At 41.2% G+C, this 60,948-nt stretch overlaps 3 protein-coding genes and 1 pseudogene across 5 annotated transcripts in view; 2 read left to right on the forward strand and 2 right to left on the reverse strand.

Annotated features, from left to right (window-relative positions):
* The window catches only part of LOC110988382 (uncharacterized), a 33,012-nt gene extending 32,082 nt beyond the window's left edge, over positions 1–930 (reverse strand). For 2 of the 3 annotated variants that reach the window (XM_022251825.2, XM_022251824.2), the window contains exon 1: positions 291–929. In XM_022251825.2, coding sequence (XP_022107517.2) covers positions 291–788 — 498 coding nt within the window. In that variant the 5' untranslated portion in view covers positions 789–929. Of the gene's footprint in view, positions 1–290 lie in introns of all 3 variants that reach the window. The other variant, XM_022251826.2, reaches the window with a different exon arrangement.
* Positions 931–3,085: 2,155 nt separating this feature from the next.
* Positions 3,086–6,658, forward strand: LOC147798845 (uncharacterized; annotated as a pseudogene).
* Positions 6,659–21,738: 15,080 nt separating this feature from the next.
* On the forward strand, positions 21,739–42,394 carry LOC110988402 (proton-coupled folate transporter-like). Its single transcript, XM_022251852.2, has 5 exons — positions 21,739–22,917; positions 25,395–25,532; positions 37,724–37,807; positions 41,080–41,239; positions 42,132–42,394. Exons 1-5 carry the CDS (start codon positions 21,951–21,953, stop codon positions 42,205–42,207), a joined length of 1,425 nt encoding a protein of 474 aa, XP_022107544.2. The 5' UTR covers positions 21,739–21,950; the 3' UTR covers positions 42,208–42,394.
* Positions 42,395–44,308: 1,914 nt separating this feature from the next.
* Positions 44,309–60,173, reverse strand: cenpn (centromere protein N). The gene is made up of 8 exons (XM_022251842.2): positions 59,872–60,173; positions 55,553–55,598; positions 54,487–54,546; positions 53,162–53,244; positions 51,175–51,348; positions 49,750–49,927; positions 47,732–47,859; positions 44,309–46,985 (listed from the first exon to the last, which is right to left on the reverse strand). Exons 1-8 carry the CDS (start codon positions 60,058–60,060, stop codon positions 46,752–46,754), a joined length of 1,092 nt encoding a protein of 363 aa, XP_022107534.2. The 5' UTR covers positions 60,061–60,173; the 3' UTR covers positions 44,309–46,751.
* Positions 60,174–60,948: the final 775 nt, after the last annotated feature.

Raw genomic sequence — 60,948 nt, forward strand, 5'->3', positions numbered from 1 at the left:
CAAGAATTAGAACTAGTATAAATGAAAGTCATGAAAGTGAAAAATGAAAGTTTGAATTCGAGACAGTCTGTGCGGACTCGATTTAACTTTTCTCTACAAAAATGACAAACCACGCTCTGCCATTGTCCATGCAGCTGTGCCAAATTTGCACAAAACACCGCCATTGACAATGTCTATTTTAAGACACTACCGCAAAGCAGGACACCCACCATCATGTTGGCTTAACTGTGATTCAAAACATTTTCAGTGTTACGTGTACACATGGTACAGACCAAGGGCCAAGCACTCACTTCAGAGGGTGCCGCAGCAATGCTTTCAACTGCTTGCAATAATGCGTAAAGCTGTGATCGTAGGGCCTGTTTCTCACTGAATGAGAATGCTGGATGGTTCAAAGCCATGACTGCAAGCAGGACGACTTTCTCATGGGTCTCTGAACATGGTTCCCCGGCTCCGTTCAAAATGGTGTCCGTATGCTCTTTCAGCGTTTTAAAGAGTACCCTTGCACCATCTTTGCAAGTTGAATACATAAGTGCCAGGCTCGTTAGTACTTTATCAAGTATCCGTATATCTGATATATTGGTTAACTTTGACAAATAGTTTACATCGTTGGCATGCAGTTCCATCTCGCGGAGACGGTCATAGTCTCGGCGGCCTAAATCCTCGATGTACGTTCCCAGAAACCGTAATTCCAGCGGACCACAGCAGTCCATCAGCGCACACAGAAACTCTATCCTTCTGCAGGCACTAAGATCGCGGAACCAGTTGATAACTTCCTTCTTACACACCATGATGATGAGCTCACTACTACTGTGGTTCTGGGCAGGAGAACGGCTAAAAAATCCACCGTCAGTCTGTGAGTTTTTCGTCGACTTTCTTCACCTGCCCGTCCGCCATTACTGTCTCGCCGGGAATCACCATCCGGGAACTACAATATAAATGGTAACGCCCAAATTTAGGGGTGTCCTCTTAGCGAGAGGAATGTTAGTGATAAATCCCGCCAAATAACCCATAAGAAACAACTGTGATGGTAATTCAAAAATAGTGGCATACATACAGAACACTTGATTAATTAAAACTATTAATCATCTTAACTAATCAGTAATTAAATATAGCACACGTAATTACCAGCACCCCCTTCTTGTGAAATTTGCTGTCGTCCGGTGACTGACCTTTACTGTGTGTAAAATAATTGCTGACACGAAGATTTTACTACGTCCCAGTAACAGAGAATTTAGAAAATACAAATCAACGAAAACGACTTTATATGTTCAGAACAGAGAAGACAAAATTTGGTAAATGACTTATAAGTGTCTAGGCCTAGGACTGTACCACTGCGAGGGACTTTTGTTCCAGTAAGTTTGTCTTGCGGCCGGAGATAGATTACAAGAGAGGGCGCTTTAAACACAATGTACTGCTTGCAATAGAGACTTGTGTCTGGGTCATAGCCTATAGGTCCTGTCTCCGTTTCAAATTTCCTTTTAAATAGCTGTTTTGGCATGATTATTTATGCCATAACAGCTGGGCCAACGTTCTTTTGCCCTCTACTTTCTCAAAGTACACAAATGGGCGAAATTGTTAGGTCGTCAATCATTTTTTTTCCCAATCAAATAGGCCTACGCAAACATTTCTGTGATTATACAACTTCATTTTTTCCACGGCCACCATAGCACTTTACATCTTGGTAAGTGTGATTGCCTTCAAACCTGGATTACGGTACCTAGACAACGTACCTTGACCAAAGATGGTGCGTGATTTCAATTCACCACGTCACACGACACGATCACAACTTGAAGTTGGATATTATGCAGGAATACACGACAGCAGAGTTGAAACTTTGCTAAAACACCGTGCTTTGTTATAAATTATGAACAAAAGCACTTGCTCCGGACCGAATTAGTAACAGACAGCGCTCGTAATGAAAATAATACTAAAGTAATGGAATATATGCTTATCGTGGACCGATTTTTCCGACTGATACCTTTGGAGAGTCAATTATTATTACTGAGTAGTATATTTCTAAAGGTTATGTCAGGTTATAGTGCCAGAAATCTCCGTGTGGTCACGTACTATAGTCAGTACACAATAGGATTTTTAAATGGACGCCACTTTTAATTATATAGTTAACATCTCCTACCATTTTGTATGTATGTCTTGTTTGTTGTCCTTATTTCCCTAATTGTTTCATCTAATCAACATATTTTCAATTCATGTCAGGTACATTACCTTGAATGCTGTTGAAAGTGTCGTTTATACATGTAGGCCTACTAGTGTGACCTTGGATACAAGGTTGTGGATACTAAACTAAACTAAATACTGTATGCTACATGTATGTAATATGTAAGAAAACAGGCTACCTCTCCAAAAAGAAGTTTCTTCACAAAGACGACATCAGAAATTTTTGAATAGCTATGACGTAGGCCTACAGTATCTGCACAAAAAAGGAGAAAATTCTGAAATGAACAAGAACTGCTCTTTTGACGTCACAATGGGCGTGTCTTCCTACAGCTGCTAAAATATGGTTTTTCGTCAGTGCAAAAGTAAAAGAATAATTCACAAAGTGTTGTAATTCCCACGCAGCCATCAGAACACCCGACACTAAATCATATACATGTAAATGTACAGCCTTATTTAAAATCAATGGGACAATTGTCCATTTTGAACCAATTGGAAACCGAAGACCAACAAAGGTGACATTTCTGCAAACTATAGCCACCCATGCCGGTTGTAGGCAAATGCACCGCAACACCAAGAGACCCAGAGTTACATACGTTACCGGTGTCAGAAAATTAATTGACGACTTGGTGAAAGAAAGTTAGTTTTCTTTTCAGTATTAGAGAATAGCTAGGTTTACGCAACTGCGCTATTCAGCGCAGGCTTACGTAACACGTTTGTGTTAATGCTTATTTTTTTTGGCAATTCGTTTCTTTCAATTCATTCTCGGTCGAGCAGCCAATACCTCGTCTTGCCCACCCTCCCCTCCCTATAACACGTGGTTATTGTCACTCGGAGCAATGGAGCGTGACATTCGTTCAACATCCCGGTCGCACTCACGTTTCCTCCCCAATATTGCGGGTTTTTCGTGACCATGCACCAAGTACTAGTTCTCGCAATAGTCTAGTGTTAGTCGCCGAGTTGACGTTGCAATTTTTACATGGAGGGGAATTTAGTGATTGGCGTTGGTTGATTATTTACTTCAACCCACCCTCTTTGGGTGCTCACATTTCATGTATTTTTTTTTGTGTTTTTGTCGGGTGCAAGTTTGTGCCGACTTGATAATCGCCTCGATTTTGAAACGTTATAAGTCACGATTTTGACAGTTTGGGTTTTAGTGCCAAATGCACTACTGTTCGCCAGTTTTCTGGTTGTTTTATCATTCGGTTTCAGACGCACGGATAAAAACGTTTCATGTGAAGAAGAATCTGGATGTAGCAATTATCATTACGGTTGTTGCTTTTTGTAGCAAATTTGCTGGAGTTTGCTAGTTTTTCTGTTTTTCTGGGTTTTTTTTCAGATTCTTGGAAGGAAACGATTAAAACCGTCATCAATCCCACTCTTCAAAGTTTGGCCCAAGACCGCCCCCTACTCATTTCAGCCAGAGCTCAGTCCACAATTAAAACTTTAAAATCAGCCTAGCAGCATTGGGAATTGTAGGCAAGGACCAAGGCGACAGTTCCCGTGTTTCCCGTTCGCCCAATCGATCGATTTCTGCCTGTACCTGGCAACGATTCTACCGTCTGGTAACAAGTCCACCGCAGACACAGCTTCAGCAGTGAAGTGGGCACATGACATGGCAGGATTGCCATGGTCAGTGATGACCCACTTGTCAAGCATTTTGGGATATAAGATACTTATGGCGTCCCCGCCGAACCGCTAAAAGCCCTTGTTTCCGCATTTGATGGCTAAACTTTTCGACGCCTATGGACACAAAAGTACACTAGCAGATCTGCGTTTGTTATTCATTTGCTTCATCAGTTACGCTGGGTTTGTTCGCTTCAGTGACCTCAGTATAACGTTTCACGCAAAGACTGTACCTTGAGGCCCGACAGTCTCCTCATCCATCTAACTAAATAAAAAACCGATCAGTTTCGTCAAGGCGCAGACATTGTAATTGCCAGAACCCAGCTTCCAACATGTTCAGTCGCTATAGCTGAACAACATTTCAATTCTTTAGGTGACCCGCCTAATTAGTCACAACCATTAATTTGCAGACTCACTCGTTCAAAGTCTGGCTTAATCCCCACAAACCACCCCTTAAGTTACACCAGAACCAGGGAGATCATGCTCGAAGCTTTGGAAACCATTTGTACCTGACGTAACCAAAATTAATTTGGTTTGCACAGTTTGAGGTCAGGCGGCGCTTCTGCTGCATATCTGATGCCTTAGTTCCTTCTCATATAATTTCCAGACATAGTAGATGGAGTTTTGATAAGGCCAGAACGCCTCCTCAGCTTTGGGCATTTAATGTTCATACTACTGTTTATCCGTCATAATGTTTAAATAATAGACGTGGTGTAGTTTACCTGATATATCTATTAAATACTGCGAGGTGAGCATGCTCCACCTTCAAGAATAGGGCTTGACTGCAAAAATACCATTCATGTTGACCCTTTGAAGAATGACACGAAAAAAAGAAATCGTTCAATATATAATATATATATACAGACACGGGTACATGTACATTTGCTGCAGTGCTCGTGATTTGTTTATTTCATTGCCAATTTTCCTCATTCTGCTTTTTATTGTTCAAATTGCTCTATTCATTGCTGTTTCTCTGTTTATTGTACAAGTGAATTTTTTTCATTGTACAAATTGTTCTTTGCATTGTTCAAATTGTTCACATTTCACTTTCTATTGTTCATATTGCTGTTTTATTGCTCTTTTACTCCATTTATAGTTCAAATTGCTTTTTCGTTTTGACACTGCTCTTATTAGTGTTCAAATTACTCTTTGTATTGTTTTGTGCTCTTTTCATTGTTCATATTGCTCTTTTTATTTTTGATGTTGCATTTATTTTGTTAAAGTTGCTCTTTTTTAATTCTCCTTTGCTCTTTTTATTGTTCGTGTTGCTCTTTTTGTTGCTCTTTCACTTTTTTATTGTTCAAATTGCTCTTTTCACTGTTCTAAATTCTCTTTTAATCGTGCAAATCGCTCTTTTTATATTTTGTATTGAAATTGTTATCGTTCAAATTGCTCTTTTATTGTTCAGAGTGCTCTCTTTTTGTTCAAGTTGTTTTTTTCTATTTATTTTTTCATCTTTTTATTGTTGAAATTGCTTTTTCGATTGCCCTTTTAATCTTATAGTTGAAAGTGCTCGTTTCATTGATCAAGTCGCCCTTTTGTATTGCTCTTTGTTCTTTGTATGGTTCTTATTGCTTTTCTACGCTTTTTATTATTTAAAGTGCTCTTTTCATTGTTCAAATTACTCTTTTTATTGCGCAAATTGCTCTTTTCATTGCTTGCGTTACTCTTTTCATTGTTCAAATTGTTTTTGCAAGAGCAATTTGAACAATGAGGGGGGAATTTAATTTGATAAATAAAAAGAGCAATTTGAAAAATAAAAACGAGTAACGTCAACAATAAAAAGAGCAATTTGAACAAAAATTGCAATATGAACAATAAAAATAGCAATTTGAACAATGGAAAAAGCAACTTGAACTATGAAAAGAGCAATTCGAACAATAAAATGAGTAAAAGAGCAATAAAAAGAACAATTTGAACAATAAAAGAGCAAAATGAGTACTTTTTCAATGGGATAAACAAATCACAAGCAGTGAAACATATGACGAGTACCTGTGTATATTTACTGAACGATTTCTTTTGTTTTGTGTCATTTAAAAGTCATCCTTGCAAGGGTCAACATGAATGGTATTTCTGCAGCTAAGCCCTATTCTTGTCACCAGTGTGACAAATGCTTTAGACGAAGTCTAATCTAGAGAGGCACATGCATAACATCCACGTCGAGGAGGAATCAGGTATGGATGAAGTTGAAGATGATTCGGAACCTGTTGAGGAGGTTGATGACGAAACCTCGGATGAAGACAATTCAGAATTGGAAGACAGTGCCACCTACCAGCAGCTGCTGGCTGAAGCCAGAGAAACAAATAGAGATATGGTGAATGAAAAAATAAGACAAGTACGTCAACGAAGGCATGGATGAAGATCAAACCAGGCAGAAGGCAAACAGAAAGACACTCTGGACAGTCAAGCAAGACTTTCTCGACAACTATAAAGAGTTCCTGTCAAGTTACCTACATTTGAGGGATAATGAAACTTACAAGGACATTGTGGATTATCACGATAGAAAACTTGATAAAGGCATGAAAGTCAACCAAGCCTCGAATAGTTTTGCCTAAACATGCTGATAAATCTGCCGGACGTTAAATGACGAAGAGGGGAATGCCAAAAAAGATAATAGTCAGAACAGACAAATGGTTTTAAAAAGAAATGAGTACATGTAATGCCTCTGATTTCAAATTTAACAAACTTCCGTTGATCACCCTTGTAGTAATTATTAAATTACTAAGATAATTTTTTTTTAAATCAGTAACGAACAACGGGAAAAAAACAGTACCAGTACCAGCCTATCAGATACCAGTATGTGAGGTCCACTGAATTTGTTTTGTGTTCTCACTTTTGTGTTTCTTACCTACAGGTTTGACTATCGAATTATAATTCTCGGATCAGATACTGGCCAGGAACTTCTGCATAGATTCTACAGCGCGACGAATAAATTTACCCCTTTGCTATGTGTTAAAAATTCCCAACTCACGTCATGACGCCCCCGGGAATTCATAATTTTTATATAATGATGAATGGATCATTTAGGCTCCACAATAAAGAACAACAGTAACGCTCCGTTCTGTTTGAATTTATTAAACCGTATACATGTACAAGGTAACCGGCGTCAAGCACCAGTTGAAAAGATTAAACAAAATTCAGCCAGAGCCAAAACCACATACACGTTCAGGGTACCGGGACGTAGAACACTCTAGTTCAAAGGATTAAGAAATTTAGCCAGGGACAGCAGGGTCTTCTTCCTGTATCGATCAGATCTCGGCAGCCATAGTAAGCCGAACGCAAGACCGTTAGCATGTTGGCGCTCTCTCCCCTTTAGTGTTCAAGGATTAAGTCAGACCAACGCTCACTTCCAATTTACACAATATGATCATTAACACGATAGTCGGGCCAGTCAGTATTTTTCCATGACATCACACCGCCTATGATCTATCGTCTCATAGCCATCATTTCATGAGGGAGGTCACATTGTACCCATAATTTTTACCCCGTGATATGCCTTATTCATATTTTATCCCATACCAAGGCAATTTCTACCACACTTTCCGGCCCTATGCTATTCCTATTCATCCCTAGGTCATCTTGTGCCATACATTTTACCCCACACCTCATTCCTATTCATATCCATATGATCGTATTTATTATGTTTGTGCATATTGATGTGAACTGTTGCTATTTTGTCGCAAGGGTCAAACTGTACCAAACAGCCCCCCCCCTCCAAAAAAAAACTACTGAGATCATTCGTTTGTTTGTCCATATGAAGCAAACTATGGGACAGAGAGAACCCCCCTCCCGCGTTTGTGTTGGTCATTGTTATACTGGTATTTTAGGAATTCTTTTCAGACATTTAAGGGGGTGTGTTAAGTGACGATATGCTGGAGTGTATACAGGGATTGGACTTGTTGGGGTACCCCACTCTTTCCCACGTGCCTGGTATAAATATTTGGAGGGTAATGACTCCTGATGGAAATCAGCCACCTACTTGTACATGCACAGTATTTATTCATGACACAAAAATACGTAGGCTAGACCATCCAAATTCACTTTGAGTAGAAGCACCTCCACTTAGGATCTGAAACAAAAAACGTTTGTCAGAAATGTTCATTTTGTTGTCGTTCTTGAGCCAGCGAAGTGCAGTTTTGACCAAAGGAGCCTCCACTGCCCGAAAAGTTATGTCCTCTCTTTATTGGTCCAGTTTGAAGCTCATAGCCTTAGTCTTACATTACTCATGAACATGTTGGCCTAGCTCTATTGAGTGGAGCGTTAGTACTCCTCTTTTGCGGATACTAATGCAGGCCTATGCATGTCAACTTCATCCCGGAAAAAAAATGTATATTTCCAATTCTATTAGGGGCTCTACTAATTTTTCCCCAGAGTGAATACATGTAGTACCTATCTGAAAGCAACGGGCCTAACATGTCCCCAAAAGTCTCATTTAGCGTGAAAATATTGAAGTATTCACTTCGAAAACACTTGGAATTCACAGCGTCTGCTTACAGACTGTCAAAGGGTGTCTGTATACGGAATTCTTTTATTTAGTCCAAAATATAAAAAAAGGAATGCAAGGGTACCTTTTTGTTTTGGGTTTTTGGGGTTTTTTTTTGTTTTTTTTTGTTTTGGAAAAGCTGCAGCTGCTCCACAATGTAAGTGCTACATTAAAGTAGCCTGTACTAGTAGTAAGCCATTATTTTTATAGTAGGCTTAGTGGCACAGAATTTCAGAGTAGGCTATTTCATCTGGGAATTGATATACTACTGGCTACTTTGTTCCAATTAATTACTACTACTTGCCAAACGTACATGTACTACTTCCTAAGAGGGAAAGAGTTAAGTTTGAAGTAACGGCGGACTTGATGATGCCCCTTGGCACAACCCTTTGTGCACACTGCACAGGTGAATGCTTCGGAGCTTTCCGTGCTAAATCTCACTTTTTGTGGCATGTTATCAATTTCTGACGGCTGTTGATAAACATGTTAAGGGAAAATTTGTGTTGTTTGTATACGGATCTCTCCCCCTTCCTTTACATGTACATGAGTCTGATGAGCAGTAAGCGCACATGCACTACCTTGGCGATAGTTCAGGCACGCCATGCACGTTGTTCCAAATTAATCATCTATTGTACAAAGACCGAATCAATTTCTGAAAAATAAACAAATATGTAGCTGAGTGGAGCACATAGTAAATACTGGGCAGGCTTTTCAGTGGCCCTCGGGGCATTTTCATCCAAAACCTCTGATCTGTATCACTCATCCCGAGATTTTTCCATAGACTTGTGCACGGTGCTGAATTACTTCCGCCCATGGTTTCATGTTTAGTCGGTGCCGTCTTCATTACAGTATCAAGACGTTGATTCCTATAGCCACTGTTGGTCTATAGGTTATATGTATCTGTGGATGGTATGGTGTACTATTTACGACAAACATTTCTCTCTCTCTCTCTCTCTTTAGCCTCCCTCCAGGCGACGCGACCAGACGACGCGACGGCACGACGGCTCCCTTCCGTCGTGCCGTCGGGTCGTTGCGTCGCCTTCTTGCCATTACTTTTGTACACACACGACGCGTCGCGTCGTGCGTCATGTCGTGCTGTAGCCCGTCGCGTCGTACTGCCTTAGGTATTTTCCATGTTGCATTTTTTGCCGCCTAAACGTCGCCCCTTCCGTTGCCCGTCGCGTCGAGCTGTCGTGCGTCGCGTCGTGCATCGTGTCGTGTATTGCGTCGACTGAAGCAGGACACGACGCACGACACGACGCACGACGCGACGCGTCGTGTGCTGTCGAGCTTTGCTTCATGGTGTTTATAGAGGACGCCTTTACTGTTTTCTTTCATTTCCTTCCCCCGACCCTTGCTTGCACAGTACATGCCATAGGTACCAGGCCATGATTCTGTCGTTCTTTTTCGTGGATTCTTTCTAATTTTGTGTTTTCATTAAGAGTGATTTGTTGAAGAAAACTCTTTTCCTTTTCCTTTTTAAATCAAATGTAATCAGAAAGAGTTTTGCGACTAATCGGCATTGTCTCCAGGAAATATATAACATTAACGTCAGCCACAACAATGTTTTAGCTTTTCCTAATCTAATTGTTATTTTTCTAATAAATATTGTAAATCCATTCTAAGATACAATACGTCAATCAGTATTGCGTGCATGTAGAAATGTAACATGCAGATCTGATGAGAAATTAAGCGCGAGGCCAAACAGAGAGGAAGAAAAGACACCGTCACAACGGTAGCAGGATCTGCAGTGTTTTAATAAGAAACACGCCGGCGGGCTAATATCATTGAAAGTGTGGTGCTGATGAAGTTAACGAGGCAGACTAAATTGGAGGAAGACTGAAGACTGAATATTCTGAGGGTAATAATATAGTGCAGACTGGATGGTAATTACCTAAACCCGTGCTCAAACTTGCGGTCGTACAATTGTAGACAAGTTGTCTGGAGGAGTGAGAGAACTACGTGGAAACTGCTGGCACGGATCACAGAGAAATGTTTATAAGGTTAGAAATTTACCACAAATGGGAACTTCATCAACGGTCTTAAAAAGAAATTGGACAGACATTCGAACAAGGATCAGCCGGGTAAAAAAGTGACGAATTCTGGGCTTACACTTATTATGTGAGAGCACCTACATACCTAGATTTTCTTTTTGCTCGTTTTCATTTTTTTTTTGATAAAATATGACACAACTAATTCAATTTGATGAACGGATGAAAAGCCCCACCCCCCAAAAAAATCAACGCCTGCGGCTCAGGTCATGTATTTTGCAAGCGCGTTGGACGGAAATTAGAGAAAACAAAAGAAATCATTGACTGGGAAATTAAGGAGTGACGAATTCTGAGCTTGCAGTTTCCACTTATTTTGAGAAAGCAGTTCCTATTTATTCGGATTTTCTTGTCCATTTTTATCATTTCTTTCAATAAAACATGACTGAAATTAATCCCAATTAATGAATCGATGAGATAAAAACAATGAAAAATCAACACCAAAGAGCGAATAGCATGTACTTTGCAAGAAAGGTGAAAGAAAACAGTAAAGGCACCCTCTATAAACACCATGAAGTAAAGGGCAGCAGCACACGACGCGTCGCGTCGTGTCGTGCGTCGCGTCGTGCTTCAGGCGACGCGATGCACGACACAATGTACGACGCGACGCACGACAGCACGACGCGACGGGCGACGGAAGGGGCGACGTTTAGGCGGCAAAAAATGCAACATGGAAAATACCTAAAGTAGCACGACGCGACGGGCGACGGCACGACGCGACGGCACGACGGAAGGGAGCCGTCGTGCCGTCGCGTCGTGTAGTTGCGTCGCCTGGAGGGAGGCTAAAGAGAGAGAAAAATGTTTGTCGTAAATAGTACACCATAGGATGGTGCGCACCGCGCTGTGCTGCGCTGCGATGGATGACGAACGCCTTGACCATGGCTAAACCAATGAGAATGCTCCATCTTAACGGGTCACGGAGTTGTATTCGAGTCCATCACAAATCTCTTCATAGGTCCCTTCACTGGTCCAGTCACAAGTCCCTTCACAAGGCCAGTCACAACTAACAAGGTAAACAGTGATAAAGGAATGCTTTTGTCACAGCTCATTTAAATAGCTTGTGAACCGACTTAAGACTGAATGACTTTTGATCGACTTGTGACAGACTGACAGGGACTTGTGATGGACTCGAATTCAACAATGCAAAGGGTCACATGAGTTCCTGCTAGAGTCGTGTGCAGGAATCTGAGTGTCGTGTGTAAAAAGATACGTGAAGAACAAATAGGCTACGAAGTCACATGAACAAAAGAGTAGCTTCGGGTGCAAAAGGGGGGGGGGTAGTTACAAATGACTGTAGCAGAATATTAGCATTCCAGGGAACCTTACCACGCCCAACCAAGCAGTTACAAAGAGGGGGAAAGTCCAACAGATCAAACTGAGCATATGAAACACAAAGGTGCATGGACAACGTGACGTATATTCCTTCGGGTGCTGCATGCAATATCTAAGTTGCTAAGATTAGTCCACAAATAGGAGTACCAATGTGAAGACGTTAGGCGTCTCTGTTAATCTACTCATATAATTCATTTATGCCACTGTCATCGCAAATTTAAAACCACGGACCATATAGAACTGTCATAATTATTACTGTCCCAGAAACCGTGAATTACTGCGAGCGACCTCTATATAATGGTTCTTGAACGACTATAACTTATCCATTTATGCAGAAATGGTGACACGTAGCCATATTCATACATTCTTTGATTGGTACATTATTGTATCAAAACATAAGGACCTTTGTGATTCCTGTTTACGAGCGGATTACCGTAGTTCCGTACATGTATTTCCGATGCATATATAGTACTACTTAATTTTGTTTTGCAGTAATACGACTCAAAAATTACTCTAAGTTTATGACTTGCGAATGTGCCAGCACAGGTTGGCTACATATTCCTGAATGGGGAATTCTCCAAAAGCGCATTAGATATGTCAACAATGTTCTGTCTGTCTGTCCAATGTTCTGTCTATCCAATGTAATACAAAAAAGTTTTTTTGATCTAATCTGAAACGCTAACTTCAGAGAGCCAGTTGCCATTATTCGACGTAAGTTTATTACCCTTTTATGTGTTTCACACGGCCATCTCGTGCCCAACCACTGATGTAAAAGAGGTATTTATCAAGAAGCTTTCTATGTATATTCCCCGGATGGGTACGTGCTTAACAATGTGATAAATACGAAGCTTTCTTCGAAGCTTTCCATGAATAAGTCGCAGATAATTAACAGAATGTGGGCCGAGCTTTAAAGTCAATGAAAACTGGCAGTTTGGGGGCTAGGGTATAATATTAGCATGCATGTGATAAATGTTGATTGAATGTCTCACAACAACAGTTTTCCTTTGGTACTAACCACAGACATACAAACACATAGACCACACGAAAAGTGCGGGCAAGCAATGGGCGAAACGGTGAATGGCATCGCGTTCAGAGCGAATTGCGCGTACGTGACGAACTTCGAATGCATGTATTTACATAGCTGTTAAAATACGTTCACTTATTTACTCTTCGGTACTGCTATCTCTTCTTTTCAGTCGTTGCAACCGCATTATTTCGATTTCTGCATGGACCAGAGTAAGTAATTAGAGGACTTTTTTTGCAATCGCAAAATGGCTTCAAAAATTTTGTGGCTGGAAGTCTTCAACTGTGCGTAAACTTCCTACACCGAGCAGTCTTGGTTTCAAGACCTTCCAGTCGTTCCAGAACACGAACCATCACACGTACTGTACTGTACACATATGTATGCACATGTACATGTACAGGGCACTATCACATCACAAATTGTTTTCACAGGAAGGTCTTGGATATTTGTAAGGTTTTAGGTAACAACAGATACGGTGATAAAGGTAGGATATGCATTATTCATATCACATGACTTACGATAGGCGGAAGTTACGCAAATAACCTTCAACAGGCTTGGTGTTCACGAACTACATTTTCTTATTGTAGGCCAACATCATGGTGAACAGGTTTTCACAGATGCTCATAACTAAGCACTCACCAATTACATATCCTTCTATAGCCCAGGGCGGCAGCCAAAAAGTCGCCATGAGCGTATATAAACGACGAAATGTTCAATTTTTGCAACGGTATGGTCACAATCGATGTATGATGTCTCTACTCGCTTTAGCACTACGAATTTCGTCTATAATTCCCAAACCTGGAAATTTACAAGGTAAATGATCAACGAAAAGTTGAGTATGGGAATTTGCTATAAATAATCCATCGGAGTATTTTAAGGTTTTTTCGTACTTCAGCAAATTCTGTGCCCAAGCAGCTATATGAAACTGGCCCCAGGTCTGCTGGCAGGACTATATACCGTGGAATGAATTGCTAACGCTTGTAGATTAAGTTGGGTGCCGTCTTCGGCTACAGTGTGTGAGTGGTACCATCCTTGACTCCATGGGCTGCGTGTGTCTTCCTTCATTAGCCCCTAGTCGTGCAGAAGTCCAAAATGTGCTGAACAGGATGAACATAAAGTGAATCGCACGCGTATTTGAAAACCCACACGCTCGCGCCCATGTATTCTCCTGCATGTCTCTCACTCGTAAGTCTGCGTACCGCCTTAAATATCCCAAATAGTGAGTTGTTTCAGTTAAACAATACCAGAGGTATGGCATGGTGGGAATTACCAACATGGCACGGCAAGATATCGTATCAATGGGAACGAGGTTGTTTTTGCACTAACCTACCGCATACGCGTGCGTTTATGCGCGTTTGGCGAGGGGTAATCGACTGCACACAAGGTCTATATGCTGGAATGTACGGATTCCGGGTGCATGCCAAACGTGTGCACGAACATGGTTGGAAAAAGTTAATACCATGCTGTCCTTCTTTCGCTGGTGAAGGTGCACTTCAACCCAGGGCGGATAGTGTTCGATAAGAGTCTTTCAGTACTGTCTAAGCCAATTGTGGGCAAAACCTTTGTTTATCTTGTTAAAATAATTACACCCTTTTTATTTTTAATATCTTGGAGCATTGTACATGTGGATATTGTGTATGCACTCTGGTTATAAAGGGTCTCTTGTAATTCACATAATGTTTATTCTTTATTGCGCCCTCAACCATTGTACTTGGAAGCATTGCACACCTTAGTGCGCCATCAAGAGGTTGCACCAAAGAGGCCTTTTTCAATTTGCATTAGTAGTGGGTAGCAGTCTGGCACAGTTTGACCTTTGACCTAAAAAGGAAAAGGTCATGAATATGCATAAGCAGAAAAATATTATGATATTGATATTCATGGATAGGAATGAAAATGAGTTAAAACTATGGCACTAGATGACGTATAAATAAGAATAGCATAGGGTCAGAAAGTCTTGTGTGACCTTTTGGGCGGGATGAACGTGTCAATGGAAGAAGGGTAGGGTGAAAATTCGGTACACATTGACTTCTTTTATGAAATTATTGCACGACAAGTTGAAACATAATTATAAAAATAGACGATAGTTCATGTGGCCTGATGTCATGGAAAAATACTGACTGGACCACAATATGGTTCGCATGTGAGCATCGATCCGAGAGAATCCCTAGACAATGGACTGTACGTGGCACCGGGTAATGGGGATAATCCTTCTGGCAAAGAGCTGTACGCGGCTCAGCGTGGTGGATACACTGGATAGGCAGCTCAACAGTAACTCTCTATATGTGAATTGAAGTGACCGCGCGGCCATCTTAAAATAGGCCTACTCAATACAATGGCCTCGAACTGCAGTCCACGGAGCTAAAGCCGGTAACTTGGAAAATGCCATTGTATCGAATAGCCTAAGATGGCCGACCAGTCGCAGAGCAGAGCTGCCTATCCAGTGTATAGAGTTCAGTGGGTGGATATAGGACGTTCGTCTGATGACTTAATCCTTGGGCACTGAACGAGAGGGCGCGCACATGCTAACGGTCTTGCATTCGGCTTACTACGGTTACGGAGATAATCTGATCGACACGAAAAGGTTCTGCTGGCCCTAGCTGGATTTCCTTATCCTAAACTAGTGTTTTGCGTCCCGCTACCCTGTTAATGTATATGGTTTTGGCTGTGGCTGAATTGTTTTTCAGTTTTTGAACAAGCGTTTTACGTAACGTTACCCTGCATGCCTACATGGATATAGTTTTTACAAATTCAAACAGAGCAGAGCATTGCTCTTGATATTTACTGTGGAGCCTAAATGTAAAATACATCATTGGACAAAAATTATAAATTCTCAAGGGCGGCATGACGTCGGTTGGGGATTTTTATTTAACACGTACCATAAGGATGAATAAATTATCCGGCGTGCTATGTAATATCATGCTGAAGTTCCCCGGCCATTATCCGGCTCGAGAATTATTATTCAACAGTCATACGGGTCAGTAAGAACACGAAACAAATTCAGTGGACTTCACGTACTGGTTTCAGTACCCCTTTGTCTCTTTCCTCATCATTGATTTTTAAAAAAAAATACCTTGACCTTTATGCCTTTATCAAGTTCTCCTTCGAGATCATTCACAATGACCTGGTGAGTTTAATTATACTTCAAATGCAGGTAACTTGACAGAAACTCCTTATAGTTGTCAAAAAGGTCTTGCTTGACTACCCAGAGGGTCTTTCTCAGTGCTTGCCTTAGCTTGATCTTCATCCACGCCTCCGTTGACGTACTTGTCATGTTTTTCATCCCACATCTCCCATTTGTTTCTATGCTTCAGTCAGCCAATCACGGTAGGCGGCATTGTCTTCATGTTCTGAACTGTCTTCATCCGAGGTGTCGTCATCAACTGTTCTCAACAGGTTCCGAATCATCGTCAGCATCATCATGTTGGATTCCTCCTCCCTAGATTAGACTTTTTGTCCGAAAGTATTTGTTACACTAATGACAAGCATGAGGCTTGACTGCAGAAATAACATTGTTGACCCTTGGAAGGATGATCTTCAAATGACACGAAACAATTAAAAGAAATCGTTCAATATATAACGTACATACATAGCCATGTAGTCGTATATGAATTTCACTGCTCGTGATTTACTCATTTTATTGCTCTTGTACTCATTTGCATTGCTCTTTTACTCAGTTCATTATTCTTTTATTCATTTCATTGCTCATTTTGGTCTATTTTTAGTAACTTGACCTTTCAATAACCTCGGCCCATCCTCGACAGAAGCACGCAACTAAGTAAAACTGCACCGAGCACTGCGGGTTATCATGAACCTGTAACAATCATACATCAGGATTTGATCAAGCGGGACAATGACAAAAGGACAGGAATCTCCATGACCGCAGCATGTTTTGTAGAAAAATACTTGCTGACCTTTGACTTCCACATCAATTCTTTTGGCCTAAATCACCCCACACTAAAGTTGAACAATAAATCTTCACAACATGAAGCATATTCTTAGAGCTTGAGGTCAGGCGATTGTGTGTGTAACCTCTTAAATTACACAAGAAACGCAAGTGTGAACACACTGATGAAAAATTTGGCCCGTGGAAACAGCTCTCTCCAGAACTTAACTGTTTATTCGCTACCCTTAATGATGGCAGCCCATTCCAAGTCCAAATTCAGCGGCTCGCTACAATGGATAGAGAAAATAGAAGCACACCTTATCTAGCAATACATGTACATAAACCTTAGTCCAAATCCATTATGATGAAATAAAGAAACGGTTGACTACACATCCCTATGAATAAATTTACCCTTACTATGTGCCCCCATAAACTGTCTTACAATGCCAAGTGACCACGTGACTTATGATATAAGTACATGTAAATCCGAGCAGTAGGGTAATACATGAACCCAGTAATAACGGCCCTTTATAATTTATTAGCGTTACAACGTCCCGTTATTCCTCCCAAATTAACCCTTATTCCCCAGATGACCCTTAAGCTTATTCTAATATCCCTTTATGACACATGATATGGGAGAATTCCTTTGTTTTACCAACTGTTGCATTCCTGGGGGGTTACTTAATGTGACGGACCGACTTGAATCAAGTCTAATCTTGGACTAATGTGTTATGAGTTTGGTAGCCATCCGAATAGTCATAATAGTTCCCACCCCGTCATTCTTGTAACCAGTATTTAAAGAGCTCGATGGGATATGAAATGGTCAGTTGTCTGTAACCAGTCATATTGCTTGATTTATGTATGAGGCTGGATTAGCTCAATGGTTATATTTCTTCAAAACTTTGACGCATTTTTCTTGCGCAACGTACTTTGCCGTGGCGTACGTGCGATTCTCCCTCTCTCCGATCGAGTTGTGTTGGCACATAACGTGAGTTGTCGTTCTTCATCAAGCTTTCAAATTTTGTTCACTTTAATTTTGCTTTTGGGTCGTGTTGACATTGCAGCCTTGTTTTCATCAACCTTGTGACTACGCTAGCTTTTCGTCGTTGGTTGATGAGATCCAAAATAGGACATTTGGCTTCCTTTCAGTTTCGCACATTGTAGAGAAAGTTTTGTGCATGTGTCGTGTGACCGACGACTGTTGCACGTCAGCGACCTGACGACTGTTGTGTGTATTTTGTGCAATAGATTTACTCAGAGGAGAGAGGCGGGTCCGCACAATGCCCTTGGGAATTTATTAAAAGTTAACGTATAATGCCCTTGGGAATTTAGTAAATTTTAATTTACAATCACCTAGAAACCTAACTTTGTATTCTCAACTCTTGAGGAGTCTCATCTTAATAAACAAATACACTTCTGGTTACGTCATACTCATACTTTAGATCTTCCTCCATGTTTATATTATAGTGTAGCCTATGCTGTCTCATAATTGTTGGATTGAATAATTAAATCTAATCTGAAATGCAATCACGGAACATCATGTTGTACTGAATACATATATTATTCTTTGATTAATCTGTGATCACTTAGCAGTTTCCTGTCCTCAATTTAAAGGTTGAGCGGACCCACTACGTCAAGGTGGCAACACCCCCCACATAACCGTGACATTAATGAAAGGAAAGATGTCGCTCGTGTACGCAGTGCACCGAGTGCAAGAAGCGAACGGTGCATTTCACTAATCACCCGAAAGAGGGCGCTATAACAATTTTATGCCGCTACAGTGAGTGTATGTGCGTACGTGGTGGTACCGTTCCACTTTACACATGTAAATAGGGACGTACGATACAAACTCACTAAAAGTGAGTTCATAACACACAAGCGTACACATACAATTAAGGCCCTGGGTCTTCTTCTCTTCTTTGTTTTTTTTTTTGTTGTTGTTGTTTTTTTAATTTTATTTTTTGTTATTTATATTTTTTTTCTTCTCTTTTCTTTTTGGGGGGTTTACAATCCTGTACAACAATTTTAACAATATCCCGACCAAGTACTTGCACGTATTACCTACACTGAAAATGGTAGGGTCTTGCAGGTCTGGGTCGCCTTGCAACGTGTTTTGGTCATACATGTACTACCAAGGTTAGCAATTCCACATTTTACACAACGATTACAGCTCTTTCTTGTGGTATTTTGTCATAAAATATACATGACAAGAATTACCAATACCTAAAATTTCTAACCATATATAATAATAATTTTCTAACGACTTCTGACAGGGCTAATTTGTCCGACAGTTCCCACGAGAAAATTCCAGTTCACTCCAATTGAATCCTATTGGATATTTTAATGGGACCCAATAGGACTCCCCGAATGGGATCCCATTGGTTTCAATGGGAAATATTCATCCAGACTTTACATTCCAATTGAATCCCATTGAGTCAATGGGATATGTCAATGGGACCCGGGGATATGTCCCAAATTCCACGTTCATCCCATTGGGTCCCATTCAAAGGGACGCAATGGGACGTTTCTCCTAGGAAATACCGCGGAGAAAACCCAAGTTGTGCAGCATGGGAAAGGCATCCACCGTGGATTTTAAAGGAGAATCTAACTGCAACCTGATTCAACCTTTTCCTTTATGGTCTTTTAACGGTGGTGAATTTTGTCCACCTGGCATAAGGTTTATATCAGAAGATTCCTTAGGGTTTACATCTTATTTCAGCATGAAAACGAAAGGGTTCCCTGAGTTTGCTGTGGACCTGTGGATGTTCAAAGCCCCCCACAGTGGTCACAATCGTAAAAATGACTGACTCGTACAATGAACTTCGCTGTGGTGTCCTCGTTCGAGTCAATTCGATGCACTCAATTTGGATATCAGTTTTGAATTGTGTTAAAGCATTTTAAGTAGTCTTTTATACCCTGAGAGAACGAAATTAATACCACGAGCGGTTGAGAAGATGTGAGTTAAAGTTATTCTAAGAGCTTATTCATTCATATTCAGACTGTATTACACAGTGATTGTGGTTGTTCCCAGAGTTGTTCCTTATGTTGTAGCTACAAATTCATCTAAAATGCAAAGCACCAGTGGCTCTCAGGAAAATTTCAACATACCGACGTCAAGCTTTATTTACATTGGCATTTTTCTAAGGCGACTTGATGGATCGCATCCAACCTCACTGCATGATAGGAAAGCGGACATGCAAATGACGCGTGACGTCATCATGTTGCAGAACTACATGTATATTGACTGCATGTAGATTCATTGTAAAGACTAGGAAACAAAACACAGTACTTAGCATGAATTATACTTACCACTGGGTGACCAATGCCTGAAAGCTGCAAAAACAATCCACTCATTACAAACTGACAAGAGGCCCGCACTGATAACATGACTTCTAGGTTACCTAGGTTACCCCAGTCAGAGTGCAGCATATATCTAGCTTGGGTCATATGGCTGAAATCGGTCACAGTATTTAGTGGTTGACAGTACTAAGATTTTTAGAATGATGGTGATGAAAAGGAGGAGGAAGGACCACAATATACGAGCTAGTGCTATTAAGAGTCATTGTCGAAAGCCGTCAATGATCTTTTATTTATCCTCATCTAACAGAGCATTTAGCGTCAATTACAGGATGAAGTGTCAGTTAGGAGAACAATGAAGAAATAGTTGGGGTTAGAGGTTGGAGGAAAACCATAAATATATATTTCAGGCAAAACCCCAAATCAGACAGGGACTGAAAACCAAATCCACATGCTGACCTATACAGGTGGGATTCATACCCTCGGGGTCGCAGAGGTGGAAGGCGTGGAAAAGGCCACTACAACAGCATGACTCCCCGATCCCCCAGGTATTATTCAATAATTCAGATTATTCAATTTATTTATTTATTCGCATTGGTCGCATGCATTATGGGCATTAAAATAAATGAGCAATTAAGGAAGCAAAAAGCAAACGTACCACACACTGAAATTGGATGAACTTTTATAGATCGTTACACGGAACAGTCAACACAGGGCTTAGGAGAAGCCAAGGGCATTCGTCCCTCATTTCATGCCCTATATCCAGCCGTGGCATAAGGGTTCTTTAAATCAATACCACCGTTTCTAAGCTCTAAGCATAGAATTCTAGTAACAAAGAATTATATTCCTCGATTCAGTCCAGTTGACTAATGAAAAGTTTTAAAAAGGCGTACGTAACCAATACCTCTATCCAGAGTGCTTAGCATGCCTATTTATTAGGTACTGTACACTAAAATAAGTTGGGGGAGACAGGTAGACTGAACAGAAAATAAAGTTTTACTGAAACCTGAGTGAAATCTTTGTTATAGACTGTCCGTGCTTACCTTGCTTGCTTGCTAGCTTCTATACCCTCGATTGTACGCCGGCTTTATGTACCGGGTCCACAGAGTACCGGGTTCATAGAATTATGTAATATTACATAATTGTAATATTAAATAATGTATCATTACAAGGCTTTAACTTGAGGTCCAAATACGTGGATTTCCAAGTTCGACAAGTTTCGTATAGTCCCAAGATATGTCGAGTTCATTAAGAACGTCGCCATTCCGTGAATAGTCATTTTAGAATGTTGACTTCTGTCCAAAACTTCTATCCATGACTTTTGTCATGAAGAGAAAAATTATCCTGGCATGTCAACTTGCTTTTTCGGGATACAGTCATCCTGTGGTAGATTATCGAAGGATATCGACGTCCAGCTTTCAGGATACTGCCATCTCGTAATATGACACTTCGGGTGTCAAGATGACGACATCTTACAAGCAATATGTCGTTATCGTGGGATAAATACAGGTAGGTGCCTTCCCCAGAGTTCCGTACCATCATGTTCCAGAGACCCACTGAACCAAATTATTTTTCAGATTTAAATTCAGTACAAGTCATGAAAAGTTCGATTTTTTTGTACAAACTGTCCAAAGCCCAGACTTGCCAGTGGTCATGAAACAGCAAGTTTTCATTCCATTCTGACTGTTGGAAATACACAAATAAGCCTATTGAATTACATGTTTTATTTAACTGTCTGTGAACACTGAAGGAGAATTGCTGACTGCAGCCTGCTCCGTGACCAATCAGTGGAGAAAACAGCATACATCTATTCATAGACCGATATCACGTACATAGCTCTTGTTACTGAAGAACGGAGCCAGTGAAGCGTTCAGGTGCACTTTCCTACAAGTAAAGCATTATATATTTGTTTGCAGCTGGTGACAGAAATGTTGATAAATTTTCCTAGCTGTTCACATGACACAAACAAAAATGATACAGCATAGCGACACTGGCTGATAATCGCTGCCGTTTCAACTGTTAAGGCCAACCAAGCAGAGCTGTTGCTGTTGGTAACACACTGAGCCGCTAGACACGCTATAGAATATGGCAATACAATCCGAAGACAAACCTCTTCTTGAACCAGAAGCCTTATATAACAGATCTCCCTGGATTTCCTTCGCCATCTTCATCATTCTGCAGTTTCTGATCTTCATACCTGAAGGCGTTATGCAAACAGTTTCACCACAGTTCACTCGCTCCGCTTTTGCCGGCGAAAGGAACTTCACCCTTCCAGTCGGCGTTAACTCATGCACGACCAGTAACGTCACCCAGGAGCTCAACGACATCCAGGCAGCGACCGCGCTGTTCGCTACATACCAGAGCGTACTCAAAGATTTCGTCCCAGTCCTCACGACCCTGCCGTTGACTGCTGCGTCTGACTTCACTGGCCGCCGTCCCATAATCCTTCTGAGATGCTTCGGTGGGCTAGCCATGACGACCGGCTTCTTAATCGTGTCATTCTGGGATCTCTCCGTATATTACTCTCTTTTTGGCTGTGCAGTTTTTGGTTTTTCTGGAGGATATGTACTTTTAAATTCGATTTGCATGCTCTATGTTACAGACATTTTTGCAGCAGAGACGAGAGGCACTGCCTTAGCCATCGTCTACGGCATAGAAATCTCTGTCATGTATATAGGCACTTTGGTGGTTAATATCTTACTTCAGGCTTTATCTTCGTACACTGTACCTTTCTTGATAGCGACTGTATCAGCGTTGTTGGCTTGTCTCTGGGTACTTCCTTCATGTCTTGTTCAAGAGTCCATTAAGAAGCGTCCTTTGGATCTAGGAGTGATTACGAATATCACCCAGGGAATCCGGTGTCTTTTCACAAAAGCAACCAACAGCCGACGACGGAGACTTCTCGCTCTTTTGGTATGTGACATGCTGGTGAATTTTCAAGTAGAGGGCTTTGAGAGTACAATGGATCTCTACGGTTTAGGGGAGCCATTCTGCTGGTCTCCAACACTCGTCGGTGTGTTTTGGCTTATGCATGGGATCCCACAAGCATTTGGTGAGAAACAGCCTATCGCTATGAAGTACACTTTTTCTAAATCCATGTTGCATATTTCCAATGAATTTGTCCAGTGATGATTAAAACTAAACCCTCTTTGTCCTCCCGCTCCCTATTATAAAAGCTCAGCATTTTGATTTTATTTGTGGAATAATTTTCTCAATGGATACCTGGAGTTCATGAACAGACAATCGCATAAAATGTAATATTTTGAAATGACATGCTATTTAGACCAAGGGAGAAAATTTAAAACCAAAAAGTTTGATTTTACAGAGCCAAGGAATTCCGCAAGGAAATCGACAATGACATCTTAAAATAATGGCCAATCCTACCTGATTCAAAAGCGAATTATATTAGCGCTCTAGACGAGTTTTCATTCTGACACAACAGACAATTCTACGCACACGTGTACTCTGTGTTGTATGTCTACGATATCCCAGATTTTGTGCATGAATATTTGCAGTGGCGTATCAAGTCTAGAGACTAGACATGATGACATTTTTTTACAGCAACTGAAAGTGCCAAACTGTTAACGCGGGTTTCTTTTATGCGTGAAAAAATATAGAACTTTGCCATTCAGGACTGAAAACCTGCACACATCAGTCTTGTAATTAACAGTTCACGAATCTGACAGTTTTTAATATGGATTTCCCTGGCCAATTTCTGAAAATGTGTAAATGAAATAGAACTAGCAGCATTCGTTTTCGAGCGAAAAAGTCCAGCATTCAAGTCCCCGTTTCTATTTAATCAAAACGGTCTATTTCAATCAAGGTGCATTCAGGCGTATAAAGTCAGGGTTCAATTTCCCGATTATGCAGTGTTTTAGTAAATTGATTTCCTTTTTGGTGCGAATCGAATGTACCACTTCGCAACACATGCAGCCGATTTTGCGCCAAGCGTTATTTTAATTAAGGTATGCCTGCAACCCAACTATATTACTAAAACACTGATGGCGCTGATTACTTCAAAGACAAAAGGTTTGACCCACTCTACCAGTGCAGAAAGTTGGGGGAATTACTGCTATAGCGACTGGCCCCCTTTACTGTGTTTTTATGTCAAATTAATGGTGCAGTGTGATTTCAGAGCAAGATGTGGAATTTTCTTTTGTTCTTGTTAGGCACGTTTTAATCGTATAGCCTTTACATAAATGTCACAATTGTCGTAATCTGTAATTTCATCTCATCTATTATTCCTAGTGACGTATGGGGAAATGGGGCTGGTTGCCTCTTGGGATATGTTGCAATTTGGGATAGAAAGCGCCAGCATTTAAGATACGGTACATTATATCTTCTTTGGGGGATTCTTTTCTAAAAATTGGATAATCGTTTCGGAGAAAAATCAATAATTTCGCTAATGATGAGACCCAAGACCTCAATATGCCAGTGTTTGGCCCTTCACGTTTTCCTCTCGTATGTACTGTTTGCGCCATTACTTTAGTTTCTGGTATGGTTTCTCTTAATTTTGCCTTAAATCGTCTCCATTTGAATGTGCCTAGTCTTGTCTCCTCTGGGCTCTCCCTGCCTGCTATTGCCCCGCTAGTATATGTGATTCTTTCTTTATGATGATTTATATTTCCTCTTTTATTCATTTTAAATGCTGTTATATCCGCAGGATTCGGAGGGTCAACATTTTCTTTTCCACAGAATGGGGTAGTTTGAATGAGACTCTCCCAGCCACAAACTAGGGCGGACCTAGAAACAAATTTTCGAGGGGCAGGGACAATATGCTTTTTAGGGTGCACAAATTCAGAAAGTTTTTCTTGTGCCTTTTTTGCCTTTCTAAGGGGTGAAGCTAGCGTTTTGAAAAAAGGGAAGTCAAACGATAACAAATTCTCCTTTCATTATTAAACACACATAATTTGCTCTTTTTTGGCTTTGTTCGTTCCCACCCATCTCCCTTGGTCACACTTTTCCTCAAATGAGTTCAAACAAACGGATGTATATTCATGTCACTTTGGGGTCTTTACTACAGGAATTAAATAAAAATAGAACCCTTCCTTATATTGTTATAAATGTCGGTAGTTTATAAGCAATCCGTTATGCTCACAAGCGAGAAATGGGAACATGCCTACCCTACGTACTAATTGACGAAATGCCTAATTTGCATGTGTTATTTTTTTGTGAATCTAGAAACGAAATAGAATGCCAGGTAAATGACAAAGTACCGCAGTGACAGTAGATTTAAAGGGTAGCTGCAAACAATTCTTAATACAAACCCCGAAAAATGCACCTTAGTGTTTCAGTTAACCTTAACTTTAACTTTTGTTTAAGTATTTCAAAGAGTATTTTACCACCTTTTGGATTTTATGTGAACGACTGTGAGCAAAGCTGTGATGACATCTCACGAACAAGCCATAAATGGAAGAATTCGTAGTTGAACAAAAGTTGTGCCCAAGAAACATTTATTGCAGTTAAATTTTAACAAGAATTTTCAGAGATGAATTTGAGTGCTGTATTGATGAATTTGAATTTTTGCAGGGACACCTTTGACTGTATGGCTAATCGGGCTTGTTGGGCTTTCTAGTTATTGGGTGATATATATCAGCCTTGTGTCAGGAATTGGACTATTTCTGCTGACAGCAGTGGCCAAAAGTAATGCCGTCTTGATTTACGGTGGTAAGTAATTTAATAACTTAAGATTAAATGTTCAGAGCGACAAATATGTAAACCATAATAGTAATATCCTACATCTGTATTTATAATATCAGCTAGATTACTTTGCAACGACTCTTGGTTTAGCAATGTATATGGCAGTTTCATTTTCTTCACGATTAAATACGTGGCATCAGATAGTATAGTATTATATGTTCTTCCTCTCACAAAGTGTATTTTTAAGTTGTATTTCTCAACTACTCCATACGTGACTTAGCACCTACCCGTGTGATGTTCAAAGCATCGTTACATCAGTAGCACATTATCTGCCATGCATGACTGCCAAATAATGTTGAAGACTCGTGCATAAACATATCTGACACTAGGTCAAATCGAGGATTGCACCAGTGAATTACCGAATCATAGTAAACATCCAAACCTTGCGAAAATGTCGATTTTGTTAATTAAAGTGTAATGATTAGATTTCTTGGGCTATATCTTGCAATGATATATGACATTCTTTGTGGATTCTCTACATTATGAAATGTATTTCACAACTTTGACAAAATCCCGATTGTGACTCCTTTTTATTAAGTTATTGCACTTAGTATTTTTTCATAGAAATCTGCTGTACAGCATGAGAAAGCAGTCATTTTGTTCCCAACAGCTTTTTTTGCTGGGGGTTGTCATGTAGCCTTTTGACGCTTCCAAAATTTGTGGGTTTATAAAATCACTTATGCAAATTACTGCCTTTGGATTATTTTGTGCAATTAAATTAAGCATTTAGGGCTACAAATACCAAAATTAAATAAGGTGCCCATGTTTAATCTTGAACTCCACAATGCAGTTACTGCTAAATGTCACGTGACCGTACAGTTTGACTTTAATTGATTGGGTAATTTCTGTCATATTGTCATGAAAAATCTTTTCAAAGGTCAAAACCTAACACTAACTCAAAGGATGACATCATGATACCTTTTTAACAATTCTGAGGACTTTTAGTATCTACGCAGTACTGATGAGGATGCTCAAATGTTATCTTTCTGGTTATTAAAATTACAAGTCTGATGACGCCTTCATAAATTTCCCTTCAAAATATGTATCCTCATGATTTCTCAAACTCTTACAGGATGAATTTCGAAAATGCCATGTTTTATTCAAAAGATTAAACAGGACGAGCATAATAAGAAATCAAACACATGGAAAAATTCATGTGATGACGTGATCCTGACGTGACACGTGTACGCATACTTGGAACCAGGACCGAATGTCCTTGCCAAGTGTTAAAGTTAATAAGTTGTACCGTCTGAAGACAAGCTGGTAAGAGTTATCGCAGAGAAAGAAAAAGCGAACGACTTTGCCGAGCTGAAAGGCGGAGCCCGACACCAAACAACGACAATAAGGTGAAAAACTCGTTCAAAAGGAATTGGTGACTGAGGTTGAGCCCAACAACCTATGTAAAAACATTTTATTCTTGGAACGTATGCGCTGACAAAAGTATAATATCAAATTAATACCATTTTAAGTCTCCTCGTGACTATAGACAGTATTTTTCGTCATACCTCGGATTAGTTATTGGTCGAGAATTGAAGGTGCCAACGTGCATGTACCAAGTTGCGGGAACAAGAGAGATGTTTGCCGTGGTACATGAGTAATGGACCTCAAGAGGTACATTACCTGGTTCTTTCTCTGGCTTGAAAGTTTTGTTTCCACCGCATTGTATTGTCGGGTGCTTGGGTACGAGGTTCTGCAGCAGCGTTCAGGGCTTTGTTAGTTTATGTATATGATTATGTTCTGGGGGGCAGTGAAGCACTGTTTCTGCAATGACCACCATTTATGTTTGCATCGTTCGTACCTTTTACTACGCCAATTTCTCAATAACATTATCGTAATAATGTCAGCAGATCACAGACGAATCATATTTTAAAAAACAGTTTTAAAAATGACATCAGAAGTTTGATTTTTGTGCAAGACAGCATCAGCACGACGAAAAATACGGAACATTCTGTAGCTCTGAATTCTATCTACATTTACAAAGCACGACAGGGCGACCTTGCAATTTCAGTTGTTGCCCACGAAAAAATAGCTTTCTTGAAATTTACATCTGAAATGTCGAGACAAAGATGTACTCCCTAGTTATTATTCAATTAAATTAGCTAAATTTGATCAACTAAACGCTTTGTTGGTGAATACATTTTCAAATGACATGACCTGTCATGAAATTGTATTTCACTTTATTCCCTGCGTTAAAAAAATCTATTAGTATTGTAGCGGTAAAGCCTCTGAGGACTTCCCAGATCAGTCTCGACCAATAGCGTTGAGCGGCCTGACCTCTACGGCCCGAGACGCAGATCCGTTTTGGCGGAAGTCTACCGCCAGGCCCGTAAGTCGCCACAGACAGATCACTCTCACACACCCTCAAACCACACGGGGCTGACAGACGGGGGACCAACGGGGAAAGAATGGGGGAACTGGATGCGAGTTTGTGCCTATTATTTGGCGACTTAACTCTTCCTCGATTGTCTTAGCGTACACAATGACGTCATTCAGGTAGACAAGTAGTGTCTCCCAATGCAGGCCGGCCAAAACCCTCTCCATAAGTCGATCAAGGAGGGCGAGGAGGCGTTGCAGAGCCCGAATGGCATCACCCGCAAGCGGTACAAACCTCCACGAATTACAAAAGCAGATCCAAGGTGGAGAACCACCTGGATCCTGCTAAGGCGTTAAGTGACTCATCGATCCGAGGGATCGTGTAGGCGTCTTTAACGATGACTGCATTTAGGTGCCGGTAGTCCACACAAAACCACTTGCTCCCGTCCTTTTTTTTCTTACTAAGACTACGTTGGACGGCTTGCTCCCGTCCTTTTTTTTCTTACTAAGACTACGTTGGACGCCCATGGGCTGTCCGAAAGCTCAACAGTGCCATTGCATACCATCTCTTTCACCTGTCGTTGGATTTCTGCCTGTTCCTCCGGAGGATGTCTCTGTGGCCTCTCCTTTATAGGCCGGGCACTACCTGTGTTGATTCGATGACGGACCAAGTCCGTGCGCCCTATGTCGCCTTCCCCTTTAGAGAAAACGTCTTCATAACGGCACAACAGTTGAGCAATTCGTCTGTGATATCTCGGACCTACACCTTCCTTACCTCTCTTGAACAAGTCCTCAAGGTAAGTGGGAACATCTGAAGAGCCGCTGGATGAAGTTGCTCCTAGTTGTACTTCCTGCACGCCGCCTTCACCTACAGGCGTATAAGTGCCCGCCGCGGTTACCTTCCTGGCAACACATTCCCTCTTGCCGGGGTTGAATACTCTGATGGGAGTGCACTCTCAGCTGCTTTGACCAGCACCCTGGCTACAACCATGCCCTTATCCGCTATTTCGCTTCTCTCCATAGGCTCAATGACCCCTACTTCGCCTTCCAACCTGTCACCTGACACATAACCTGGCACTATCGCCTCGTGCCCAGTTGACACTTTGGTAGTCTCACCTACCATCACTCTGGCGCAGAGCCCACTCCCACGGTCATTTGTACACTTTATCGTCTCCCCGCTCAACCGTAGCTCCAGAGTTCTGAATTCCAAAGTCTCTTGAGTTGGTATCAGAAAGTCCATTCTTAATACCCCTGGTATCGCACCCGTGTTGCCGAAGACTACGTTGATTGACTTGGTCGTTCTGCCAATATTGATCTCAACACAGGCGCTGCCAAGTGTGTCCATCCCACTCCCATCAGCGTTTCCTACTGCTGCGCCTGTTGTTACTAGTCGTGGTCGGCGGTCTCTTGAAATGCTAAAATACAGTGTTGACAACAACACAGTGTGTGTTGCCCCCGTGTCAACCAGTAGTCTTGCTTTAACTCCTCTCACAATGGCCTGCACGTACAATCCATTGCACGCTGTGCTACTGGCTTAAGGTGAAGCTCCACCCCCGCCTTCACCTACTTCTTCTCTGGCGCGGTTTTCTACAATGCCTTCCGGCCCTCTTCTTTGTCCAGCTTTCCCACGGGCCTCTTGGTCAGCTGCTCCTCGTTTTCCGACTTCAGTCGCTTTTCCTCGCTTTGCTTACAACTCTTGGCAAAGTGCCCCTTACGTTTGCACCTAAAACAAACATCTTCTGGGTTTGCCTTGCGTCTTTGATAGGCGCTGCGCGAGGAGCCCGCTGGACGTTCGAAGGTGTCAATTCGCTTTGTCATCTTCTCCAGCCACTCCTTCACCTTGCGCTGATTTTCTTCCACATCATCTTCCACATCTTCCGCATCAGAGAAGTGCCTCTGGCCAGGTGGTCGGGCCCCTCCTCTGAAAGTTCCGGGTAGGCGAGTGAGGCCAGCTCCCTTATCGCCTGCCCCAGCTCCTGCAGCGTTTCCTTGGGCTTCTGTCGCCTGTGCCGCAGAACCGCTAGGTGATTCTCCGCAAGCTCGCCTGGGCCAAACCTCTTTTCCAAGAGTCCCACCAACTCGGAGTACGTCAATTGACTCCCACTCGCAGCAAGGTTTTCCAGTACCGTGACTGCTTGGCCTTGTAGGCTCCCCGCCAGGAACACTTTTGCCTGACGATCACTCCAACTGTTTGCTACTTTACAAGCCTCAAAATGCTGCCTGTAATTGCGCCACCGGGTCTTCCCGCCAAATCTATCCGGGATGATGTTCGGACGCCTGGTGGGAACATCCTCGCTACTCTTCATCCCAGCCTTTCTCTTCTCGACCTCGTTACTTCGAAGGTCCAGGGATTTTTTGCCTTCCCTCAGGCTTGCGTCTTTTTCAGACTGCAACGAAACCATCTCCAGGGTTTCCGGCTGTCGGCTCAGTAGACTGTCCTCCTCGCCGCAGCTCGTCGCCTCGTCCACCATCCTTGACGGAGCGCCTATCGTGGACGCTGGTGTGGGCATTGGTGCCACAGGATTGTAGAATCTCGTCCTGGGGTTGGCCGTATGGATGGTGCTGGGGTTCATGTGTCCGTGAAGAGTTCACGGCTACCAAACTCTGTTGTCATTGACGTATTTGTTGTCTTCTCTGCTCTTTGTTGTGCTGCCACTAAAACTGGTATGCGCCTGTTGAAGCTGTAGTTTCAACAGGCTATTCTGTGCCACCAGCAGCTCCTTGACGTTTTCCAAGTCATGATTCTTGGCAAGGGATTTTTGCCTCGCCCTTCAACATGTCCATCCGCAGAAACACCAACTTGTCTTCCACAGCCTGTTGTTCGGCAGTCGCCATGATGATTGTATTTAGGTGATGATTCCCTGGTAGGAGATGTCACAGGCGTAGGTGATCTGGAGCAGCGAAGAAACGGCGCCTATCCAACTTCTGACACCAAATTTGTAGCGGTAAAGCCTCTGAGGACTTCCCGGGTCGGTCTCGACCAATAGCGGTGAGAGGCCTGACCTCTATCCTGACCTCAGATATGTCAAATGCGACTTCTATTGTTCCCGCTCGTGAACTCTTGCTGAGGGTGTAATGAGTAAAGTATTGTGGAGTGCCTGCTCCCTCCAGCATTTTTAACGAGTCCATAGAGCAGAAACATATGTTGCTCCCACGGTCTAGTAGAACGAACATCCTGACAGGATTTTTGCTGCTGTTGGCTCTTACAAGGACTTCATAATTTAACCACCTGTAATGCGATTTTAGATCGCTCGTTCACGTCTGCACCAAATGCAAAACTGGTGGCACAGATCTTCTCTGCGTCAGCAGTGTTCTTACGCGTGTTCTCACGCTCTCCACTCCAAATCGATTCTATTAAAGCACCATGAGGTAATCTTGAATACGTGGTTGTACATCCAGGCACGTCACAAGAAGCTTGATCACACAATCTGGCAAAAGGGCACTTCGTGGTGAAACATTTGAAGCATAATCTCTTGTCTCTCGGCACTCCCAGTCGTGCAGCAGGTGCCATCATACGGAAATTTGTACAGATGATAAGGGTGTGAGACTGTTCCCTTCTGGACAATTCCACTGCCGAGTTGCAGTCATAGCTTACTTGCTCCGACCTTCTTTTGATCAACTCGACTTGCCCCTGGCCTTTCTACTGGGGACTGGAAGCGCTCACGTTGGACATTGCTCCGTTCTTTGAAGTAAACCTTTCTCTGCCTTTGCACTCCTCCAAACCATCAAAGTTGCTCGCTTCCCGAACTTTGCTGGTAAACTTGATACCAGTTTGTGATACCTGGCTAACGACTGGTCTCATAAATTAATGTGCTGCACTGGTATCAAAGCCACTTGGACAGGAGGTAATGTGGGAGTCCCTTTACGAATTAAATCTAGACCCATCAGGGAGTGGATCTCGTCCAGTCTCGTACATAGCCTTTAGTGCTTGTGTACCTGCAGGTCCTCAAATCATGAGTCAACTTCTAAATAAAGTCTCCTGACATGATCCGTTGACCCTCACAAGATTAGTCTTGTAATCCAGGTTTCCAGAAATATATCGGTCCTACATTTAATCAACTCTGCAACACTTCGGAAGCGGATCTCTAGCCTAGGCATAGCGGTCATAAGTTTGCCCACTGTATTGCATCATACGATAATATATTTAATTAGTATCAAAGTTAGAGCGTGGCTATTTCGCTGCACAGGCCGCACTTATACGTAGCGTGGGTAGTCGGATCAGGTATTGGCTGCTGATGAGGTTGTGCCTTCAAGCACGTCCAGGGTTAGTTCCTCTGCTGTGACCTTTTCCAGTTCTACTTGTAGCTCCAGCCCATCCTCTTCTCCTACAACCTTAAACTCCTCCTGTTAAATGAGTGTCTTCTCTCGCAACTTTTGCTTCTCACAATCAACTGGCCTTCACAGTGGCGGTTTTGACACTGGCACTGCTGAGAGTGTTGGTATTTAAAGACTCGATCTTAGAACACTAATCGCCTTCTAAGTCTTTGATTTGTTGCTATACACTTGCACAAAAAGCTCAATCAATTTTCAATCGAAACAAAACAAGTATGCCCACTGGCATAAGCATATAGGTAAGGTATGATGGCAAATAAAAGGCAATGTATAGTGAGTAATTGTAACACAGCAAAGAAATGAGGACGAATCCAAATAGAAAATGCAAATAATGCAAATAACAAAACTAGCAAAAAACTGTAACCAAATAATTTCTAGTATTTGCCTTGTAACTAAAAGTACTTAACTCAGTTCCATGGTAATGTATAGCCAACTAGAGTTCACTCAGTTCATTGTTCGCAGTTGTGCTGTTCGGCGGCCCTTATGTTCATCTGGGAAGAATATCTTGAGCTTGAGATCCATTTCACTTGCGCTGAAGAGCAGTCGCCATTTACTGAATGACCAAAAGGAGATTCTGTCTTGGCTATTGCTGCAGCTGATCGTAACTGTCTGTGACAGCTCATCAAAACTGCCCCTTACTAAGGCCGGAGCACAGGCCTCTCTAGTGGCCCGGGTAACACGCAGGCTAGGAAGGGGCACTTCAACTACTGGCCATAAGTTGACAGCAACTTCGGGTCAAGTTAGGGGTCTACAACTGGCGTTGAGATATCAATAATTTGGTAATTAGAACTTCAAACCAATTTCAGATAGCAAGTGTGGGATACTTGACGGTGTCCAAATCATATTTTGTTCAAAGTCAGTAACACTAGTATTTAACTGCGAGGACTGCCTCTAAGGTAAATGAATGTTTGTCACAAACTTCATGTGACTGCTGTAATGACTTTGTTAAATCTGTAACGTTGAATATAAATAATACTATACGAACATTACGATAAATGCGCATTACAATAATATGTTCATTTATAAATATGCATGTTCAAAATGTAAAGTCAACTAATTAACGACGTTTTAATTAACTCTTCAATTAATTATCGGGGTTTGTACCATCACTTCTAACAGTTCATCAAAAGACATTACGATTATCTCCAAAACATGACTTGTGGTACAAACAATGACAAACTGAAGCAAACAGAGCAAGGTTTAAATGCTGCGCTCACTCGTGAAGGGCGACTTGGCGACTTTGGTTATGCCCGTGTGACGTCATTTTGCTACGTCAAAACGGGAATGGAATGCTTATGTTAATTCATCAACAGTTCACTATGACAGAAAATAAGCAGACAATTATTTTTTGCCATTTGGCAAACTACATTTTCCAAGATAAAACCTCGAGGCTACAGGGAGTCAATCCGGTATTTTAAAAAGACTGGGTGGTTCGAGAACAAATCACGCATGTAAGTAGATTTAAGGCCATGCTGAAAGGGCAGACTTTGCAGGGGTAAATTGCTGCTTCCAAATGACTTATCCCAGTTGACGCATCCTATGCACGGGCCTTTAAAATGCCAAATTGCATGGTTCATTAGGAGTCACACGGTGTGGTTTTGCTCTTTCGTTAATAACAGAAAACAAATAGAAAATTTAACCTCAGAAATCTCAAATCCACCGGCTGAGCCTTTCAGTTTGACAGGAATATCATGGCTAGGGATGGGCCGCGTTAACTATGCAGATCTGCGCTCGACTTTCACTGACATTTCGTAGGTTACGCACACACAAAAATGATTACTGATTGGCCTTGTCAAGTTGGGACCTCTCTATAATATTTATGGCGCGTCCTTTTCGCCTTTTATCCACTTTATACATGAATTGTTTCAATATCAACGCTTTAGTTAGTTTTCTGCTGTTCAGGTTCATATTTTGTGCATATTACTATAAAACATACATCAACAATCCGGTTTTCCGGCTTCAAGAGGCTTCTTGAACTCAAACAGTGTTTGCCTGTGGACCAAACTACATTAAATACACCCATAGGCCTACCTGTTTTACATACAAAGTGTGGACATTCATTTTTTCTTCTGTGGTTAAGGAAACTTGATGAAAATGTTCCTTTTTCTCCGACTAGGACAGCTCCTTCCAAATGGATTTTTGATAAGGATTTCCTGGACTTTTCATTTTGCCATTAATAGCCTCGACCCCTGAATGCCTCTGAAACTGTTTTCCAGAGAAGGAAAAACATTGTGTGGACGTGTGCGAGTCCACACTACGCCACTGCACCAAACTGTGGTCTATTGCAAGCGTGCGATGCTGAATGTGCTGTGCGCTATTTACGAGTACACTGTAAATGTCAACGTTCTAGCGATGACGTCATCCAATCAGCCTGTGAGAGTGAACCGCCAAAAGGGGATTTTTTTGTGGGCAGGGAAACGCAGGATCTTTTCATTCATTTTTTGGGTCACAGTCAATGAGGTAACATTAAATTTACAATTTTTTGAAATGGTAACGTATTTATTGTTATTTTGAAACACTTCACTTGAACTAAATGCTTTTCAATTTCTGATAACCCTTTAACTGCTGGATCGCGGTTGCTGTCTCCCGCAGCGTTTATTGAATGTCTGCAGATTTTTCAAAAATTTTAGCAAGAAATTTACGCATAAAGACGTGTGAGAAATGGTGCAAAAGAAAAGGGCAGGCTGTGTGAATTTTGTCTCTAGTGCTGCACGTAGCTGTCTAAAAATTAATCTATTTGGATCGCCTCAACTCGCTCTTCAATGAGTATATTTAAATCGAACCCAAATCGAACCCGTGGCTCCCCAAAGCTAGCCCCAATTTATATATCAAAGAATACGAAAACTGTTAACAGTCAAAATATACAGTAAAGTGCAGAATATACTTAAATCAAACATGACACTTAAAGTGGTGTCAACACTTCAAAAGGCTAGCCAGAAGGCCTACGCAGGTGACACTAGTTGGTCACTAGGTACCAAGAATTATGAAATATCAAACGCTTCTTGGATTACGGTTTCCTGCTGCTGGCTTTTATGAGGACGACAAGCTTCCAAATAGGGTGTTCAAGACGTCTAGGCTTATAACTCTTCTTGCCTTTGCCATCCGAGGTAGAGTCAATTATGGCGATCTTTGCTCTTTGAACGATGGTGTCTGTGTTCGGAAAGACTCCTAACACTCGGCCAAGCTGCCACTGGTTGTGTGGCCGGTTATCATCTGCGATTATGATGGCGTCTCAAACTTTCACTTCCAGTTTCTCCTTGGCCCACCTCTGTCGCACTTTAAAAGTATGTACATACTCTTTACATCGAGTCTCAATGCCATTCACCATACGCTGCACCCGTCTCCAACGTTTCTTATGCACACATATAGACAGGCTGAAATGTCCCAGGTGGTGGTGGGAGGATGACGTTGGACTTCAAGATAAGTAGATAGTTAGGGTGAGTGATTCTGACGATTAAGGACAACTCCGGTTGTCCAATGACAGGGATCCACTGTTGATGATTCCTGCGTCGTCAAGTTGCGTCCCTTGTTGTTAAACAAGGGCCTTGAGCGTTCCTCTTATGGCCCTTATTTGTCTCTCCCAAACACCTGCATGGCTTGCTGATGGGGCGTTCATCTTTACTTTAGGGTTGTCACATCCCTTTTCTTCAAGAAAGTGTTGCACCTTTGGTCAATCTCTTCCAAAGCTCTCTTCAATTCTGACTCTGTGCTGACAAAGCTGGTACCTTGGTCTGAACTCATTTGTCTCAATGGCTCGCGCACTGCTGTGAAGCGACGTGGGGAGTTGATGAAAGAGTCAGTGGTGACGGAGTTGGCCACTTCGATATGGATAGCCCTTGATATCATACAAGTAAAGACCCCGTATCGTTTCACTTTCTTTCTACGTGTCTTTAACGTCCATGGACCAAAGTAACCCACATTGCAATAGGTGAAGCGTGCAGCTGGTCCAAGTCTAACTTAATGAGTTTGGCCATTTTCTGTTCTCTGGGATTGTTGTACAATCTGCGACACTCATGACGCGTCGACAAATGGGATAGGTCAAAATGTACCTGTCCTTTCTCAAAAGATTCTAAAAAGCAATTACAAGTACAATTACAATTACAACCCAGTAAACCATATTTGGAGTGGCCGTATCCACGGCCACTCCAAATATCTGGAAAGAATAAATCTCTGTCTTCTGGCTCCATCATCTCACTTGTGCTGGAAGAAGCATCTTCCTGCTGCTGCACTCTGCAAATAGCATTAAGTTTGGTCTAGGTTACCTGGATGTCTCGCATGGAACATAGCTTTTTCAGCTGAGCCTCCTTCATTTTTAGCTCTGCCTTTTTTGCACTATCGGCATCGGCGAACTGAAGCAGGGCATTTAAAGCGGCTGCTTCTGCTGCAAGTGCAGTCTTGTGGAGATTATGGAGGATTCTACATAACATGTTCGACGTCATGTTTGGTTTGAACTGATATTTCGGATCTGTTATCAGACTAGCGAAGGTGCATTTTTGACCGATTTTATGAATGTGGGATGCCAGGTGCTTCTTTCTTCTGGAGCATGGAATAGTGGATGTCAGATGGGGGTTGCTGGAGTGCGGAGAGGATGATTCAGATTGGATGCTGGGGACTGAGGTGGAAACCAATGTCTTTAAAAACTGTGCCATGCCTTTCGATCTCTTTTCCCCGATCCTTGCGATCAAGTGTTCGTCACTGGAACTATGACCTTGGAAGAGCCCTAGCTGATAAGGGGCATGTTGCAGAAGTATGCTTTAGTATGGCAGTCTCCTCAGCAGCCATGGGTTCGTTTGGGCAGCTCCAGGTGGCAGGGGTTGTTGGCTTCTCAGGTCAGAGTGTTATTTATCTTCTTGATATAGTCGAATAATCCTTGTCGGCTTTATGAAAGGTTTTGAAGGCGGAATCTACGATGCTAGGTGCTTGTTTCTTCTGTGGCGCAACTAACAGGCCTCCTCCATACTTGCATCTTCTCTTCTGCCTCTGGTTTCAAAACAAGATCTTAAGCCAAGAGAATTTCATGAAAGAATTTGAAACGTTAAATTAACCAAAGATACCAAGCCCAGTCTCCACTCTGTAACACTACGAGGACAATACCTTTGTTATTAGGCCCAAAAGAAAAGACGTCCTCCAGAAGTTTCTGCAGTGCCTCGACCAGCAACATCGCACTATCAGACTCTCACTGTTTTGAGCCGTTAAAGCCAGGGTTAGAGAGGGAAGCAGAAAATTGCCTCTGTGAAAAGTGAATCTTAGTTCTAACATCTGCACATTGGCTGCTAGATTCGGGGGAAAACCTTGAGGATTTAGTCCATCGAAAGCATGCCTTTGGCCCTATAGAAGGGTGGTACACCTCATCTTAGGAACAGTGATTGAAATTCTAGCCAGCTGATGTCCCTCTGAAGGCTCCTCCTGCCATCATGGCTGTTATCCCTGATTGGGCTAAAATTACTAAGGTGCCAACATCTGGCATGCAATTATATTAACATTCTTTTCCTTTTTCTCCCTTTTATTCTCAGCCTCGTTAGTTGGTATATCCGCTGGTGCTTCAAGGCCAATGTTTGTTCTTCTCATGACAAAGACTGTTGACACGAAAAATCAAGGTATGTATACAATTCATATCACCACAATATAAGTGAGGCAATGTGTCTGAAAATAAAATGGTGGCGCACCAAGCAGGTTTTACTGTTGAACCCCGAAAAGCACATGGTAAATATTTTTTTTACGAATGCGCAATTCACAAGAGTGTGCCACGAAGCGTTTGCAACGCGTCGGCCAATCACAACGCGCGAAATCTGTCGACGATTTCAAAACGTGCATTTGGTCGACACATTTTGCGCATTGATTGGTCAACGCTTTGCAAACTCTTTGGTGGCGCGCTATTGTGAAACAGCCGTATTAACACCAGGTAAGAACGAAGTACTGAATCGTTCTTACGAATTACCATAATCATAATCGCATGAACGAAAAACTAAAGGCGCCTTTCCATATGTACATTTTTGGCTACGTTGCGTACACAATGCGTTCATATGTTTCACTTTCACAGACTTAAAAATCGACTCCATTATCGTAACACACGTGTGCGTTGTGTTCCGCCGTTAAAGTCGCCGGAAGCGATTTTGACGGATACGCAACGCTCGGCGTACGTGTTGACGCGCATATGGAAAGACGGCTTATTTCATACGAACGATTCGCTCAATCGGTACACTCACTTCGCGTGTGTGCTCCAATACGTCAAAAAACCCATTCATTCATGTACAAGACTAAAACGTTGTAGAGATTCAGCAATCCAGGAAGACAGAAAAGGCAAATGCGTGAAGCAGATTTGTGGAGCACTCATTCGAACAAGAACACGTGCTTAGAAAATATGCATGTACATGAATAGTACAGATCCTGGCCGTTGTTTATTGAGTTCCTTGTACGTGTGCAACAAAAAAGATTGACTGTGGAATATATCGCACTATTTTTAAGACCAAGCAGTCAGAATTGAGAATTCCAGTGTTATAATGAATATTGTGAAGGGCATCCCTGGGCCTACCCTAAGTTGATGGGATCAAATCCATCACCATTTGTGGCAGAGTCAATCTTCAGAACCTTGGGCTCTTCCGTAACGAGATACCTCTCAGAGCGACCTCAAGGCTAAAAATGCAGGTCCGTTGAAGGAAGCATCCCACCGATTGTGACTGAGTGTGAATTAGTCTCTGTTTAAAGTTACACAATAGCCCTACAAAGTATTTACCGACAAAAGACGTGTCGGTAAATACAATTTATTCAAGAGTTATCAACATATGCAATGTACAGTGATTGGGAGGGTTGTTGGTTACCTGGGTCCTTTACTTCAATTGGAGTGAGCGCTTAACTAACGGATCGCAGCAGCAACACGCAAATGCATCACCTTATGCACCACACGCACAACCAATACACTGCGCATCAGCTAAAGTCACACTGCGTCAATAATGCACCACTGTATAAGCAACGCAACACTGTGTTAATAATGCACAATGTCGTACGAGCTACACCATACTTTACATGCTTCGTTTTTTTGTTTTTGTTTATTGTGTGTATGTGAGTTTGTTTCTGCATTCATTCAGGGACCCTGAACAATAGACGACAATAAGGTCCCCGATTGACAGAGGGTCCCCGATTGACAACTGTGTACAAAACATAGGGGTGGTCTTCTAAAAAAGTACAAACAAAAGAGGCACAATAGGGGGTCCCCAGTTGCAGGCAAATACACACTTGTGTGTGTGTGTTTTTGAGGGGGGAGTGGTACCGCATATAGGCGCGCCTTGAGGCGCCGAAGTATAGGCCTATGCACGTTTTACGCCAAGAACGCTGAGTAAACGTAACTAATTTATTCCGGCATGTATGGATACAGTCCACTAATTCAAGCCCCATTAAAAACAGCACTGTTCAGGCCTAATAACATGCATAACTTCCCTGATGTAGCGTAGTGCAGTAACATTGTTATTTGTTGAATGGCGTCCTCACTTGTTTACCTTTGGATAAGGGAGAGCACCTTGCACGGCCACGTCGGGCGCAATGAAAAAAGAGAACTCAGAAGGAGTCGTACACATTCTGTATCATGAAATCTCATATCCCTGACTCCACAAGTGTCGGTAATTATATTATGAAGAGTTATTCTACATTTGGGTCTTGTGGGGGTTAGGGGACATAGGTAGCATTATTTCAGGGGGTGTAAAGAACGTAGGTTTGGATTGCATGCACGTGTGTTTACTTGCGTTATGTGCGTTGTATATGTACTTCATGCAAGGCACCATTGTGCATTGTGCTTAAGGCGATTTTTTTTCCTTTCATATAGTGAACCTCAGTTATACTCGCTCATTCACAATGATGGTATAAGGCGCGAGATCGCTAGATGTCATCATTTGAAGTTTGTTGAATAAACAAATGGTGGATGAACAACTGCAGAAGTCGGCATGGTGTATAATTTGCGCGTTCACACGTGGAGAAATTTATATGTGACAGTTACACCTGAGATTTCAGAAATACCGTGAAATTATTGTCTGGTCCCTAATCTTTCAATTTCTTTTCATTTTTTTGTGGATTAACCATTTATATTTTTAATTAATCCCACAAAGCAATATCACCCCAAAAAAAGTGATTTTTCGGAAGTATGATTGCAGCCATTTTTAAGTGGCAACCCTCAACTTTCTCGGGCACTTAGGACCATTTTTTAACCGTAGTTTTAGCCATTCTGCTCTCATATGAAAGCTCAAAGACCCAGGGGGTTCATCCTGGCAACAATTTACACAATCTCACCGTTTTGGGGGCCAAACAATCTCCTTTTTCAAAAGATACTGTGGGAGGCACTTTTAATGCTAATGAGCTGGCCAGAAATTCTCACTTGAATTAGTGGTCTGCACCCGTATGGTCTTTGCGTACACGCAGACCGCGTGTGAGAACCAGCTTATAACGACCTGTCTTTCTTTCGCCGATGGGGGGTGCACTTCAGCTGAGGGCGGATAGGATTTGGTGGTCTATGCGTTTATATGCCTGTGGACGCAATCTCTCAGTTAGGGGCGAGCACGTTCCTTCGCTGTCGCGCAAGGCATGGTGGGAACCAACAGATCGTACAAGATCGTACCCATGGGAACGAGGATGATACATGCGTGGATGTGAACAGCAAATACGGTACATTCACCCACAATGCTTCGACCGCGTAGGAGTGCACTCAAAACGGTCTCTTTTTCGCTTTAAGTGCAGCTTTGTTGGGACGTCGAGGTGCAATAGTACCATGCGATTTTAGCAGTGTTGGCAGTGCAAACTTCACTTCCCGTTTAAAATAAATCATAAGTGTCGATCTGCAGAGTCGAAAGCTTACACATATACTTGTTTAATTTGTTCTCTGCAGGGGCACTGTTTGCCATGTCCTCGCTGCTCTCAGCCGTCTCTGTAGCACTTTCCATTATCATCCAGAAGGTTGCGTACTCATTTGCAGTTACTGAAGGACATGTCGTTGTTCTCTTTCTTGTAATGGCCTTGATGTGCGGACTGATACTCGTCCCTGTCATGTGAGTCCCCTAGCTCTTTTCAATGCAAATATGCCAGTTTGGTACACCAGTAAAACCGGTTCTGGATGTCAAATACCTGTATCCAGCAAATATTACCCGAACTGCAGTTTGATGTGAAGGCTGTGATCTGAAAGTGACTTTTCCAGAGAAAGCGACTTTAAAAACGTCTATATAAAAAGTGGTTATTTGTATTTAACAAATAAAAGTACATTGTCATTGTACACTGTCACGGTGCTCCGCATTCAATGATAAAGCTCGATGTGTTGCCATGTATCCCAAGAAACTGATTTCTTGATTTCTACGCCAGTGTATATTTATACCAAAGGCCCATTTTTGGAGGGTTGTTCTGACCTGCCCTTGACCCCCCACGACCCCTTCGTCAAGGCATATACGTTTAGCTTGTTCTTTTGTCGTTTCCAAGATCTAAACTTAAAGTTTTACTTTACCAGCTCAGCTGTACCAAATAAGGAGTATCTTGCAACTATGTAATGAATCCTCGTGTTTACATGTAAGCAGTATTGATCAATATTGGTGAATACATCGTGAAACTAGTACAAAATAATTTTATTTCATTAGGGGATGTCTTTTATGGCATTCCAAACACCTTCCAATTCCCACCAACTATAACGTTCAAGCATTCTTCGCACATACACACATTTACTCTGTACTCATCTGCGTTTCTTTATACATCTAGCATTATAAACAACCCTGACTTAATATGTTATCCCCCTCCCCGCTTTCGAGATCAGATGACCGGTAAGGTTCAGCGGTTTTGATCATCCCTAACCGCGGTCGTGGATTTACGCCACTGGGAATGAGTCATAGGTTCACAGAGCAAATTCACAGTTGCAAACAAATCATTGGTTTTTCTTTCTTGTCCACCTATTCACAGATTCTTGCACGTGCTGGAGCTTAAAAGCGACATTGACGACCCAGATCCAATAAGTATGAATAGTACAGACAATTAAGTTCCTTGTCGGTAAAAAAGTAAAGTTTGAGGCTTTTTGCAGGCCTTTGAGCTATATCATGCTCTCAATGAAGAAATTACCTGTATATTATTTTACTTGTACTTATTAAAGTAAAAATTAAATTCAATACATTCTATGTTGTCGTTTACATGATGTAAAACATGGAAATAAAATGTATCATAATGGATAGGCTTTTGTATTGTTATACATGTTATTCAATGTGTGTGTATATATGATGGACGTTCGGCTTCTATATTGTGGGTCTGTTTGTGTTTACACTTTGCTGCTTGTTTGCATTGTATGTCTATTGTTGCGTCTTTCTATACTGCTATCTCCTAATTGGACGATCAAACGTCGATTTTTCCTGATTCCTGGATGTCGCGAACTGGACTAACTTTGACAGAAGCCTTACATACATAACCTTTACTGCAAATACGCTGCAGTACAATTTTAGTAATAAAAACTTCTTTTTCAAAAGCCATAACCCTAAAAGAGCTAGGGCGGAATCCAGTCCTGCCAAGCCATTTTTTCGATACCTCCCAGGTGCACTATTCAGGAGCTGAGCCTTTAGGAGTTTTTGGAGTAGGTTAATACATTTTGACAACAGTTTTGTAAAACTCGAACATACCGTACTCCCGCAGCGCCCATTTTCCCCGAGACAGGTCAGCCAAACGTATACTTTTCGATTGCCGTGGTCAATGTACGCGGGCTGCCATGCGCGTGGCCCTTCTTTTCTATGACCGTAACAACAAAACCACAGGTCAGATTTAGACGGAACTCCACAGTTATACTGATGAGTGTTTTCACATGCATGTGAAGTTTACAAACATCGAGCATGGGACAGCAGAGTTGTTTTGAGCGGCAGAATCCCCCCCCCGGCGATGAGATTGTCCGGACCCGGCTCTAGACTCAAAAGGAACCCCGTCCTGTCAAAGTTACAGAAAGCATTTCGCTAAACGTTCGGTTCGGTCTTTCAAGTACATGTACTTGGGGGGAGTAACATTGATATTAGCTGAATAGAAGTGTAGCACAAGAAAAATCAGTGCTAAGTGTAATCAATTTCTGTATTTTCTGAGGAGAATGAAATCATTCAGTGTCCAAAGTGATATTTTGTATCTATTTTATCAGGCAGTCATCCAATCTGTTTTTTCATTCTGTAGTGTAGTGTGGTGTCATGGGCTGCCACATGAGAACATTCCAAAATTGAATCGCATTATAAAATACGAATACGGGTTGGTAGGCGCTGACATTAAGCAGCTGGATACTTTATGTAGTAAGTAAAGATATGGAGAACAAAGTCCTGACCATTGTGTCTGACAGCAATCACCTGCTTCATCCCGGTGTTGTTAAAAGCAGGCCTGGTAGGATCAGACAACTTCGGCTGACCACCAATAGGCTGAGGAATTCCTTCATCCCTATACGTCCATTAGACATTACAATAGCAATGTTTTCTAACGTATTGCTACTTCAAGGTTTTTAAAGGGGATGGTATTTTGTGTCTAGAGGTATTGTTTCATGTTTTGGTGTATAAGTAAATGTGGTCGACTCGGACTGTATAATTGTCTAAACATTTGTGATTACATGTATATTCTCTATATTTTAATTTAGTGGTCTAACTATGAACTCTTGCTGTGGATTTTGATGTGTTTTTATTGACTGGGACAACAATTTTCATGAGATACGGACCCGGGTGCCACATGACTTTTGGACGGACAAACGGCTCGACCGACGGCCCAAGTTATCAATCTTATTCGATTCCGATAATCGTTCAAGCTTGCCTCAATACCAGGGGAAACATCTTGGCAATAGACACAGGTGCTGTAAATCCAATTCACAACGAAACCAATAAATTACATGTACATTGTATATTGTTACATGTACCGCGTATGGAGATAAGGACCCGGCTGCCAAAAACGCGCACGCACCTGTCGGAGGAAAAGCACAACCACGTGACCAAGCTGATAATTTGCGCTATTACAATTATATTTTGTATGTTTAACAATTGCGACATGTATGCCACAAAAATCGCCGCAATGGTAGCTTTTAACTTATGTAAGATTCGATAGGTAAAATGATCTAAAGAGAAAGATTTCCTATTGCATTTGTTTAGTTAGACTTGTGTGTCCTTTAATTCTCTTTCAGTACTAAAATGCAATTAACAATACACGTATTTCAGATTTACATGTACATCCATGAATATAAAGGCATTTTTGTAGTTAAAAATTCCAATGCAGCCAATAGCCCTGCGTTTGGGTTGAAATTCTGGCTTTTATGTGATTGTACCCGAGACGACCCAACAGCATTCAACAATCAGCCATTTGAGAATTAGATTTTAATAAAATCTGGTACACTCAGTTCTTTAAATTCACATGAACATAACAACTTGAATTCTCCACATTAAAACCACTGTTGCTATACCTCGTGATTCGGGGCAAGCTTTTGCTAAGTTACATAAGAGACGCCTTGCAACAATACACTGTTCTCAATTGATAAGAACGGCACAAAGGAACCAGTCCATCCCACAGATGGTGGTAGCTATGCAAAAGCTTGCCCCAAATCACGAGGTATAGTAACAGTGTCTTTAGTCTGGGGAATTCAAATTGTTACGTGTATGTACAATCAGATAACACAGTGTACCCGATTTCATTCAAATTTAACTCGCAAGTGGCTTATTCACTTTAGAAAGCTCGGACCACAGACAACTGAAATCAACAGCACACTAATTTGTGCAAGAAATGCTTGATTTAAGGGGGTCAAATCCGCCCCTAATATTATGGTGATTAACAGCACAACTTCTTTCTCAGGTCTAGTCAATGAAGTGCACTCTTCAAATCGCGCACTGGCAGTGCACAGACTATAGTGCCAATGGTCTTTAAAGACCAATCGTTTGTAAACACCACTCAACACAATGTTTACTATTGCTCTGCGGCATTTATACTATTTGTGTAAACGGCTGTTAAATTCTGTAGACTGGATTGTCACTGGTTTACAAGACTATACAAGAAGTGTTAAGAATAATGTATGCTTCAGTGAGTAGCAACGGATTGATCAGCCAATTTTTGAGAAACTCATCAATAGAAATATCTTGGGCTGTTAACAGCATTCTTAGCCAGTAGCCATAAAAAGTTAAAAATATATTTCTAAGTTAAAAGAAAGAAATTTAAAACAGTCATTTCGCTCAAGTGTGGCACATCAAATTCAACACTGGTACAAATACATGTACTTCTACAGAAACTTTGGGCAAGTCAACATATTTAGTCTAGCATTTCATCTAACAATTTTCCATTGCTAAACTTTTGCCAACAGAAGAAACGTTTTCAAAATAAATATGTAGCTCAGCTAGCAATGAAGCTACAACCACTTCCAAAGTGCAAAAACATCCTTTTTGAAATGGGTAGTTTCAATGGCACAAGTTAAAAAATACTGAATGCTTCGTATAGGCACAACTGTAATCTGTGTTAGATATTTAAAAGTGACAGTATTTTCTGTGTTTTTCTGTTACATATGGAATGGTACTCATACTTTCGTGCTTCAGTTTTGTGCCCATTCCATAGAAAACTGGTTGGTGCAGTGACTACATTGTATAACTATGCACTGGGCAAGAGACCAACAGTACGAAGTTGAAGGGGTCAAGACAGTTTGCCTATTAGTGCTGTGCTTTATTAAGTGTCTTGTTATAATGGTTGACACTATTTATCAGTACAATAACTCTCAGGTGTTTTGTGTTGCATGCCAGATGAAAGCAATGACAGAAACATTTCAGGACTGCCAACAATGTAACTGTATGAGAGTCGAGCATAGGAATGGGTGTAGCCGTAGCACTGGAAGCTGGTTACAGACAACACCAACTGTCCCATGCATAAAAACATATATGACATTGCTGCCGTGGTAACAGTCAAAGTAGCTGTCCTTTAACAGAAAAAAATACTTCCAGGCTGGGATATGATTTCATTGCTTAGTAAAGGACAAGCCACAGAGATGTTGAGCCAATTTACCATAAAGAGTGCCACACAAAAGTTGCCAATCAAAGGCCCTTTTTATAGTGCATTGTAGGAACTGATCAACAAATTCTATTTTCCTACTGCGCGCGATAACTTATTCCCAAAATTTGCTTGTCAGGGAAGAAAAAATGGAAGTGTATATTGTGTAGTTGAAGTAGCATTTTTAAGCTAACCTTTCTTCTTTCTGTTGCATGGAATTTTACAGCCTATCAACATTTTCCACAACTTTTCTACTACGCTCAAATGCTAATCAGGGCAAGATGGCAGTGCTTTCGTTCGATCAAAAACTTGAAACATGGTCTTTTCAGGGAAACCTCTTGGTGGTGCACTGTATGTGAATCGCCCCTTCACTCATCTTCATCGCTTCACTTCTTTTGATTTCTTTAGTCTGATATGAGCATGATCGCATGACAACGACCAAAAGTTCAATTGCAGGAGTCTTAATACACTCCATACATGCAAACTGGCAGCAGTGAACGTATCATTACCCATAATGAGGGGCATTTTGGAACAAAGGTTGCATGTGACTGTTGTCTGGACATTTCACTTCTGTTCTGGTCGAACTCGCTTCTTGTCTGCCAGCACAAAGTGGTTCTTGGCCAGCGAGTGTACATTGCCAAGGTGGTGGGGCAGTGGCAAGGAAGTCAGCCCGACCTTCCCCAGCTCCTTAATACCCTCAAGGACGCTGGAACCTTCAAACTTGACCTTGCAGTGGAAAGGTTCCTTGCGGAGGGCCATCGCCGGAGCGAATTCGGACCCTCGGAACCTGGTTTCAAGCTGGTGGAGGAACAGAGAAGGTGACGAAAGTGAAACAAGTGTCCTGTCTGGATCTATAGCAAGTATATTCCAACAGAGAATCTGACACCTTTTATCGAGGGCCTAACATTATGTTTCTATGCTTCATCTTTCTCTTTGCCTTTGAGAAAGATTCTGCCTGGATCACATCAGGCCTTTTTACTCTTGTGATTTTTTCAGGCCATTCAAATCAGTAAACAGTTGTACCAACTTAATTGTTTTGCACTGCAGAGGTCTGACAACAGCAGTGGTTCCTACAAGCACTCTTAATTTCAATCTGTAGCCTTACATGTATATTCAACCTTTAGGCCCTCAGCATTTCATGCATTTGATTCTGCACTATGTACAAGAGTAACTTTGCAAACAATGCATGTATTCTGCAATTCATGATGTACACAAAATACAATTTAATTGGCTTAGCACAACTGGCTCTGTGCTGTATGTGCAGTCTGAAGTTACAAATTCAGCTAGTTTGGCCATTTACGATCCCCAGTGCCTACATGCATGAGGGGAGCTTGGAAGACTTTGCAGTCTCTAATCTGTGGTCCTGCTCAGAACCTCTCCATGAATTGGTTATCTCTCTAACACCTTCATACATGTCATACTTCTGTCAACTGTAGTCAGCATGTCTGGTGATTCTCACTCCGCTGGCCAATGCATTCTGTGGGAGCTTTGCTCAATCAACGCATTTTATATGCAATGTTTCCTTCAATGCTAATCAGTCCTACCCTGTATTCTATCTTCTGTAGCTTGGGCTGCTCATTGGATCCGAACGCATGGAGAATCTGTTGTTCCCTCTGTTCTTTGTCAGCCTGATTTTCAAAGACAATGTCTGAATCTGACACGTCTGTCGAAGCTGGTAGATAAACAAGTGCAGAGAAATCAGAAACTTTTTAAATTTTTTTTTTTGAAACCACAAATTTCTAGTTTACGGATAAAATGTACGTGCATAACAACCATGTGTGGTCTTTTATTAGATTCATGTAGTACTAGTTAAAGGAACCAGGAAATAGAAATATTGTTATAAATTTTACTTCAACCCTTGAAATTGCATCTTTGGGTTTCAATTAACTCAATTTGAAATTTTTGTTTTGCAATTTTAACCCAAATTTTGATGCTTTTTTGGTTTTATGGTAATGCATATTTGCATATTCATGAGCAGAACTATGATGTCATCCAAGGCACTGAATCTCATTCTCAATGTTGCACTGACTTGTGCATTGAAAATTTCTAGATTTTTTTCACCACTGTTATGGCAGATTTCATTTTCTTTGACAATTTATTGCTGTGTATTGAAGTATATGGCAACTATCAAGCAAAAAATCCTTTTCACAGAAAAGTTCTCCAATAGCAAATTTGGGGTTCACAATTTGAACATGAAAACATGAAACCTGAACCATGTCTTTCTGGATTTAAAACGTACATCAAAGCAAAAGCACCCTCACTTGTCTAGAATTGTTGTCCAGCATTGTCATTTTTTTAATGTTTGAAAAAGTGCACTGTTCAGTTCACGTAACTCAAAAAAAGATGTCAAACAGTCTTCATATATGGAAGAAGAGTACAGAGATACACAACAAGTGATTCTAAGAAGAATTCATGTCCTGGATCCTTTAAAAGTCAAATACAGCATGGCCTACATATACACGTATTTCAAGGCACCCCAAGCCTAGATTACTGCAATCATATCCAGTACCTTTACTGGTACATATAAATAGTACATAAATACAGAGGTCATCCGTTTTTGTCAGTACTTTGTTGTATGTACAAGCATACAAACCGTACACTGGGAGAGAGGAAGTTAGGGGGATTTCATGCTTTTCAAAAATGTGATCTACCATTCCACGACTATTCAACAATATCTGTCCCGCTGCCGTTAATTTTTACATTCAAAGTGATCCATGTTGTAACCTTTGTCTGAAGAAAGCTTTGCTACAAGTAGTGACAATTGTGGAATTTGCATTGTTCATGCATACACTGGTGTTATTTCCCAAATAGCGACAAAACCCTTCAACCTAGTTTTAGGAATGGTGGGTCACAAATGACCAACATGAACACCAATACCAAGCACAGAAATCACCATGTTTTTCCTTCTCAGTTTGTCACCTCTAAGAAGGGGGGGGCTCCAGAGAAGAGGATGCCTTGTTCGACAAATACCCACCATAGGTCATGTGACCTACATGTAGCAGTTTCAGTCCACTGAAACAAGAATGCGTAATACATGACTGGTACCGTGCCACCACATCACAGACATACATGTATAAACGCGTAGACTGCCAGATCCTATTCATAACTACAGGGTTTTACGTGATCTGCGCAGCACCCGACTAAAATCAAAACTATGGGCAAATTCACCCCTTGGTATTGGGAATTCACACACAGTGGAAGAATTCCAGCTATAAAATTCTATGAAGCCACTTTTTGATTGAAAAAAATCCTCCATTTGCTCAATCTGGCCCATAGGGATTCATAACAATGCGGTTGCAACATTTGAAAAGAAGCAATAGCAAAATCGAAGAGTAAACAAAGTGAACGCATTCTGGGAGCACATATAAACCAATACAGGCAATGTAAGTGCGTTGCGCATAATGTGCACTGAACGCGCTGCCATCTGTCGCTTCACTAACTGTTTGCCCATCTTTTCAAAATCCCGGTTATAAGTGCACGACTGGTGGTCTATGCGTTTATACATGTATGTCTGTGTACCACATGCTGGACACGTACCTTAGAGGGAGAGACACTAATGTACCTTTTCTCTTCCTGGACGGCGCCTTGGACAGGGGATTGTGGTCCACCTGACCCAGTCGGAACTGGGAAAACCATCCCTGACTGTTGCTGTGTAGCGCCAAGGAAGCCAGAGAGTCAAGGTCACGACCTGTCAACTGGATTTCACGGATCTCACTGCAGTGGAGGCTGTTTAGTAAAGCCTGGAAGAAAAAAAAAGGGCATCACTGGGGGGGGGATCTTCTGGCTTTTGCTAAATTTACCTTTCACTTTCACAATCATACCAAATGTAAACTGTCAAAAATGACCATAGACCATGAAATCTTTATGGGGGAGGCGAGTATTACTGTGAAAAAGTACAATTTGTACGATTTTTTAAATAACGAAAAAAATTAAGTGAGCCCTGAAGGCATTTTTGTAATGGCATGTTTCCTGATTTTTACTTTATGAAGTGGTTTGTAAATGTTTCAAATGAAGTTTGAGGAGTTCAAGTTGTGCATGTTACAATGGAACTGAAATTTATAGGGAAATCAACTTGGCTTGCACCACTTCTGTGCAAAGTATGTGGATGCAATTTCAAAGGAACTTTTGCTCTTTAACAGGTCACTTGCACACAAATGGTACTGGCATAATGAAGTAGAGCAGAGGTCAATCTAGCAAAGAACAAAACAAGCTGACTCTAAATCCTGTTCAAGAGAAAAAGTAGCCCACGTGTCAAAAAGATTTCAAAAAGTAGCCAACAAGCCAAGAAGATTAAAATAAAACAAATCAAAACTGTGAAACAAAAGAAAAAGGAATGCAGACAAATTTGAACCTTTGTTACTGACTTCCAGAACGGAGTGCAAAACTCAAAAACCTGTAGGGTACAAGTAAAATCTGCAATGTTTTCTATGAGAGGGATAGTCAATTTCAGCTCCCTTGTTATTGAAAGTTGACAAACTACTATGTAGTTACCCCCTCCCCCTAGCTTCATCTCAAGATCTAGTTTGTCACCTTCCAATACCAATACCTCAGGGAGATCAATGGACTATCCATTCTCAAGCCATTGCACCCGACTGACACGACTGAATTCCCTGTACCTTTCATTCACATCCTGAAAAGTTAAAAAGCTAACAATCAACAAAAATGCATACATGCAATTCCAATTTTAGCTAATTAGGGAGTGGCAATTTTGCAAGCAGTAAGATGGCTTAATTAACCAACATTAAGCTTGTTAAGAGACACCGTAATCAGGGATATGAATGAGGTGGACAATATTCCTGGTGTCTGGTAAAGCCTTTCCCCACAACAACTCTTCGTGAGAAACATTACGGTCGGTGCTTTTCAAGTAGCTGCTTTCAAAACAGTTTGCGTTTTCATTCACTGTTAGTTTAGCGTACCTCCAACCTAAAATCTACCAGTATGTGCATGTAGAATGAGATGACTGCATCATCAGAAACGGATCCCTTACCTGCATAACAAAATCTTTGTGGGATACTCTGATGCTCGACAAGATGATGTACTGGGAGTGGGGGTGGTGTACCATGTAGACCACATTGCTGGGGGATAGTCGCTGGGACTGCGATCCCTCCTGGATTCCCAGCCGAACCCACCAGGCATCTCCTTTCGTCCTCAGACACAGATCCTACAGAGGAAAGTGTTGGTTCCAGAGAGACAAGGATGTCAAAATTCAAGGGTGGAATCACTTCTCCAGTATGGCACGTTGGATTTGACTAAATTGTACAGAAAAAATAAATCATATTCATGTAGACATACTGTAGGTTTCCTAGTTTGTCAAGTTCAAAATCTTCATCAAAAAGGCAAATGAGGTGGACAATATTCCTGGTGTCTGGTAAAGCCTTTCCCCACAACAACTCTTTGTGAGAAACATTACGGTCATTTCTGGAAGCTTCCTCATCTCAAACTGTAGATGTACATGCATTTTCACCACAAACTGATTAATTCTTCCGTCCTGACTGTGGTTTTGACAAGTAACTGTACCTGGGCTATTTCTCGTCACTTTCATGGAGACATGAAACAGGATTTTCAAGACTTCAGTAAATACAAGAAAGTTTTCTTGCAATGTTCCTACATTTGTTAATGTACATGTAGTAACAATGCAAGAAAACAAAATGGCTGTGTAATTGATTAATGTCTGATGTGAATTGACTGTGTATTGACTTCTCTTTATTTTTAAATCTAATGTAATAAACAAGAGAAACTTAAATAAAAAGCCCTGAAAGGGAAAGACAAAAAACAAAACATGTATGAATGTAAATCTTCTTTGAAGCAGTTAGAGAGAAACTTAAGCATTTTGGTTTTTATGCTGATACAATTTTACTCTGTTCCTGAGCCAATTCATGTCATCCACACCAGCACTGTTGTGCCTCCATTACTCTGTGTTGTGTATCACTTTTCTACATTTTCTTGGAGTATGTTATATTGTTTACTTTATCGTTCTTATTTGGACAAAAGCAATAAGCAATGTTTTCAAAACTTTAGCAGTAGGGAATTTTCAGGACAATTTTTGTGGTTTTTTTCCTTATGCTCTTTTGACAAGTAGCACCTTGTGTGACAAAAGCAAAATAGTTCCCTCTAAAATACACTAGACAGCAAAAGAAACTTGTCACTTCTGTCAAAGGCCACACATAAAAATTCACTCCATAGAAACGAACAATTTTTGTACACAGGTATGCTACAATACCCCTTGCTAATCACATGCCCAAATGCAAGTGATTATCTTTATAACAAAGGAGAAATTGACAAGCACAGCAACTTGGTTACAGAATCAAAAGTCACACACAAAAGCACTCTCCACCAAGCAAAAATGACCCATGGTTGGACAAAATTTTAAACAGCTAAAGACAGAGTGAACACCCGTTTTGTCAAAATGATGTGCATGAGTGATTTCTGTATAGGGATGCCGTCCTTACTGACTATGCATACACATTATTGAAAAGTAATGATTGTGACTTCTTTATTTCGTCCCGTGACATTGATTTCTGCGTAAAACCTAAGGCTCATTCGGTTACATTCTGTGACATTTGATTCAGTATCAAGTTGCTGTGCATGTCAATTTTAAAGGATTGAAACTACATGGCAAACTTGCATTGCTGATTGCAAAGAATGCATTGTCTAAAGGTTGTAGGTTAGTAGACCTTGTGTTGTTTATGTTCAGCCATGCATAAAGGTATGCCCGCATTACATGTGAAATCCTCCATACTGTTCCACGATACCATTCACACTGCCTCAACATAATGAGAGGAACTGCCGGATTTTGAAGGATTGAGGCAGTGGGCACCCCTCCACAGAACATATTCAAGAAATATTGGAGGATTTCGAAGGACTCAGACTGTATCCAAATTTTTCTATGGGGGCAGTCAGAGGATTTTGAAGGATTGAGGGTGTATCCGAGCCAAAAGGGCCTAGGCGGTTAGGGTTAATGCAGAAGCACTTACATTTTTAAAATAAAAGGATAGCTGCTTTCCAAGTTGTTCCTGAAAGGCATCAGGTGAGGTCACAACATGCTTCTCTCTGTATTCTGAAATTTAAAGAATGAAAGAGACGTGTTTGCAAAAATATTTTAACTGATGAGTGCATTCTCATAATGATACTATATATTAGCCTGGAGTCAACAAGCAGAAAGTGCAAGTGGCGCATTGAAAATGTAAAGGGAACAAACAACCTCGTCACTTTTTTTTTACTTTTTTCACTTTTCTCTTGAGGAATACCTTAAGAACTCATCACAGCTACCGTATTAACCAGTTAACGTCCGATATTCTTACATAAAAAAAAGCTGCCGGGGGTGTTTTTTTTTCGAAATTGCAATTTATTTATGACGCAACAAAGCACCATGCATAAATACGTAAACCGTGGAAATGAAAAAGAAAGTCTGAAAAGAGTGTACACCTCCTCCATGGAAAGAATAAGAAAAAATGTGTGCAGTTACACGTCATCCGGCTTGGGGTAGTTAATCCCTAATGCGCATCATTTTCTCCTAACGCACAAAATGAAACTAATCAAACTTGCTTGCATTCTGAAACTCGGGCCCAATTTCATGGCGCTGCTTACAATAAAATCCCGCGCTTACAATCTCCATTCTGTGCTAACTGCGCTAGCAGAAAAATTCTGAGCTAACCTTTTAAACACAGACTTCTTAGTTACAGGATGCACATGTACCCACCACGGCATGAGCACAGGCCAAAATTCCTCGCTAACCCATGACATATATTCACTGTAGGCATAGAATTTTCTGCTACAGCAAGCACCAATTTTTTGCTTGCAGTAAGCAGCACCATGAAATTGGGCCTAGGTTGCAGGTGATCGGTGGGGCTCTTTTCGATGCAAGCAAAATCAGTTTTTAAAATGAGCTCTATGACTGTTTGCAACAAAAAATATTCTTATTTCTGAGGTTTGGAGAAAAAATGCTTGCGCTATTGCAAGTACAAGACATGAAGAGAAAAGAAACATTCCCAAGACTATGGAATTCGGTCAAAAACGTACAAAGCTACTTAAATTCAAGGGTTACATGTACATGTAGGTCATCTTATTGTCACTAAAGGGGACACACTATACGAACCCATGCTTTACATGTATATCCAAAGTTTGCAAAGGACATGACTTCAAACAATGTTTACATTTTGAAGCAACTGGAAGAAAATTGTAAAGATTCAAATATATATCTGAATAATGCTCATCAATAAAAAAATCACTCTAAGTAAAAAGATATACATGTACACATGTCTATGTATTCGCAGTAAAATATGCTCGCATATAAACTTACCTTGTTGCTTGCTTAGTTGAAAGACACTCCACTTTTTGTTGTTTGGGTGGTTTTGTTGGTCTTCATTGCAATGAAGAAAAACAATAAGAAAGTAATGATTTCAACCTCAAGATATACAGTGTACCCTTCTCAATTACATGTATGTTCCATCCCTTTACGAAGGTTGACAATCTAAGATTTGCTGTATGGGTCATTCTATAAATTTGGGGTCCAAAAGTGTGACATTTTTGTGTCCCTGTAAGTATTACACCTGGCCTGTGTAATTTCCAAAGACACTATTTCTACTGGTTTCACAAGTACCGTAATTTGCATTAATTCATCACTCGTGGAAATTAGAGAATTGTTTTGAACTTATTGGACTCCTGATTTCTAGCATGACCCATATGTTATAGGCTGTCAACTCTACCGTTTTTGAGCCTACACACTGCCACATCTACATGTGGATACCAGTGTACTTTTAAGAATCATCTCGAACACCAACAGTCAATCATAACAACGAACAAAGGCTGATTGCAGTTAAACAGTTGAAAAATGTTTCAGAGGTGAACTTTGAGGTAACTGGAATCTCTTACAATCTGGTAACACAGCAAAACAAACGGATGAACTGGTTAAATGGGTGAACTTGATTACAAGAGCGAAAAAAAGAGAAAAGTATGAATTATGACCAATACATGCATCTCTGTTACTGTATACCTGAGTGCATACAGTACATGTACAGTATGGGACCCAGATACATGGTCTGTGCATCCATGTCCATGTACAATGTACATGTATGTGTGCTGGAAATCATTTCTCTTAATTAACATCTAAATTCACAATATTAGGTTTTTTAATTGGAAATAAGGAAAAGTTATTCAAGTATTGCTTAAATTCCATCTTTTCAAATTTTGAAGTACCAATGTTCAAAATGGCTACAAAAAGGAAAATCATATTAAAGAACTTAATTTGAGTATAAAAATTCCATTGTAAAATGCAAAAAAGACTGGTTTTGCACACTGGATCAGGGTACATTTACATGTACACTGTATATTCTAAATGCACACACACAGATAACACACAAACTTACAGATGAGGTCAAGTTGTGCAACGGCATGAGTTGTCAGCTTTTTGACCTGTGAGGACGGCAAAAGAAACTACATGTACATGTAAATGTAGAAGTCACTAACAAAGGTTGAAGACCAACCTGGAATGCTTTATTTCTGATATCTTCAAGTGGGCTTGGAGATACAGTACTACCAGTGCCGTTGCTGTGGGGATCCATTAAATGTTATAATTGGATTCAGCAGACGAAAACATTTTAGGCTGCTGTTTAAAACATCTCCCATTTACTTCTACACAGTAAGATTAAATGTACAAGCAGGAGTCTGTCATGTGACATTCTCACGGTCGGACATCCAGGAACTTCTGTACATTACAACAAATAAATTGATAATCTCTGCCCGACACTCAAAAATATTGCCAACCCATTTTTTTTCCTTTTAAAAAGGGGAAAAATGCAACAAAACAAGAAACGCTCAAAAATTACACAAGAAATGATCCCAAGCTTACCCTTTGGTATGGAAATTCACACAAGACTAGTTCATTCTCAATTTGGGCAGTGCCATGTATTGGACATGCGCGCCAGGAATGGGCAATGCTCCATTCAATTTAAAGCAAGGGTGATAAACAAAACAGCACCACTGACTCATCAGACAGAGTCACATCCGAATTATTGGCTGTGGCTGTGACTGCATGCACAAACGTACACTGTCAGAACTGCAGAATGCACAGTCCAACCTTGTTCACAAGAGAACTGTTAGGCAAAGTAAAAAAAAAGGCATGTTACTCGTCCCGATTTATTTTAAAAGGAGGAAGCCGAGCTTTTTATTATTTTCAAGACGGCCGCCATTTTAAAATTTCCTGAAACCGTTACTGTTTCCCCTGTTCAAATACATGTTAAAATGAAAAACAAAAGAACTGAACACATTTACAGTGTCGTTTAGTGTTGTATTGGTCTACAATGAACAGGTTTAGATGCATTTGCTTTAAACTGCCAAAAGTCAAGATTTACATGTATTTTTGATGATTAATTTTACAGATAAAATCAAGCACCAAATGTTAACTGTCAATGTACAATGTATCCATCACCATTTGACAAAAGTTTGCAGACTTGCGCTTTGATGAAACCAAAAAAAAAACCAAGATTCAGGCTTATGATGAACATGAATGCGTGCAGGAGTGACAGAAACATCAGCTGCACTGGACTGTTTCCCGCCCCCTCCCTGCAATGTTGCAAGTCCAAATGCATAGATGAAAATGGGATCGGGAACCAGACTACAGCCGCCTGAGTGAATTCTTTAACCCTTAGCACGCTATCAATTTATCTGTGCACTAATCCTGTGCCGCTGTATTTCCTGTGCAGCGGAACATTTTATTCACCGGCAGTAAGTCAAGTTGCATTTTCATAATGAAAGAAGCATCTTTGAGGGTTTTACAAAATAAAAAAAAATTCCCTGGTGAAATTTCCTTTCTGGTGATACAAATATAATTTTTCTAGGTGCAGCAATAGAAAAGTTATAACCTTTTGAAAATCACCAAAAATATCACCCAAAATTTAAGGTCACCTACATGTACTTTTCACACACCACACATGCTTGGTCAAGTTGGTCATGCATTACATACATGTACATGTACATGGTGTGTGTGTGTGTGCACATCTGCATGAAAGTTTGGATTCCGTTTTCTTCTGTTTCATGCATTTATCGATGACATCCTGGAAGACAGTCTATTTTATAGTCCATGAGAGTGTGGTATCTCCTGAAGCAAGGAGCGGGACACATTGGCTTATTACATTGAGCGCACATATACTCAGTCTGATGTCGTCGAACTGCTCGATTGGAGCACACTACACAGTCTGGTTTGGATGGACGTCCGGCTGGGGTGAGATTCCGATTGACAGCCAGAAAGTGTCTTTCTGTCAAGCGATTCGGTGCATCCACAGATCTTCTTCCTGGTCTTCCACCGGGTCTGGCGTATCCTTCCAGTAACCCATCCAATGGCACACGACCCCTTCCGTATCCCATCGACAATGGCAACAGCGGACTTTTCAGGACGCTGTCTAGTGCCAGGATGCAGGGCTTTCCAGATTATCCAGCTGTTGACGTAACTCACTTCCAATATGTAGACAAATACCTTTTTCCACCACTTCAGTGTTTTATGAATGTTAAGGTAATACCACATCCCTTGGTCTGAACGGTCAACTCCTCCCATGTATCTTGTGTAACACTCAATGGCGACAGGCTTATCCACCTTGCGAGGATTCTTTTGGCCTCGTGCACGAACATTTTTTTGGAATGTAGTCGCATTGTGAACAGTTGAAACAATATTCACCTGTCTTTTGTCGAACCACGACACATACAGGGCCTTTCCTTCACGAACAGAAAGAAGAGGGTCACTGGTTTTCAGCTTTGCCTTCTTTATTGCCTCTGGGGTTCCGACACGATTTGTTCGTAGGGTTCCGCATGCCCCTGTACCGTGGATACTGAGGTCATCAAAAAGGGCAGGGGATGTAAACAAATTGTCCATGTAAACATGGTGGCCTCTGTCATAGATGGGCTGACACAAAGTTGCCACAACATTGTGATACAAACCAACCTCTGTTTGGTTGTTTCGCTTGCCTTGATAAAGTTCTGATTTCCAGACATATCCCGTTTTAGATTCTGCCAAGTTCCAACAGTTCAATCCCCATTTGTGGGGCTTATTTGGTTTGTACACTTTCATGGCAGTACGTCCTTTGAATGGGATAATTGTTTCATCGACAGACACTTCTCGATCTGGGTAATAGGCTGTCTGCCATCGAGCCACAATCATGTCCATAACCTCTTTTATTTTTCCCCGTCTGTCATGATTCTCATCCGCAGGTGTAGTGAGTTGGGCATTGTCCGTGCAATGAAAAAAGGTAAGAATCAGGTAAAATCTATCCTGTGACATGATAGATCTTATGCCAGGTGCTTCCAATGTCCACTCAGTGGTCCAGTAAAGTTCGTAGTTAGCACGACGGTCAATACCCATCAACAACATAATGGCAAGAAAAGCTTTCATTTCATTGGCTTGGACTTCTTTCCATTTCTTGAATCGTGAATGTTGGCTGAGATTCTCCATCCCTCCTTTGCTTGCAATTGTTGTTGCAGCATATCGGTTTGTTTCATGAACCAGCAGATCAATGACCTCCCCATCAAAAAAATGGGAAAAAATCCCATATTCAGTTGGTTCTTCATCTGCATCATACAGCAGCTGGCCCTGCTGATGGCTGAAATTTGTCAACCAGTCGTCTTCGTACGCCCTCTGCAAGGCCTCTTTCCATGCAGCATCATCATCGGCCTTTGCCACACGATGCCGATTTTCAGCAGGGACGTCGACAGGATCCGACCCACCAATGCTGCCATTTTCCCCCGGTAAATCATTATCATTACACGTACCTTCACTGGCTTCATCGTCGTCTGAACCGCTCACAAAAGGCTCTTCAAAGTCCGAATCTCCAGAGTCAGAGTCTCCAAAGATCTCCCCAAATGCTTCATTGACATCCATTGTGCGCGCCTATTGTTTTAGCAGTGGTCGTAGCACAGAATTCCTCGGTAAATAACGAGAAATTTTCTAAGAAAAGTACGCTTCTTTACAAGTGAAAATCGTCGTTCATGTAAACATCTTGTCTGAAAGTACCCGGATAAAGGTCAGGGGTCAGTATATTCCAAGAACTCTTTCACTGAACATGCATAATGCATATCGGCGACTGGAGTCGCCGACAGCGTGCAGGGGTATTTTTAACTGGGCGACTGGAGTCGCCGATAGCGCGCAAAGGGTTAAACACGTGCTACAGTCTGAGCTCAGGGCATTTTCAAAACGAGTGGATTAGGCTCAGTCATCGGCTTTGCTGATTCCAGCCATTTGATGCAGCATTCCAAACTGACTGGAACTAGCAAAACTGAAAACCAAGCCTAACCCATTCATTTTGAAATGCCCTTAAGTTCCATACCGGTCACATTCTGGCTACAAAGTACATGTACATACATGTACAGTACATCATGTATGTGCAGACAGATTCTGGTGAACTCGCCTTGCTCTAAACACTCACGAAGACGTGTTCTGTGATCACGCATCGATTTACATGGAAAATACCAGAACAATGTGAATGAAATCATTCAATAAATGACACTAAGAAAGTGGAGAGGCTAAGGTAGGATCATCTCTGTGTGCAAAAGAAATTGCACCCACGATAAGTGGGTGCGCCGATAATTTTCAGTGCGCTGACATGAAATTGCGCATACGGATGTGTGGTTAAGGATGGAGCGGGAGTGAGAGTCCGTGCCACACTGGTGGGGCTAAACATATCCATACATGCACCCTTACCTTGGTAAGTTGAACGACACGTTCAACGAGAGCTTTACGACTGGTCTTCGATTGAGCTACGACTGTCTCCACTTCCCTCAAACTATCAGGTGAAATGAAACTCCAGTCTTTTAGATTTCTTACGAACTCATCTCTCCTGAACCTACCAAGCACTTTCCGAAGGCTGAATTCAATATTTGCGTTTATCATGGTCGATCGTGTGAGGTTAAAATTGGGGGAAATATGTTCAAATGATGGAACTTAGACGGGACAGTTCGTGAAAGTACGCGCTTGTTGATAAATAATCAGGTTCTCAAATGCCGTATGATACGAACTTCGCTATTTTACGTCTGGGTATCGGGTATCCCCATACTTAAGCAGCAATATCGCAACCGGGGAAAGGGTACTTATGATAATTTTATGCTGACGTCTTTTTAGCCATGCGTGGAAGGTGGTAGCCGTACGTCACAGAAGTATGCACACATTCAATTCGCGGCTAGCTGCTTTCTGCACTTGGGTAATCTGAAGAACCAGATCTTTTTTCTTTGGAATCTGCACTTTGTCTTGTCGCACAACCCCAAACACAAGAACTGGATACCAATTCTTTCCTTATTACTCCAAGCTATGACCAGGTTCAATGCATATAATGGTGATATGTGTACCTACATGTACAGTACGTGTACTGTACAATGTACATGTACGTATTCAACATTGATTTATTTCTAATATTTATCTAGGGTATAACTTATTCACCATGTGGTGGTCTTCCATAAAGTCCTGACTTTGACTATGTTAAAATTATATATACATAAATAAAGCTTAATGGAAAACTATACAAATTATATGAAACTAAAAACTCACACTTGATAAATTAAAATAATCTAAAAACCAAAACTGGCCCAAACAGAAAACAGTAAAACTCGTCTAAAATCATACAAAATGATAAGAGATTGAAACAAACATTAAACGTAAAAGTATAATATTACATACAAGAAAACAATACACACCATGCCAAACTCACGGGTTTTAGCAACTTTATATCAACTTGATTTTAATTGTTGTGTCCAGTGCAGCTCTTCTAAAACACCAAGACCCTTC

This window comes from Acanthaster planci, linkage group LG06 (assembly GCF_054643075.1).
Source record: "Acanthaster planci isolate LZ-2023a linkage group LG06, COTS_SCS, whole genome shotgun sequence".
NCBI lineage: Eukaryota > Metazoa > Echinodermata > Asteroidea > Valvatida > Acanthasteridae > Acanthaster > Acanthaster planci.

Bases quoted from the DNA above. Each gene is read 5' to 3' on its own strand.
- LOC110988402 (XM_022251852.2), top strand. From the start codon at position 21,951: ATGGCAATACAATCCGAAGACAAACCTCTTCTTGAACCAGAAGCCTTA. The intron at 37,808-41,079 runs GTATGTATACAA...TGTTCTCTGCAG, and splicing joins TGTTGACACGAAAAATCAAG to GGGCACTGTTTGCCATGTCC. The intron at 41,240-42,131 runs GTGAGTCCCCTA...ACCTATTCACAG, and splicing joins CTGATACTCGTCCCTGTCAT to ATTCTTGCACGTGCTGGAGC.
- cenpn (XM_022251842.2), bottom strand. From the start codon at position 60,060: ATGATAAACGCAAATATTGAATTCAGCCTTCGGAAAGTGCTTGGTAGG. The intron at 55,599-59,871 runs GTAAGGGTGCAT...CCGTCCTCACAG, and splicing joins GTGTCGTTCAACTTACCAAG to GTCAAAAAGCTGACAACTCA. The intron at 49,928-51,174 runs GTAAGGGATCCG...TTTTTCTTCCAG, and splicing joins ACAAAGATTTTGTTATGCAG to GCTTTACTAAACAGCCTCCA.